Below are 71,430 nucleotides of genomic sequence, written 5' to 3' on the forward strand. Positions count from 1 at the left end.
TGAAGGACACCTTTTTCCTATTTTCTTACTCTCAGAGTTTTTGTACATATATATACATATTAAACATGCTGGTGATAACTCAGTCTCTCTTTCAGGCACTATCATCGGACACAGAATTCATTTCACTTGTAACTTTCCTCTTACTATTGCAGCTCCACCAATGTTACCCTGGATTCCCCTTATAACCGGAGGTGTCTTCTAGATCTCAAAAGAGATTGATATATCAAAACCAAACTCAATTACAAAATATAATAATATCCTCTTCTTGGAAGTGAAGCTGCCCCATATTCCAGATTGCGGCAGGATTTTTATGTCCTCAAAATATTTTTTAATAAGTTCTACTTAAAATATATCCGAGTCCAAGTTTGCCTCTTGGGCACGTTGTAATGCTCAGTGGAAGATCTGTTCCCTGTCAATTCCTCTTGGGCTCTGCCGAAGGGCTCTTCTCACTCTTCTTCTGCAGACTTGAGCATGAGAATGGCATTGTAGATCTTCAGGGCAGGACCCAGTTTGATACCGAGTATTTTAACTATGTCGGTCTGGTTCAGGAGCAGAAAGGCTTCACCATCTATCTGCTAGAGGTGCAAAACACAACATCAGATAAAAATTACCATGAAGATACAGGCAGGATTCTCACTTCTGCTTGTTCAGTTAAACAATATGCTTAGAACTGAGGAAGGAAAGCACAAGCACAGCCCTGAAGACTGAGACCTCATATTCCTCCCTAGTGTTGGCACCCACCCAGTCTGAAGTTCCCAGGTATGCTGCCCTTCCCAGGGGTCTCAGGCCTCACCCAAGAAGCCCGTCTTCTAGAAACAGAGAAGCCAAAGTGTGGGCAAAAATTACAAAGAGATCACGAGGAGGAGGCTCGTTCATTAGACTTTCTGTTCACTGTAAGGATACTTCTCTAAAAAGCCAACAACTGTCAAAAATCCTACTGCCTATTCATAATCTGTGGCCAGAAATTAGATCAGGAAATGCAAGTCTTCAGGAGGCAGCTATCCAAGAATTAATCTATTACACTGATCTGCAATGATTAGAAGTATAAAATCACCATTTCCTAGTGCATTCATTACATACTGTCATTGTACAGCTTCTTGGATTCCTGCTGAGCTGCTCAGGGTAAAGTTTGAAGCTGATTTTTTTGGTGAGCTTTGCTAGAAACCTTACAGATGAGAAAAAACCCTTAGATGTGCACACCTGGCTGCTCTAAGAGCCAGTCCTTTGCCCACAACCAACCAGTCTCCATTTAAAGGAGTAAAACAGGAGGCTGTTATGAAATAACTTTCAATGACACTAAATGCGCTTGTTCAGCACAAGGTAAAAGAGATGTGCTATATAAAACACGGCACAGTAAAGACCTGGAATCTGTCTGGATTTATACACGCACTCTCCTAATCTATCAGCAAGGAGACATTCAATTAGATTCAAAGCAAGCGATCCAAAAACACACTACCTTGTGGAAGTAAGGGATGCTCTAGGTACCAGTGAGTAAAAACATATTAAGAAAAGGTTAAAAATGTACTTGGGTTCATAAGGACATCCAAAGAGACAACAAAGATATAATTAACATAAACCCCAAATGCTGCAGGGAGGAAGCCAAAGATTAATGGACACAGACAAACAATGCATGTGTCTCTAAGTTATTCCATTAAAGTCCATTTACAGAGACCGACAGCCATCTCCTCCTCTCGCTTGATGTTCACCAGTCCAGCAGACACCACCAGACTCTCAGCTGATCCAGAATAACAATCCTTCTGTCCCTGCAGTCTTCCTAACTAGAATTCTTTTGAATGTCAACAACTGGCGGAAGAGGATACATTCAATAAACTTGGACAAACATACAATTAAAGCAAAGAGCTGGGACATGGGAGATTTGGTTTCCTCCTCTCTGGCCACACAAGAGACTGTTAGCAAGTTACTTTTACCTCCCAGTATGTACACTGGAAATGACAGCAGAGCTCCCAGTCCACAGACAGCCACACAACCTCACTGAATATTATTTATAAGCTGCCTGGAGTCTACACTGCTGCAATGCCCATGTTAAAAATAGCTTGAAATGGATGGACTGCTGCTTAAATTAAATAAAAAGAGTCAAGAGCAGGAGAAAGCTGCTGGAAAAACAGTCCTGTGTTTCAAAATGTTTTTGAGTTCAGTATTATTATTACTGTGTTTCACTTTCACTGCATCGCCTCGAAGATGCTTATTTTAACCAGACTTTCCCTGAACCGGTCCTAGAAACGAGCGCCGTTATCACTGCCTGTGGTTCACTATTCATTTCTTTGTTCCATCTTATTTGGATGGTTTTTAAAATTCTGGGCACAATTTGTTCTCTTCATTCATAACGTAAGCAGCAACTTATCCCTCTCCCCCCAGCCAAGAGAAGCCTGCAAGGGATTTATTTATCCTAAACTGAGAGCACTCAGAGGCCTGATTACAGCTAATGGACAACCCTGGTGGAGGCCAGCAGTCCTGTCACTCACACCTGAATTCTGGCCAAAGCCAAACTGCTAAAAGGGTTTTAATTTCAAACTGATAGTTCAGTTTGAGCAGAAACCTGAAAAACAGTCCAAGCCCCTCTCGTTTGGCATAGCGAATCATACTTGGAGGTTGCAGAAAATCAGGTACTAAAATAGAACACGGCCAGGCTGCTCTCTGAACTAGAAAACAGCCACCTTGCTCAGGGCCCACTTAAATTATTGCTAGAAGAAATGAAATAAATTGTGAATGGTTGGATTCATTATAAGACTTACATATCACTTACCAAGCCCTCATTTCTGAGCACAACTTCACTAGAAATCAGGCTGCATCTTTTACACTCAGCTACACCGAAGGACTGGTTCAGTAGGATAAATTTCATTATTCCCACTATATTCAATTAAACAGCATTCCACTAGAATGTCACACTGCGAACGGTGCTTCTCGCAAGCCTCAATTTATTTTGCTTTTTATTTGGTGTGTGTGTGTGTTTTAAAATAAGGGAAAACAAAATACAGAGACATAAATCCCATAAAATGCACTACGGCCTGATTCATCCTGAAAGGAAGCCAGCTCTGGGGAGCAGTCATCTATTAAAAACCTGCCCTTTACAGTCACTACAGCGTGCAGCGCGTCTCCTTGGTACAGAGGGTGTGCTCAGTGCCTCGCAGAATACAGAGAAGGCACAACCCCTTCCCTCAAGCTCTTCCCATCAAAGCAGGAGAGCTGTGGTGACAGAAGGGAGGCACGGCTGTGCATATTAATCAGGGGCTCGCACAGAACCTCCAAGTTGTACCTGCATCGTAACTGGAAGCCAAAGCAATCAGCAGAGCCTGGGCATCGTACCATCAGTGACAGGACGTGCTAAGGAACAGGACAGCCGTATCCTGCACTAGCTGCGGTTTCTGAGAAGCCACGGTGAAGGCACCACAAACAGGGAGCAGAGCCCAAAGCCCAGCCTGGCACGAGGCAGCAGTGACAGGACACGCCGCATGCAGGTGACGCTGACTTCCCAGCAACTGCTTTTCAAGGCAAGGACCTTCTCCTGCTCCCACCTCAGTCCTCAGGAGAAGCTCCTAAGACACCCTACAACTGCCAGCCTCACCAAGAAGAGCAGGCATATGTTCTCGTTAGAGGGAGCAGATGAGATCTTCGCTGCACCATTCCAACAGGACATCTTTATAACGATGCCAGAAACACTATGCCATAGTCCAAGACAGGATGTTAAGCATAAGCTAAGTGATTGGAACTGGAGGGGAAATTTAAAGCAGCAGAATGCAATTAACCATGCTGGAATCGAGCTTGATGCCGAAGCTGCCTCCTAAATGCCACGGGCTCCTTAATGACAAGGCTGAGCATGTCTGTGCAGTCAGCCCCGTAACTCCGGAGCAGCAGGGGTACGGAGCAGACCCAGCAGTGTCACAGCACTGCACTTGGGAGTGCACAAGGCAGGCTTGGCTTACCTCTTCCCTGAACACGGACGCTTGTTCTTTGCAACCAGGTAGACGCTGGATAAAGCTCGCCACCTGTAATTAGATGTAGAAGAAGAGAAACGTGAATAATTGAAATGGACATCAAGTAAAAAGGCCTCATTTCTGTATGTGAGTTCTGTATGCAAGAATTTGTCAAACTTGAATACTTAGGAATCTCCCACTGATGAAGGACATATATGAAAATATTACTGAGTTGTTGCTGCAGCACAAATACTTTCCATATTGCTGTTTGACCACCTCTCTTCCTTTAAGAGAGCAGTTTCTCCAATGCTCTAAGTGGCTCTTATAAAACACCATTATTACTTTTACAGATTAAGAAGTGCATATGGTTATGCACTAGTTTAAACCCATCCCCAACTTTACTTCCTCTATGGTATTATCAGAAAATACAATTACAAAGAGAAGGATATAGAGAATTTCCCACGATGAAAATCCTTTAAGAGAGAAGATAAACCAACCAAATGAGTACTCCTGGTTTACCAACACACAGGAGGCAGAAGAGCTATGAAAGAAAAGTGGGTTTTATTTAATCTGTGGTGGATGCAGGGGATCCATTGAACCAACAGCATTAAATAAGTTAATTTTACATTCCATATTAGAGAAAACCTTTCTAAGCAGGAAATGTGTTAACATTTGGAATAACCTCCTCTGAGACATGCAAGCAAGCCTTGGATTACATTATATAACACTAACTAGTGCAAGAAGCTATCCTGAATGCAGTGGAGGATGACTTAATAAGCATTGTCTTCTCCATCTGTAGCTTCACTGGTTCACAGAAGATTTGTATATTGAGGCATAATCAGATCAAACATCGCATGCTAATTGGATGCTCCCTTGCAGGAACAGCTCTGTTTCACGAGGCATATTCATTTGAGTTATTACAGATGTGACATTTCTTCCATAAACACAAACAGACAAACAGTTAGGAGGGTTTGCTGTCAAAGATGAGCTTCCCTTTAACTCACGATTGTCAGACTCTCTCCTAAATCACGTCGTTGCATCTCCAACTGATCCCACCACTCATGCTCATTCCCTTCCCCCAGTTCCATCCGCAGGGAGCTATCAGCCTGCCCCCGGGCTCCCCTCCACCCTGGCAGAGCTGATTTTTGGTGAGCAGCTCTGACTCCACTGCTTCTGTTACACAATCTGCCAGCAGAGCCTTCCTCTCCTCTCACGTTTCACCATTACATGGTGCTAGGAGGGAAAGCTCCATTTTAAAGAGAACCTCTAAAATCCACAGCTCTAGCACACAGTGACTCCCAAATCTTCTTCTGTAGAAGTGCAAACAAGTAACAAAATACAGCTCTATTTCCTTTTGAACTCCTCGCCAACTTATAATGAAAAGAAACAAATCAAAATGCCTCTGCAGGGCAGCATCTTCCACAATTTAAATGACAGTAGGACCCCTGAGGGCAAAACCCTTAGGGTCTGCTGCATGGAGAGGCTGGCAGAGATTTCAGGGGACTGCTCTGAGCTCACTTTGCTCTTCCGTCTCTTCTGTCCTTCCCTGGAGAATTGCTGCTGGCCACTGTCATGGTCAGTGTGATGGGGCTTTGATCTGTCCCAAAGTCACTTGTATGTACACAGCAAGCACCCTGCTCCAGAGAGGCCTTTTAAACAAATAACGGTCCTGGGGGTCACCAGAAATGGAAAAAAGGAGGAAGGAGGAGGATGCAAGAGAAGAATACTGGAGGGATCGTTGTCAGGGTGTTAGCCTGACCCTGGGTCCTGCAGAGCCGGGTGGCCTGCCTGGCCCGTGCCACTGCCAGAGAGGACAGTCCCCAAACTAAGGCACTGGGGAGAAAAGGGAGCAGCAGAAGCCCAGGACAGCAGCACCTCAGGCTGCAACAAACTTGTTTGAACCCCAACACAGCTGCACAATCACTGCAGGGCGCACAATTACCCAGAGAAAGGCGAGGATGGGGAGGGCAGGAGATGTGTTGGATAGGTCCGGAGCACAGCAGGATCAGGCAGATCAGGGCCTTTCCTTTGAGGAGCTGAACTCCTGCCTGCCTTTCCTGCTGGTAATAACCTCACATCATAACCTCAGAGCTATCTGGTGGAAGTGTCTCACACTATGACTGCGTATCAGTGATGGTGGTGGGGAATTGTGCTGTGTAACTCTGAGAGCACTTAAATCTCCACGCAATGGGTGATAATGAGATCCCAGACATGATATATCACAGTTGGCACAGTACTGGAATATCGTTTAGGATATTTTGGGATAGGAGCTGGGCTTTACTCAGATGCAGTAACCCACAAGCAATTAGCACAGGGACAGTCCCCTCACAAGGTACCAGCATCTGATGAGGGATTAACTAATGAACAATTCAGCTCCGGCACATATTAATGTTCTCCTGTGATTCCATACCCTACACTAACTGTGCTTTGAAAACATGATAGGAAGCTTTCAATACATAACAAAGCTGCATTAAAGTAACTAATCTGGTTGAACTGTTCAGTGTTACCAAGGGTTTCTTAGCTTGAGGGTCCCTAAATACTGCTGCTGCTCTGTCATTTCAGCTGTTCTCAACCAACAGAGAATTAAAGCAAGATTTTTTTTTCCCTTAATGTGGGTTTTATAAAATAAAAACAGTTCTTGGGTCTGAAACCAAAGGAGAATTTTGCACTCCCATTGCTCTTGTTTCACATCAGCAGAATAGGCTCCTCTGTGCAGCAGAGTTCAAAGCACAACTCATAGGCGACTGTTTGCCCTGCAGGAAGATGTTAGAAGCCCAAACACCGACAGATCAAATCTACTTTGGACTCACTAAAACACAGAGAAGTCCTACTGCTTTCATCTTCCAGACCTTGCGGCTACATTGCCCTGCACATGCCGATCCTGCAAGTGCTCACACAAGGACTAAATTAATTCCTACGGGAATCTGGGAGGAACAGGATTTGCAAAACCCCGATCCACTTTACCCAAATTCGAAACAAAACCTGTAAGGACTTTAGCCGGTCTGTTGTGGTGCTGCAGCTGATCTTTTTAATGTGCCATTCACACTCCTACTGGTAGTCAGCGCGTCGTTGGTAGTTTCAGGCAGTTCACTGTGTTCTGGATTGTGAATCACTGCACCACTATGCCCTGCATCGATGCCCTGTGGTCCCTACTTATATTCATCTGCTATCAAACTAATATCCCAGTTAAATTTACCCAGCAGTTGCTTTAAAGGTCAACTGTAAAGGACAAATTTTATTTGGCTTGTATCCTGTCTCTGTTCCTCCATGAAACAACCTCCATGTTTTGTCCAAAAGAAAGAGATTCTGACTGTTTTCATGTCAGAGGATTAGCTGCTCCTGCCTGTATTGATTTACTAAAAGACCTTTTGGAAAAAAAATAAAAAATCAGTGGAAGCTTTCTTAGAAGGATACAAATAGAAAATCTTTCAGAGAGATTTTTTTTTCCTCCTTGCTATGAATTCAATTCTAACTCATCTTCATTAAAACTTAAAAGAAAAAAAGAAGAAAAAAATGGACAGTTTTTAAAGCAGCCACACTAATTGCTCTATTGCCTTCACATTTGCTGTGGTTCCCATCCCTTGTGATTCTGCAATCCCACCAGACTCCAACCAGTCCTCCAGCATGAAGAACAAAGTAAAGATTGGATTTATCTGACGTAAGAGGCACTTAGGGAAAATGCACTTTTTAAAAGTCTCTGAAGATCCTCTATGCATCATGAAGAATGGCACCTTTTCCTGCTTTGCAGATTACTCCTTCCTTGCAAGCACAACATTACAGCACATTTCTCTTCAATTAAATGGCCTGTGATTAAGTGCCAGGATCCAAATTGTCACCGCTTCCCGAGTGGAGATACAAATATTATTTATGCCCAAGGCATCAAGGCAAAAACCAACTACTCAGCACACAAAAGATACCAGCGTTTTCACATGCCTCCTAATTACAGGAGACATCTCAAGAGCTGGGACTGCAGAGACATATCCCCAGCTGCACAGCTACCTCTGTCAGAAATCAGGTCAGGCCGTGGGCAGTTTTGTTGCAGGGGAAACAGGCAGGGAGACGTGGGAGGAGTGGGTATGCACAGTGCAGTTTGGAATTATCTGCAATGTAAAAGTGAATAAGCAGGAAAGTCACAGGAGAGGGGGAGGGAGACCAGAGAGAAACAGAATCTGCTGTCAGAATCGTGTTTCAGGCCCGAGCACTGAAAGATCAAGGGGTAAATAAACAAAGAGAGTCTCATTCACTGAAATAACCCATGGGCACCAGAGAGTTAATAGGGATCTTTCCCCTCCATTTATAAAGGACTCAGGTACAACTTCTAGCTGAGTCAGCTCTGGCATATGCGAGGCAAATGGCAAAGCATTACCTAGGGACGCACAGAAAATAAAGATGTTTTCTAATCAGCACTCCATAAAAAGGGGGCTCTGGCATTCCCGCAGCCGAGAGCAGAGCAGGTAGCAGGTAACTCACCTCTTCCACAGTCCATTTGGCCACGTGCTTGGCTGTGAGGCCCGAGACCTCTGGCAAGAGCTTGCAGTGCTGCTCCCAGCAGAGATGGAGGCGGTGGGTCGGGTTAGAGGTCAGGGAAGGCATGAAGATGGACTGGTGGAGGGCCTGCTGGAGATCGAAATCAGGGTCTGGAAAAGGAAACGAGACAAGTCAGAGCGAGTCTTCAAGTAGGAGCAATTACAACAAAAGAGGAAGGGTCACGGTCTGGAGGAAAAAGCAAGGCAGGACAAGCAGGCAGCCAGGCACTGCTGTTGCAGGGCACACAGCTCTCAGGGCGTTCTCCCCCACCCTCCCAAGAAAAAGAAACCAAAAAAAGATAAGATAAGATAAGATTGCCAGGCTGGAGGCTTTATCGTTAGCTCGTTAGCTTCCTCCCAGGAAAATGATGTCACGCTGCTAACACAGAAGATGTTTGCAGCATTTTATTGACAAGGTGGAGGAGTTCTGGTAACAGCATCTTCAGCTGGAAACTAATGGCATCGTTCCAGCTCACAGCTGTAGCCAGCCTGCAAGGAGCACGCCAGCTGATGGCCTGGGCTCGCCGCCTCCCCAGGAGGCTCCCAGGCCAGGAGTGCTGCATGTTACCTCCAGACATCAGTTCCCTCCTCATGTGTCAAGTGATGGAGGCTTTAAAAAAAAAAAATCAAGGAGGAAGGGAAAAAAAAAAAAAAGGGAGACAGAAGAAATCACCCCTCCCTAATGAGATCATTTGAGTAGTGCAGAGTCATGGTCCTACAGGGATTTGCCCGGTTATACAACAGGAAGTGAAGCAGAGGATGGAAACAACACGGAAAGCATTCCTCTGCTTTACAAGGGGTACCGTGCCCCGTCCCCTCGCCCCCCGGCAGGCACGGTGCAGGCTGCCAGGCGCCATCCCGTGGCAGCAGTACCCACGTCCCGTTTTGCTGCTGTTTTCATAAACCTTCCCCAGCCACAGCACCGACAGGGCTGCTGCCTGCCTCAGGTTTATTCAGTGTTATCGTGAGCAGCGTTTGCAGGACAGTGTGTGAGCACCTGTGGGGTGTGCCAGGCGCTGCTTGTAAAGCACAATGAAAGCAGTGCTACAGGGAACGTTTTGACAGGTTGCCTGCTCCTCACCAGCTGAGGTGAAAGAAGTGTTAGAGGCAAAGGTTATTCCTCTGTCCCCTGCTGGGTCACCTTCCTTCATCGCCACCTCACTAAGGGATGCAGGACAGCATCAGATACGGGTCTCTACTTCTAATAACGAGACCAGAGTGGGGGAATTAAAACTTAAATAAATAAAGCCCACGAAAGAACTGCTCCTTAGTGCAGAAGCTGATGCTGCTGGTGATGACACAGCATGAGGCATTGCTCCTGGGAGGCTGTCACCTGCTCCTCACCTTGTCTCTCCCCGTGTCCCCAGGGGCTGGCAGCAGCTGGCCTCGCTCCCCTCCCCGTGCCAGGAGGTCCCATTCGTGCCAGGATCTTATGTGCTGCCACATCCCTGCTGCGTGGGCACGGCCTCGATCACAGGCTGTTCCCTATTCATTTTATTCCCTCCTCATCCTTACAGCTCGGCTTTTCTTCATTTCACCCCCTTCTCCGCCCTGAATGTCACCAGTAAGCCTTTAAACCTTTAGTCACATTGATAACATGGCAGCTCACGGCGAACAAAAAGCCTGCCTGCTGCAAAGCGTGCACAGGAACAGTGACAGGCACCTGGAGGGAGAGGGAGCCTCACAGCAACACGAACTGGAAGGCCTTTTCCTTCCCTGAGCCCAGATCCTCGGGGAAAGCGTCCAAACCACGATCTACAGAAATTATTGTCCATTCAGAAGGAAGCAGTGTCCTAATAGTTTAAATATAGATGGGATGAAAGCTCTGGGCAATCACGAAATTACAGGTCAGTGGATTATTGCAGAATTTCCCTCTACTGATTTCCATCACTCTGCTTAAGGTAAATGCGACGGGAAAGCAGACAGCTTTCCCTGCCAACTGCAACTGCAGCTCAGAGCTGGCAGACTTCTCTAGCTCTGACTGCAGAAGTCAGCACAAGGTAAAAATGAATAATAAAAAAAAAAAAAGCTAGGCACCTGCCCCAGTTTGTGCCTGCTTAGCTATTTTTGATTGGAGACTTATTACCATGTTAAATCCTCCTAAAAGCCTGGTCAGCTCGGTTCTCTGAAATGGCTTTTTATAGTAAATCTGAAAGTTAAGCATATGGTTTGCCAAAGTGATACCAGAAAGCTTCTCTTAAAACTTAACCTGTCAAGTACCAGAATAAAAAATACATTGTTTTTTCACTTGATTTTCTTTTTCCTCCTTAGGAGAACCTTCAAAAAGTTACCCTAAATGATTCTAATCGTGTTTCTGAATACCCAGGGGGAATCTACTGCAAGAAGTTAACTGAACTTAGCAACTATCTGCCAGGTTTTGTCTGTCTCCCATGACACCTCTGCTCACTCTACCAGCAGAATGGTTGCAGCCGAGGGAACAACTTCCCCTTGCCATTTCAGGAGAGTATGCAGTGGTACTACAGATGATGAAGGCTCGTCTTTCTCAGTTAATAAATACAAAGCTGCACTCTAAAAAGTATAAAACCCTCTACCTCTAAGCAATTTTACTCTTCTTCTTCATTTTAAAGGTTAAATAAATGGTAGTCTTAAAAAAAGACTACCATTATCATAATCTCCAGGGTATGTTCTCTCTTGACCGTGGAATCAACAACAAAAAAAGCTGTAGAGTTTTAAATTGTCCTTGGGGGTCTTGTATATTGCACATGCAAACACACACACACAAATAAATAAATAAATCAACCAACCTTTCCCATTGTTTTCCTGTTTCACCAGCTGGAACTTTATATAGGCACGTGAGCACCCAAGCCTGAAATTATCAAGTACAAAACATTTCAAATGATAACACAAACTGATAACACAACCTCCTCTACAGAAAGAGATTAACAGTGTATTTAGCAACCACAATTATCTCCCTCTTACCATTAGCGATAAAACTACTTGTCCCTGGCCTCTCTACGCTAAGGACTGTGATATTCAGTTCATAGCTACAACTCAGATTTGAGTTCACAGTGGGAAATAAAGCCCCCGAAATAGTGGGAGGAAAGGAGGAGACTTAACAACACGTCATTCTAAAACTCTGTGCTGCAAACCTCTGATCAAACTGAGCCGTTCTAAGCTCCTGATTTACATCTGTATTTCCTATGTAGCAGCAGCACCAAGAGGCAAAATTGCTAATCCATGAAAATACCTCACAAAAATCTTATTTACTTTTTCGGTTTGGCTTTGATGTCTGCAGACGATTCCTCTTCTATCCAGTCTTTCTCTTGATTGTTTTCAGACTGTTCCGACAGACTGTGAACACTGCTTTGACATGACTTTTCACTTTCTTGTGCAGATTTTCTGGAGAGACAGATAAATGATAGCAGCTAAGCTGACATCCTCTGTTCCCTTTTCCCAGAGGAGAGGCAAAGCCGGCAGCTTCTTGCAAACGAGAGTAACAACTACCACCTAGTGGTGGAAGCCTTCCTCTCCCCCACCATCGCTACTGGCACAGTACAAAGTGCTTTTTTACTCTAGCATGGATTGAAAGAGATTATCTGAAATAATCAGCCCCTGTGGACCAAGACTCTGATCCCAGCAGCTACAGGAAACCCACTGAAGCATGTACTGCGGTGAAATCAAGAGATTTAAGATTTTGGAACTCTGATTCCTCCGGATAACATTTAAGACAGTTTCCACAGCTAAGTTTGCTGCATAAATAGAGCTACACAGTTAACCATGATAGGACAAACAGCAGAAGTTAAAAGATATGCACACTGAATTTGAACCTCCTACTATCAGGAAATTAACTAGTTAGAAAAACATAAGTATACTGCAATTTTAGATTGCCATTTATTCTAGGAGAATCCCAAAACTCCTGATAAAATTTTCAAGTAACAGTGCCATTGAAATGCAATCAATTCCGTTGTCAAGAGTAGCAAAAGGAGATCCCAGCACATTACTGGGATAAGAAGAGGCAAACTTTGGCCTGGCTATGCACACTTTAGGGGAGAGGTATTCCTTTTGTCTGACCAAACATATCTCAATAACGTTATAAATCTAAGCAAAGCAAAGAAACCTTAAAATGCATACAGGCCTTAAAATACAGAAAAGACCTAAGATATCACCAGAGACTGCCTTAGTGAGATGGAATTCCTACAGATTGTAAGTGACAATAGTGAAAGAATTCCTGCCCAGGTTTGTCCCAATGACAGACTGACTGCCTCCTGCAGCCAGTGAACTAATACACTTTTTACCTCAATGATACTCAATTCCAAGATCTTCATGTAAGAAAATAAAATATCTGAAGGAACTCCACTTGTTTGCCAAGTGATACATACGGAGCCATTACACCTAGCAGTGTAATGCAACAGGCTCTGGGGTAGATCGCAGTTACAGTTTAATAGTGCAAAATAATCTTGCTTGACAGTTTTAGGACAGGAAATAAAGAAAAAGAATATATTTTAAATTGAAACAGCAAAGAAAAATTTATGGAGTCAGAATGCAATTTCCTTTGTTGGAATGTGACCAGAGCAGCAGGATTAAGGAATCAAGAAACCTATTAAGGCATATGAGGGTATAAAATGCACTGCTCTGTGTTAAGAGTGTCTGGGGCATGGGTCAATATTACAGACAGATGAACTCAATGCTCTACTGCTTCTCTGCCAATTCCTGTGTTTGTCAGCCTTGTAAAATGGTTTTGTTCCCTAGTACCTGCCTAGGAAATGTGTTCAGCTCACCTGGAGTGTGGAGAGTCCTCCTGAGAAGACTCTCCTGTTCCCAGCAGGACTGGGGCAGGGGTCTCTATCCTCTTGGCTTTCTGAAGGCTATTGGCAGGGGAAGGTCTTTCCCCACTCAGGCGGTCCTGTAACGAGTTTTCTCTGCTGAGGTTCACATCAGAATATGGGCAGCCAACTAACCTGAGTTAAAGAAGAAAAAAAAAAAAAAAGAGATCATGATGCATGTTTCTAAAAAAAAGCAAGGCCAAAACATGTCTGGAAGGGAGACATCATTACCCATTCTAAGGTGTGGGAAAGCACAGGACCAAATAGCAGGTTTAGAAATCAAAGTAGCGTTTTTAGAGTCATCTTAGAGAATAACAACAGCTTTTCCTGTGCAGCCTGCTTGTCTGAGCAGTATTTCATGAAACAAAACAGTCCTGCAACTACCACTTTCAACAATGCAAAGTCCTTTACCACATTATCATTTACCACATTATATACTCCTGGACCTTCAGACCTCCCATTTGAGATTGTTTTCTTGCTCTGTAAAATAGTTTAATCAAGAAAAACCTTTCTTTTCCAAGAACACATAAGAAATCAAAGGCAAACCACAAAACAAGAGTGCTTTCTCCTTTCTCCTTATGGTATAATAATCTACCAACACTCTCCCTCTTAGTTGTCTTCTTGCATCCTGTTCTTGGGTATGTTATTTTATAAAAGAAATTCCCTCAGTAATACTGGAAGATAGAAACTGGAGAGAATTCATCTATGCTAGATTGTATTGCAGTTGTAATGATTATACTGGTATGAACTGAATTTATGGTGGAACAGTGCATTTAGACACAAGAGGGAGCTGCAATTTCACTAATAACTATCTTCAGAACAAACACCCTGTGATAATTTCAGTGCAGTGCAGGTGCTTGTTGCTGCATTACTCTTACAGACAGCATCAGACAGCTCACAAACAGAACCCTTATAAGATCTCATATACATACGTATAATGTGTTCCATATCGTGGGCCCCTGACATGACCAATACCGTGACAGCCTGGAGTAGGACACGCTTGTCCCACTGTTCCCACAGGATCAACAGCACCTGGCAATAAGAATTAAAAAAAGGTTAACAGATTTGTAAAAAGTTTCATACACCTCAAGAGCAGATCACATTTAGGGAAAATTATTTAATACAACAACGAGGTCATCTACATTACCTAGAGGGACTTGCAAAGCATGTCCAGTTTTTGCACACCAGCCTACTGGATGAACATCAGGGCTGTCTGCATCGACCCAAAAATCATAATTATGGTCCCAGCCATCAAAATGTATCTAAAAGAAGCACAGAGTCTCAGTGAGAGATACAGTTAAGGATGTGACTCAGCTTTTATTTTAACTTCCCCCTTTTGTTTCACCTTGCTCAAGTTGGAGCTGATTCATTCAATCTTTCAGTCAAGCACAATCATTCTTTGTGCTCATTTTGTTTTCCTGACCCCTATGTCTATCTTTTAGGGAACAACCAGATTCTGGTGACATAGTCAAATAACAGGGCCTGCAAGAAAGCACAGACCGTTGGGTACTCCAGCACACTCCAGGCTAAATATATGCAAACAGAATTGCTTATTTAATTGTTTTGTTTTCTATGAATCTCTGAACACCATAAAAGCCAATGAGTTTGGCAAGTTTTGCAGTAAACAAGCTAGAATTTTCCACTGGACGAAGGGACTAGTAATGGTTGTTCAGATCCAGCTCAGGCAAACAGAAACGAAGGATTGCTGCTGTTTAAAGGTTAATGGGTTGCTCATATGGCAAAGCTGCAAAAAAAAGGTATGAACTGCGTGTCATGCCACTATACACTGGCAAAACTTGACTTTAGCTGGCAGTCACAGTGATGAGCCTGAGAATCAAATGGCCAAGGGGGAGCAAACTTCACTCCTGACCACATAATCATCCTTCAGGAAGGAGACCTGTGGCCAAGAAGCCCCCATCAGTGCAGGATCCACTTTAGCCAACTGATAACTAATTTCTCAGAAGCCAGTGCACAACGGACATTTCTGGTAATATATTAACATGAAAATAATTAGCTAAAATGCATCTGTGTAATGAATTTTTATTGGTTGGCGAATGAAGCTGCTTCCCACATGTATCAGGGCTTAACTTGCTTTTGATTTTCTTTTAAGTGTGTTAGAAAAAAATTGTCAGGTAGCTTCCCACCAGCAGAACATTAATGCTGCCTTCACTCGTACAGATCACACAAAAACCACTAAGAGATGGAAAATCATTCTGTCAAATCTTATTTCAAAATAGTTACATTAAAACAGTAACTAACAATACCAGGCAATTCCATCAGATTTCAATAGGCCAAAACAACAGAAATCATTTCCAGTTGGGCTGGCCTGTAGGCTCGATCATCTGTAAGGTGTGTGTTTGCTGCTTCTCATATCAAACGGGTATTTTTTTTGTACTGCCAATCACTGCATTCCTCAGCAGAAAGGCTCTGCACTTCAAAGCAAGGTCATACCTTAATACGATGGTCATCTTTGTCAATTATCGTTGCTACTCTTATCAAGATGGGATTTCTTTTGTCTACAGCCTCTAACTTCATATTAACTTGGAATCCGTGAGCAGGACGCTGTAAAACAAGATCGTAAGCAGAATGCTAAAAAGTCAGGGCATTCACAACTAGCTGCCTTCTCTGAATAAAATGCACTGAATTTTTCATATACCAGTCAAATGTTTTTGCAGCTTTGGCCCCTGACCTCATATGGCAGACTATTTCAGAGGTTAAAGTAAGAGTTTTCTAAAGGAGTAGGCTATCCATTTGTCAGAAGTCCAAAATTACTCAAGGGGAAGCCTGAGCTTTCCCATGGCAGAGGAACATCTCAGTCAGTGCAAGAGGCTCTTCCTTGACAGAAGAGAAAAGACCAAATATGACCACAAGCTCCACTAATACATAGACTGAACAGTCTTGACAGCAAAACTGCTCAACACGGCAGAGATTACCTCACATTTGACAAGGATGCTGGCCAGCTTGCTTCTGTCTCACATCAGAATGCCTGAAATGCTGCTGTGGGACACCTCCCTTCACTACATGACAGAGCATCATTCTGAGCATCAGATGCAGCCACCTCTGCTTCTGGACACTAACAGAGTTACCTTCATTTGGTGCTTGGGCTGGGAAACAAGTGGCTTCACTTCAGTGCACTGCCAAATTCTTCCTCTGACAAACACATTTTGCCTTAACTGTAACCTGGCAATTCCAGACACTCCTCTTCCTTCCCAGAGTAAAGAGGTACAAAAATCCCCACTTCCAAGACAACCGGAGGTATTTCAGTTCTTTGCTTTGAGCCTGGGCTTAAGCCTCTCTCATGCAACAATGGTGCAGGACCAGGAGCCCATGGGTCAGAAGAGTAATTGCCATCTGCTTCTCATGATAACCGCACCTGCTTGTTATCAGTTGTTGAAAACTGTGGCACTGGGGAACAGCGCTGGGACATGAGAGCAGTTCCAGCCACAGGAGTCTCATGCCCACAGTTGCTCATTTACCATTTGGTCGAAGTACTTTGTAAAAATTCCAGGATGCCCTTTGACCTGACGTGTGCCCTCTGCAGCAGCTGTGGATGTAAACCTCTATGTAACAGACAGCGTTTACCAATTTGTTTTCCATTTACTTTTGAAGGACTGTGAATTCCTCCTCTGAACTCCTCATCTGGGGGTTACGGAGCACTGGGTACTCATTGAAAACACACCCCTCTTCACTTCTGCACACAAAGGTCAGGGGAGATGACAGTTCTAAATCATGTCTTTGAACAAGATCAGGTTAACAAAAAGATTAATATCATCACTCTTTCCTCGCAATCTTCCTTACCCTTTTCACTGTCAGCAGCTGGGTACAGGGAGGGAGGTCACTTCTGAGATGAGGGGATTACAGACTCCAAACCTCGAGTTTCCCTTCAGTCTTTTCACCTGGATACAAGCTTTTATCCGCAGGCTTCCAGCCACGTGGTACATCACAAGCCAAGCAATCTAAACTGCATTTAGTTTTAAGAGTGTCTTATTGAGCCAGCCAACATTGCCTGACTTTCTCGGGGAAAGAGTGAGTGCTAGAGAACAAAACGCTGCCCAGAAGAGGAGTCTATTTGAGTCTTGTTGAAGGGTTGCTGCCTTTCTGGAATAGCTTCTGAATGTTTTTGACATCCCAAGACAATGGGTTGAAATAGTGCTGCTGACAATGAAGCTGTCTCCTCCTATGTTTCTGGGTGGAGGAAAAGGCAGAAATCCAGATACAAGATCTACTATTTGCGCTGATGATCAGTGTCTCCAGACTACATACATTAGCTCTTGAAAACTGTTAAAAAATAATTCAGTGAGAAATGCCAGTTCTGGCTCTCAACCCGTATTTTTATGTACTGATTTCCTGTAATTGCTAGCTGGAAAAATAATAATAATAATACAAAAATCAATAACTGTGCCATGTATTTGCACTTCAGACCAACCATGCCAGAAAAATAACAAGGTTTGATCCTGGAAGAGTTCTATTAACCGTTGTTATATCAAATGCAATTTTTTTCTGCCTCATTTTCATAGAAGAGTCTTGGATGCTAATTTAGACTCCAAAGTTTCATGAGAGCCAGAATTGGCCCTTCAACCATTCTCTCAAAGCCAGATATCTGGACGAACGAAGCAATGGCTGCAGAAATTGATGAAAAACAGGAAGAGAGTCAGACAAGGCACTTACATTCCCCCTTGGGAAGATGCTTCATTTTGGAAAAATCCAAAAGAGGGAGTATCCACATTAAAAAGGCTCTCTGTACTGAGCAAAGCCCTATTATCTTCAGGTGACATTTCTCAACACATTTTATATTCTGAAAATCTGAGGAAGCAATGCTATAATGATAGATTACTGAGGACTGGAGAGTGGCAGTTTTAAGTAGGCTGCACTCCACTGTTTTTTTTGTCATGAAGAGTTTTATCACCTTTCCAAAATATTTGTTTCTACAGCACCAGTTCTGTTGTTCCTCTATCGTGCAGAAGACCAGTTGCTGCATTCCTTCTCTCCTGTATTCTGAAATTCCCCATTTTCCAGCACTGTTGGGATTTTGCAAATGCAGCTCAGAAAAAGGCTGAGCCTACGCTGGGGGTAACAAACGCGTCCTACTGACAAGCCTCACTCATTATCCAGCACACTGCCTCCGAGGTGCTTCGCATGCTGCGCTTCATGATCGAAGATGCTGCCTGCCCAGCTCTGGAAAACCTTAATCCAAGGGATGCTTTGGAGTTCCACTGTGCTGCAGATAGCTCCAGCTGTGGCCTCACAGCTCTCTAAAGAGGCAAACCCAGCCTCCTCCTATTACGTGACACCCGCCTTGACAACCTACAACAATTTCAAATGGACACCTGCTGAAATCTAGCAATTATCAGCCCTGCTTGGCTGGATTTTTACCTCCCTTATCTGAGGCCTCCTTGATTGCTTTTCCTCCTCAGGCCCAAAGACCTTACCCACAAAATGTAAGGGAGGGCAGCAGGTATTAACCTGCAAGTCTAACTTTATCAAAAGGATTCAAGGCAAATATCATGATGCCACAGGAAAGTTTTTAAACACACCGCAAAGTTTAGCAATGTGAACCAGCACCATGGAAGACACTGCTAAGAAATAAAAAAAGCAACTTCAGAATTTATTTACGAAGTTATTTTAAAGGCTTTTGTTGCATTTCTGCTCACAGTGAGCTTCCAGATAAATGCACTGAACTCCACTGTAAAAAAATGAAGCTCAGGCTCCCATGGTTGAGAGAATCTGAGAATCTTCAGATGGTCTTACTCCATTCTAGGAGTCTGGCAGAGATGCTCCATCACCTGGCAGTACGCTTATTCCTGCAGAGGGCACAGCTGGCTCCCCCGGAGAAGAACCATGATTGGTATCAGAACACGCTAGTTCTCAACAGGAACTTTTCACTCTACCTTCATTTTATCCTCACCAACCAGGGGAAAAGGGGATTTACACAACTTCAAGGGGAAAATATTTCAGAGGAGTTTTTAAAATTTAATGTAGGGGAGACCAACCAATGAGAGGAATTCCAGACATCACCTTCCCTTCAAACACATACACACATACCACTGCTTCTCCTCCCTTCCTCACCAAACATCCCCAGTTGCAGACCAGTGATACCCAGTTCTGATCCCAGCAAAGGGAGTGTCTGGAGTCTCCTCAGCCAGCACTAGTCCTGCCCATGTCTCCTGGGAGAACCCATCTTGCCCACCCAGTCAGACCTTGACCAAAATGCCAGCTCCTTCTCCTCCCAGTGCCCTCTCTGAAGCAAGGTACTGTCCTTCACACATACCTCTGAAAACTACAGTTATCTGAAGGCTCTTCCCTTAACACTGCTAATGAAGAAACTGAAGAGAAATTGAAGACATTTAGTGAAAAATCCTTTCACTAAAGAGAGCTTTCCATGACTTTTTTTTTTTTAGCCACGTAGACTGTTGTGTGTTTTGTCCCTGATTTCAAACTCAAAGTAAAAAACATGCCTTCACTTTCTTAGCACAGACATGGTGAACCACCACCAAATACAACATCAAGAAAGAAAGGGTAGATAACAGAAGTTTCCCCTACTCTTCTGACCTAAGAAAATCAAAGAGATTCACCAACCAGTTTGAATGCTCTTGCTGGAGCTGCCTGGGAATTAGTTTCTTCCAAGTATTTCTCCCATGAGAAGGCTTTAGGATCCTTGTATCCTGAAAAACACGGAGAATTAATATTTAAGTAAGAAAAACCCAGATATTGTTATAAATAACAGAAAAGCAGCTATGTAGCACACGGTTATTATGTTAACTTAGCACTTTTAAAGGATGGCACTGGGAAGTGTTGTTCATACACATCACTTACAGCACACACAACAGCACTGCAAGTTTCCTGAGCTTCTACACAGGCCTTTAACCCTGACCTGAAAAACCTGAAGAGTTTGTTTCTGTACAGCTTAATCAATTCTTACTCTCTAGAGAAAGCTGCCAATTAAGAGCTAGTCAGAGGATTCTGTGATGTGCAATGGCATCACTAAATTAATTTCCTATTTTATTAACCATCCTATGTGTGAGTGCCTGCCAGATTGCAGGAACTTCTCATCTCCTCCTACCTACTCACCCATAGCTGAATAAAATTAGCAGTCTTGAAGCAAGAGGCTCTGTCACCATTACCTACCTACCCAGACACCTACATGGCTGTGCTACTCTAACGACAACAGGATGCATCTCTCTGGCAGCAACTCCTAAGCTACGTTTAAGAAACTGCTCTACCTTCTTTTCCTCCCTATTTCAGTATTTTTTTTAGCCTCAATATTGTTCCCTTTTGGCAGGAGGACCCGATCACTAATTGCATAGGACAGTCTGCAAATTGCTGCACATAAATCTTTCAGCAGAGAAATGAGAATTGACTGCAGATTCTCTTAGGGGCACAGGCAATCACAATGTGAGTAGGGGAGCTGCACGCCACAGCCTTGTTGTACTTTCCAGAAGCAGGAACAGAGGTGGTGCTGCTGAAGAATAAGGGTCTATAACCCCTTTAGCATCTACAGTAAAAGGCACTACGGCTAATTCTTCCACTGCAGAGGCAGCTTGTAGTGCTACCCACTCTACTAAACTTGATATGCAGTAATTACAGAATTTCTCACTCCAGGGCTGTCAATCTAGCAAACAGCAGACATTATTTTTTTATTATTTTTAAGGTGAATAAGCACTTGCATTGCCTGAAAACAACACTCGTTTTCCTGTAGGTTCTGTCCTTTTTCATTTGCACAACATTCTCCTCATTTACTGAATTCCAGTGCAGCAGAAGGCGATGTGGCTTCAGTTATTCCTTCATTTTCAGAAATTCCATCCCATTATCTATAAAATCCTGATACCGATTCCTCTTTCTTCCAACTCACCTTAGAGGAAATTCTGAAAATACTTCAAATTTCTTTCCCTTCTGAAATCAAATTCAATTGCAAATTACCAAACCTTGTTCCTTTGCTTGAAAGAGCTGTAAAACAAAATAAACTGCAGTGCAAAAAGTATGAACAATAACATTGTTCAGTCGGTAAAGAATACTGAATGGAATCTGTAAATTCCTGTAAATCTTGCAAATACGTAATTATGTGGAAGATAAAGCCTGCAGGTTTTTTGACTGAGGCAGGAAATAAGTCTCACTTTCAACATACCAGGTGGTGTTGTCAGCGGGGTTCCAGTTTCTTGGCAATAGCCAACAGGACGAATATATGGGCTGCTAGCTTCACACCTGAATCAAAGAGAAGTTGGCATCAGTCAGTTTTAAAGCAAAAAGAAAAAAAAGAATTTCAGATGCTGTCTGATACGCTTTTGCTAGGGTAGCAGATGCTTTCAGTGGGTGTGATCACGGTGTAAAAGACAAGCATTACCTCGTCAGAATTTATAAAGCCAAGTTTTCAAGGCATTCAAGCTGCCCCAAAAGATGTCTGTTGCTTTAAAAAACAACAACCAAAAAGCTCCCCCCATGGGCCATACAAACCACACATCACCCTGGACCATCCAAGCTGAAATATAAAGGAAGCAAACAAACGAAAACCAAACTTTTGTCCCTAACTGAAACCCAAACTTTGGAAGAAGGGGCAATGACTTTCAATATCTCACCAAGAACTACATGTTACCCATTAACTCCAGCTGAAACCTACTGGTAGTTTGCCTGGTTCCCAATTTTATTGTATATATACACCTCTTGAGCTCCCAGAGGAGGGGATGTGTCCATTTGAGACAGCCCCTTTTGTCACATCTGCTCTAAGGAAGGGACCAAAGCAGCCTTTCAGACTGAGGAAAAAAACTGTATTTTCAGCCAAATGCTGCTCTGAAGCTTTGTTTGCTTGTGTTTCCTATTAACATTTTCAAATTCCAAACAAAACATGGCATGGAAACAAAGCTTCATGGGCTACAGCGGCAAAGGAACTAGATCTGAAGACCTGCTAATCAAAACACCAGTGTTACAAAGCTCTGGATGATATATTTATGGCAAAGAAAGAAAAGACTCTCTTGGCACCAGAGAGGTACCTATGCTGAAAAAAAAAAATCATACAAAAGGAGGTGAGGGAGAAAACACAGAACACTGATTGAATCAGTGCTATGTAGATAAGCATGTGCCTCGTGTTGCTTTCACAGGCAAATTCAAAGAAAGTTTCTCCATTCATGTGGGCTGGGAAACCTGGGCCAAAGAGGAAAAATGGTTTTTAAACTAATACTTCACCTGGCCCCAGCATGAGGGGTGGGGATCAAGATGCAGATGCAGAACAATTGTAGTTCAGGTCAGGACTTCAAAGCCTAAATGTTGGCAATCCCTTCTATTTTTGAAGTGCCTTATCTAAACTCTGCTGAAGCAAATGGGAAGATTTTTACTGACTTCAGTACTACCTACTTCCAAACGTAAGTCTGCAGGGAAACATGCCAACAGCCATTACTAGCTCTAGAAGAGAGGATGTTACTAATTAGAGGTGTTTGTCACCAGTGGAGCTTACTGTTTTTTATTTCAGTTCTGCCAGAGGATAACATGAACAGTTCCTAACCTGGCCCCCAGTCACCAGCTGCGTTTCCTCAAAGGCTGCTCTAGCAGTTCAGGTTAATCCCACTGACTTTGCACGGAGCCAGCTGAAGAGTACACAAACAGCAGGGGAAACTACTGGGCAGTGTCACTTAGTAAAAAACCCCAAACAATTACTCGGATATTTGAAAGCTAATTTAAGATCCCAACTTTAATGACTACACTTAAAATATGAGATGTTAGTGACAGAGTGCAATAAACCACGGTCTACTTGCAGATATATATTAGGAATAGATTCTCTTTACCAGTAGTCATAATTCTCATCCCAGTTATCAAAATGAATTAGCAGGCGATTTTCCACCATGTCAGTGATGGTTGCAACACACATCAGTGACGGATTCTTCTTGTCCACTGCCTCTAGCTTCATTCCCAGACGAAAACCAGATGGTGTGACAGGCTGAGGAACAGGACATCAGGAAAGGGAAATCAGCCACATTCTAGCCCACACCATTTAAATCACTGTTATAAACTCATTAGTTGCAGGTTGTAACCCTGAAACCCACAGACCAAAACACAAGCCACCAGCAAGAGGGCTACAGACGAGATTTTCATGTTTTCTGGCAATAAACGTTACTATTTCTGAAAAAGAGCTGGTGCAGCCTGAGTAACTGAATCTCCAGGTATACAACAATACAGATCTCAAACCAAACCATTCTGTGATTCTATGCACAGTTTTGTGCTGCTAAGTACTGGCTGAGGATAAGCATGAGCACTGATGGTTCTCTCTTATTAGTGGAAAAGTTGGAGAGTATCCAGACAAAAATCTACTTGGTTGGGCCCTGATCCCTCTGCAGACAGTGCTCTGTCCACTGGCAGCACCAAATCCACCAGGCTGTGGACTTTGTGTCATTTCAGTGACACAGAATGGGAAGCAGCGTTATAAACAAACTGAAGCTAACAAAGGAAAACAACAGTGGGTGAAGGATGAAAAATACTCAAGATCCATGGCCTCATAATAAATCCCATGGCGCACATGAGCATGCTGCTGGAAACCAGAAATTATTTTGGAAATGATTAAATTAGAGGAAAGTGACACAAATATCTTGACTGCAGGGACACAGCAAAACAGACTGTTGTAATATATTTAACAAATGGTAGAGTAAATCTTTTCCTCCAGTATTAAGGAAGAAGGGAAATACAAATTCTCTGCCTGGAAAGCCAGTGACTGGGGGAGGGAAAAAAAATGTACTAGCTTCCATCTTACAAATAAATCACAGCAGGAAATAGCTTGCATCTGATTGTACCGTGGCTGTACCTCTGACATGAGCATATTAAAAACATGTAAATATTCTGGTCAAAACTTGCTTAGCATCAGACCTGATTTGAAAACATCTTGTATTCAATATCACCACTTACAGTGCTGAGGGTCTTAAAAAGGCTTTTTGGAGCTGCTTGAGCTTTGCAATTCTTCAAATAGGAAGCCCAATTAAATTCTCCCTCCTTGAAACCTAGAATGAGAGATAAAAAGATTGTTTTACACAAACCCATTACATTCAGATTGGTTTTTCAGAAATGGAAATTACCTGGGAAGAATATGAACTTTGCATGATAACTGCCCTTCTACAATCTTCAGGGGTTATGCATTTCGGCTAAAACATCTCTCTCTTTTTCAGTATAATGTCCAGTCATTAATCTCAACCTTCAAACATTTCTAGGAAATTGAATGCCAGGAAGAATAAAGTTCTGAACTCCAAAGAAACTCCTTTGCTCACCCAATAAAGAGTTTCTAATTTGACTAACAACGTCAATCTTTGGGAACATCAAAAGGAAGTTGTTATGTTCTTTTTGTGATTCACTATGTTAATTACACCTCTTCCCTTTAAGCCACTCAGATCGAGTTCGATAATGAAATCATACTAAAAATGAAACATGCACAGCCAGGACAACTAGCTCTTAGTAGAATTTATGGCGTCTTGCACACCATTTTATTTTTGTCCATACCTTTAGGAGGGAGCAGCTTATGGCTTGTTTTTTCACACCAGCCGACAGGATGGATGTCTGAGGAATCAGCATTAACCCAGAAGTCATAGCACTCCGGATAACCGTCAAAATGTAATCGCATTCTATACCCTTGTACCTATAAGCAGGGATTGTACAACATCGTCATACAGAGCCTTAAGAAAAATACTAACACAATGTTTTTCCTGTATTTTGATTTATAGATAAAAGTGTAAGACCTGGTCTATTTCTCAAAAGCCTACTTTTATTTTTCCTGATTTACATCTCCCAGTTTCCATGGTCTTCTTTCCTCACTTCAAAGAGCTGACAACAGAACCAGTCAGTGTAACTTCAGTGGACTTGTTTTTATTCCATACCCCACATATTCCTGTGCTGCAACATCCAGAGTGCAAATGCAGCAGGAGAACACTTATATCTACGTCAGCTCGACACAGATTTCACAGAATTGAAGAAACATAGCGTTTCCACTTGCTGATATATACTAAGTCTCGGGGCCTAATAGCATTGTTCTTTTCACATTCATTCATTGCATGGAATTAAAAGGTTTATTATTATTATGAAATACAGTTGCAAAAGTCTGAGCACAAAATCCTACAAAAGTGGGATTTCATGGATTCTTAACCACATAACCATATTCCTCCAGTGTCACTTTGAAATCCTCCTAATCATTAATTAATTAAAATACAACTATTCCTATGGTCCTACTTTTTATTGAAAAAGTATCCTAAATATAAACGGGATTTTTGGAATCAAAGATAGGAATAGCAACTACCTCAGCCACTGTAAGAACACAGAATCGAGATGGGTGCTCAGGGTCCAGCCCTTCCAATTTCATTCCAACTTTAAATCCATTTCGGCCTTGTGGGAATGATTGATACTGTGTGGGAGAAGAAAAAAAGACAGAAATTTGTTTTTAATTTCTAAAGAGAAAATCTATTGCAGAGCATTCATCAGATATGCTTTGAATTTTCAACTCAGAGCAGAAAATTCTATCACTAAATGATTGCTGCTTTAATAGACAGGCTCAGGTACAGAGATCAATAACAGCATGATCACCATATTTCAGGTTTACTTGTTATTCTAATTAATCTCTGAAAAACACTGAACCATGAGTCTGTTGCAATTAACTGCGAACAAATCTTTCAGCAGATGCAGAAATGAGCTCTATTCAAACACAAAAGAATCCCCTTCACAGCCCAGTGTAGGAGGGCTGGCAGAAACAAACAGCCAGGAAAGCTAAAATCATTCTGCCTGTGTCAGCACGAGGTCAGCAGTCCAGACTTCCCCAAAAGGTAACTTCTCATCTTCAAATAGTGGAAGGGAGAAAGAATGTTTAATCTGGAGCCCATTTACACAGCCATTCCAGAAAGCATTTGTGTTATTAATTTATTTGCAATCTGAATCCAAATTAAGCATCTGAAGTATAGCAAAGGCTTAAGCAGAAATTTTAACTGCAATTGCAAATAGCTTATTGCATCTGCTGTAGTTAACTGCCTCTCCTTCTCATCTCACCCTGGACGGTGCAAACAGCTCTCTCCTTTGAAGAATTCACTGTGAGTTGAACTTTTAATTTGGGCTGCCGAACCAGAATGTAGAAGCAGCTTCCCCGCATCTAAATTCATCTTCTCCTAACTTCAGTGCACCAGACTGTGGATGACCACAGCTTCCCTTCTAACGATTACTTCTCACTGAGGTAATCTCTGACACTCTCAGAGCTAGCTGACTTACAGTTTTCTACATAGGAAGGCTGGAAGGGGCGTAGTACAGACACAGATGAAACACAGGACATATGAAAGACATTAAACTGTTCCTCTATGATGTTGCTTAGAGATTGCCTAACAGCCAATTTATTCTGAGCTACCCAAAGCAGACCGACACAGTCATTGTTTGTTTGTGAGTGGGATTCAATCCGTGGTTTTTACAGCGCTGGTTTTGGATGAGACTCACAGGGTAGATGTTTGTTTCCACAGTGCTTCAGGGCTGGAAACAAACATGAGGTTTTCACTGCCTGCTTGCAGTAAATAGCTAATAAATGTAACTGCTGGTTTGAGGATAGTCTCACATTCTACTTGCATTGAGTTAGTAATTCTGGGAGGCTTCCTGAGAAAAACAATGAAAGAGCTGAAAAAGCTGCCAACCTCTCTGAACAGTTTTAGGGGAGCAGCTGGCATCCGTTCCTCTTCTAAGTAGGAAACCCAGTTCCATACCTTCTTCTTTGCAGGAACAACTAATCAAAAACAAAAACAAAAATGAGTGTTTCTCCCAGACATCTCCCATTTTTCCCTCTCTCCTCTTTCTCCTCCCATTTCTGCAAATCATTTTTACAGCACCCGGAGCAGCTCCAGGCAGCGGCGCTGCTTTCCGATCAGGTGCAGAGTTACTTTTACAGCAAGTAAGGAGGCAGCTCCGAGCTCAGCTCCGCCAATGCTGTTTTGCTGCAGTACCCCAGAGGAGGCAGTGTTACCCAACTTTTGAGGAAAGGTATGAATTCCAACAGTAGGACAACCGTGCTCATTCCTTATTAGCAAAAATTTATCGCATCGCAGGTCAAATGAATTGTGGCACCCAAATTGCTGGAAGCTACCCATGGAAAGCTGCCACGGTAAAGTTTCGACAAGATATAATAACTTAAAATAGTGGAAAATGATTCCTTCTGATAATTCACAGAGAAATAAGGGGTTAGATATGAACTAAATGACAGCACAGAGGCATATAACTGCAGCTGAAATAAACCTAAAACAAAACAATGAAAAAACAAGTGAATTTTCATTCAATTCACAAGATTTTTTGTATGTACAGATATATGAACATACATATTTATAACCTGCTAATACCACAGTGCATCTACTACAGAGGCAGCTACCAGTACATACATGATGAAGATAACTTGGCAGGTGCTTGGATTCGTTTTAGCAGAACCATGGTCATACACACAATAAATTACATTTTAAATGCATATTAAAAATCCCCCCTGGTTATGCTAACTCCTTTAAGGTATGCAACCAATTTAACCCAAAAGTTTGCCATCAATCTCATGTTGCTTACAATTTATGTTCTATTTGTCATTTGTGGCTATGAAGCTCTCCAAAGTCAATGGAAACAAAGATTCTTATCGGCTTCAGCGAGCTTTGGATCAGGCTGTCTCCTTCCAGATCCTCTACGCTGTGCCCAACATGCAGGCAAATCTAGCATATTCTTGCTAATACATTTCAGAAGACTGACTGTGGTAAGAGGGTTATGTACCTAATAAGCTATTCTGAATGTGAAATGAGCTCTACTGTCCTTTCTTCTTCTGTTTACTATTATTCACTTTATAATAGCTAGTAAAATAATCTATAAACATTAAAGAAAAGAGACTATGAGCTTAGCTCACCTTGTTTTATTGGTTTAGTGTTTCTGCGGCTTTTCATATTATTTGATTTATTCTTCTCCTAGACACAGATACGTTAAAAAAAAGTTTAGCAATATTGTTGTTTCCTCCCTCTGATCATCTCACAATGCAGGTACAATAAGGATGTAACATGTAACTAACAGGACTATTAGCTAGCATTATTTCCCTTTGAATAACCCTGCAAGAGCATTAGTAGGGTACGTTACATAAATAACTTTGATCCTGCAGTATCCCAAAATACTTTACAAATTAATTAATATGCTACTGAAGTTCATTTAAACATGGCCATTGAAGAGCAGTACGAGCCCTAAACCTCCATTACAATACACAGGATTTGCCTTCTGCAGTGCTGGATTTACTGCTCACATAAGCAACCTCACTGTAATGCTCCATTTTCCTTTCAGGGGTTCTTATGTCCATCTATGCCAGGGAATGGATACAGGAAAAAAAAATCACTTATGAAGCCCTGAAAGAAGCAGATGCTTCAAGGAACTATTGCCATAGATGAACACCCCAGAAAATATCTCCCTGTGTCACATTCCAAGCCAGATTGCCATTCAAAGTTCTATGTCAAGCTCATTAATTCACCCACGGTTGTCATTTCTTGAAGTAGAACAAAAAGGGCAAAATGTGAAATGCAAAGCTGCCTGCCAAAGCACGCCCTAGAAGAGAGAGTGGGGCAGTTTCAAATGAGGAAGAGGAGAAAGGGAAGAGACGGAGGGCAAGGACTTCTGCAAACATATATACTGAAATCTCTCTCATATGCATCACAGAGAAAAACTGAGCAATAAAATGAATTAATCATCAAAAATTTCATGACATCAGAAATTTCAGCTTGCATTACCACCAAGCACCTACCCCAGTGGCTCTCCATTAGAAAAACAAGTGCAATTCATGAACATAAATGTAACGGTTCAGGTGTGAGACTGTGCACATGGCAGCAGAGTGAAGACTTGCACAAAGGAGTAGGATGCTTAATGAATAGTAAGAAAAGATGAGATCAGGACTGAGGTACTTCTATGCGTACACCATTAATACATGTTTCTAGTGGTGTAGAGAATGTACATACAAGCACATTATAAAAAACAATCAAACTCTGCTGTTTGACACTAATCTTCAGCCTCACGTAGTATTTCTTGACTGTAGTTAGGTGTAATATTTGGGAGGGCATGTATTCTTACTGTGAAATAAGCTCAGTGCACAGGGCTATAGCTACGTCTATATTACATTACTGCCTGAAATCTTGACTGTGACTTCACACGGGCTATTCACCAATACGACTCCTCAGATTTCAGAACAGATATTCTCGTTCCTGAGGTAAAATCAGAATCAGACCCAGACCATTCTCATGGGTGCAGAACAACCTCCCTTGGCTCAGTTTTCCTTGCACAGTGAAGCCACAGACTTCTACATGCTCTTTACAGTTCTTGTTAAAGAAAATACATATGGCCTTATTTACCTCATCCTCATCTGCATTTTCCTCATCATCCTCAGACTCCAGAAGCAGTCTTCTCTTCCTTCGGAGACGTTTGGCAGGTCTGTCAACCTCATTCACCTGACAGCCAATGCTGACATTAGGATTTCTGCTATTTCCCCTGTTTCTGCAATCATCTGGAATGTCTTTGGTATCACTATATATTCAAAATTGAAAACAAAAACAAATTAAAAGACCAGTAATATTTCTGCAGGATTCCCAATGTCTCTGTACCTGTTTGGCAGAATGAGGTTGCTGAGAACCTAAAGAAATGAAACATGTTTGCATGATTTGCCGTATATTTATCTCTTAAAATACTTGAAAGTACCCGAATAGCTATCGCTACCAAAGCAGCTCCAGAGGGTTTTTAATACTGCCTTTTTACAGCTCTGTGGAAAACAGGACATCATCCTTATCTACAGGAGAGGGAACTGAGGCACCAAGCACAAAATGAGAACTTATGCAGGTTGAGAAATTAGGATTGATATCCAGAAAAAAGCTCTCCTCAGTTTGGCTTGAGAGCCTCAAGGGTAACAGGAAGGTCACCAGCAGAGCTTTGCAGGCAGCCCTGCTTCTGCCATGCCATGTTAACACTTGCTCTGAGGACTTCATTACCTTCACAGCAATGCTTCTCTCTAGCACAAAGTTATCCCTAAGCAGTTTTAAACACAGAAGAAGAAGAATCTGGGGTTTATTTACCTGTCCCTGTGCTGCTGAGAGCCTGTCTGAGTACAAAACTTTCCATTCGCAAAGCAATCCATTTGACCACGGGTTTGGAAAACAGAACAGGGCAAGTTGTCTTTGGACACTGCAGAAGCAAAGAAAAAGAAAACTATTAAAGTAAAATGTTAGAACTTTGTACTTCTTAAACACCTTTCATGCAAGGAGTTCTGTCAAAGTCCTTTACAAACTTTCAGTGAGCCTCAGTACCCCATTGTGAGGGAAGTAATTATTATCGGTACACTGGCATACAGAAAGAGTGTACCACCTCATTAAAGAAAAACCACTTTTATCTGTAGTATTTTAATTTCAGAGACGCTCTGCCCTCTGTGAAAGTATTAAAGAAGATATAATCTCAAGGCTATAGCCAGGACACAATTACAGATCTTTTTATATTTCTTTATTCCTAGTAACCCTCTAACTTGAAAAGCAAATGTCAGATGAGCCCACTTTGTTTGGATACTTTAAATACAGTTGGTTAAGTTTTAAAACTTCAGTCTTTATCTACACTTCGTACATAGGAAAAAATCTTTCATAGGCAGTCTTTAAAAATAGCATTATTGATGGGAAAATAGAAACAATGATTTCTGAATCTAGCAAGGAGTATATATCCATCTTGCTTCTGAATGAAAGCATGAAAATACAAGGGGTATCTCCAGTATACTGTTTACTTTCTACTAATGTTTGGCTTTTTCCTAACGCAATTTAATTTATGTTGAATATTTTAACAAAACACGGTTGCAGTAATCCCCATTACCAGGCATCTGTGCTATCCCAATGCATACTTCGCTCAAGTTCTCTGACGTGCAAATTGTGCACAGGGCACTTATGCAAACGTCATTCATATTCTGCACTTTGGGGCACCGTTTGTGTGCACTGGTTTGATCAATTCATTCCTGTACGCGCCATTTAAGAGAGAAAAAAAAAGCAAACAAGGCACCAGGCAATCGAAAACACTGAGATACGAGTCACTTTGCTTCTTGTTTAAAAGCATTTTCATAGTCTCCTTACCAGTACTTGCACTCATTCTGTTGAGATGACTGAAATTTTTCATTTATATCTGATTGCTCCCTGCAGACTGATAGGGGATGTTGGATGGTCCTGGCTGGAATTTGGCAGACAGACTGCCTACACAGAGCAAACACAAGCCTGCTCGTGTTGCTACTTAAAGCTTCTCCCGGTGCCACTGGGGACCAATGATTCCAGGCAAGGAGAAGGCAAAAGAGGGAAAACGTGTAAGAGCAACAGAGCTTGAAGAGCTTTGCTCAAATAGAAGTCACGCTGATAGATGGAATACACTTGGATTAAAAGGATGTGAAAAATTCTTAGTGCTGAGGTGACCATGTAAGCACTGGTTCTTTGCCTGATGAATTGATGTTTCCGCAGCTCTCACAGGCAAGAACTACCCGTAATCAGCAGGAATGTAAGCGAATGCCTGTAAGCAAAGTGGATCTGCAGAGTTTACAATGAATTCTGAGATGAAAAGAGCCAACAGGGAAGACAGGTACGAAGGCTTCCTACCAGAAAACAAGGTATGAAGCCTACCTACCAGAAAACAGAAATAGTTCCATCAAGATCCCGGGGAAGAGCCAACTGGCAGATGCTTGTCCAGGCAAGCAACAAGAGGAGAGATTGTTCTCTTCCCAAAAAAGAAATTCCCTCCATGGGTGTGTACGATTTCAGGGACGCAGCCCTGCCTTGACCAGCGATCCAGCACTGGATCACTTGGGCACTTTCACAAAGAGCTCTACTGAAACCCTTGATTAAAGGAAACAAATGATGTACCAAGTAAGTGAGGCTGCCCAGCTGAACCAAGTGGGCTGGAATGAAAAGGCTCAGAGACTAAGAGAAGTAAATCTGCTTTCAAATACTGGTTTCTGGAGAAACAGGGTAAGAAGAGGTCTGCAAAGAATCATCTGAGATATTTTTTGTCCATTATATTGATGTGTATGTCTAGTAACATGCTTACGTTACCCTGTTAAAACAATTACCCCTAATTTGGATTGCAGCAGCCTTGGCAATGACGAAGTCCTTGTGGCTAACAACGCACCTATCGGCATGAGCCAGGTTACAGGCAACTCTCAAGGGTGTTCTCGCCAAACCGGGGATTCATTCTGGGCCACCAACGCCAGGCTGGCACAGCGCTGTGCCACCCGCTCATGCTCTGCATGCACACGGAAGAGTCTCACTGGAAAATCCCCTCACGCACAACAGCACTCAACTAAGGCACATCTGTGTTAGCACATCAGCCAGAGCACCTCAGCTATACCCATCTTTAGCACAGCCCTGGGCACTTCTGGCCTGAGGCACCCAGCAATGTCCCGGGCAATTCCCAAGCGTGGTTCAGGACTCAGCATGGAGCTGGAAGTCCTCCCAGGGGGTGCAACCCCTCCATTTTGGAGCCCGAGTGTTTAGTAAGGTCTGTAACACCAGACCATTCTGATCCCAAAGCCCTAAAATAGGCACAGTTCAGTTTAATACAGATGCAGAGCAATCACTGTCATGACAAGTGCATCACCCCTGTTAAGGATGTCACTGCTGATCCACTACCCTGGAAAGAAGGGGCTCCGACATCCCAGTATCACCAGTTAAGGAGACCCCGGTGTTTAAGTTGAAACTCCATGTGAGCGAGATGTTTGAGTACAGAGGCAAACCCAGCCCAGATGGTTTATATAACCACACTTACCTTCCACAAAGGAGCGCACAACGCATGAGCCGGGCTCTGTTATGACTCTGCAGTAATTACATTCACTCTAAATACCTCTACAACATTCAAAACTGGCAGTGACTCACTTCACACGCTGCGTCAGGGAGCACGGCGCTGCTGAAACACACCCTTCAGTCCTGTTTCTAGAAGCTTTTCCAGAAACCACATACTCTGTCCCACAGCAAAAGGCTCACCTTCCAAATCAGCGCTAGAGGCAGCGGAAGCGTTGACAGCAGCAGGAGCAAAGCTGGTTGGGCTGGCATTTATTGCTGAGGCTGAAAGAGCTTTTATGGCTTCTGCTTCTACTTCAGTAATGATTTCTAGCATTCCAAACTCATTTAAACGGAACTGCAGGTAACAGAAGAAAGCAGGCAAATAAGCAGCAGTAAATGGGCTAGAAAAGGGGGCAGGAAGGAATAGGATTCCCTGAGAAGCAACTAGGTATGGGACAAAAAGAAATGGCTGTATGTACATAGAAAAGCAATAAAAATAGCTAACGATAAAAATACGAAACACAAAACTCTTCCTCAAAATGCCAGCAGCGGGCCCCCAGAACCCCAATGGTGCATTTCACCATCAGAGGAGGAAAGCAGAGTTATTCTACCTGCTTTGATCTGTTCCCCTTATAAATCCCAGACCTCTGACAAACGCACCAGAATAAATTCCTGCAGAAAACCAATTCAACCCCAAACCTTTGTTCTGATGGGTCAAGTTCATCCAGCAAAGCACAATTACGTTTACTGCAGTTATCAGATACTGCAAGCTCCCTAAAATCCCGGTGGAAGCAGGAATCACCCAGCTGTTGAAGGAGAGGTCACACTGCAGAGGAGAATGATGCAGTGTGTGCTCCCAGCTGCTGCTGGCCGAGCTTCACAGACCTCGGAGCACAGCTGGGACTGCACAAACGCAGTACTCATCTGAACAAACCACCCCTGAACAGCCCAGAAACACACCTAACGCCCTGCACACGCGCCGTCTGCCCTACTGCCCGCCAAGAGGAAACTGAGATGCAGAAGAAGAAAACCCCTGCAGACACGCAGGGAAGTGATCAACCCATAGGGTAGCCTGGAAAAAAAAATGGTATGTGTCTGACTTCAGAGACTATCATTTAAGCTTAAAAAATGTCTTGGGCTAGGAACACACTTCATGGATCCAGATAAAATTAGCAGCGTGCCAAATAGCGTCAATGCGCATCTTTTATTAGTCCCCATCTGCAAAGGCAATCAAACACGCACACAAAAAGACTAATCTGAAGATTAGTCACTCCTTGATCTTCTCTACTGTCTGCACTACAGAGCTGCTGAACTCCAGAACGAGAGGCAAATACCGGGTGGGTTGCATTCGCAAGCTCTGCTCCAAAGCTTTTATTCACAGCAGTTTATTAGCTTGAGATCTTTTCTCAGCCACCCGTTCTTCACTCAAACCTGGCAAACCCAGATTAAAAGCGAGTGCTTCACCTCTGAAGCAGGGCCCTCGTCGCATTGAGAAGTCTTGTTCTTCCTCTACTGCTGCACGCTTCCTGGTCTCCAAATCCTGCCTCCAGCCCCCTATCAAAGCCTCATCCCAAAAGTTCCTCCCTCTCCTTCCTCTTTTTGATCGGAAGCCTGTATTTGTTAAGGATTCAAAGATGCTGGACTTGCTTCTAAGAGCTCACTTCTTCCTCTGCAGCCCCTAAGACGCAGAGCACCTTTTATATTTCAGCAAGATGAGAAACAGCCCATTGCAAAGAAAGAATTTACGTGGGCCTCTGCGTTTCCTGGAGCCTGGCTGTTGTAAGAGAAGCAACCTCTCGCTTTCCCCCAACGCCTAGGAGCAAGCAATAGCCTAAGGGTGCAGGATCTCAGCAGTTCCTTGCCATCGCTGCCGAGGACAGCTCAGCACCATGAGCACAAGGTCAGGGGAAGGAGCACCTCCAGAGCTCCACGTGCCATTAAGCAGCAGAGTGAACGAAGGCAAGCTCACAGCTGGAGGTGGGGAAGGGTGCCAACGTCGCTGGGTGTTAGCAGATGAGTCTCTGGGGTGGACACTGCTGCATACAAATCACGGGCTCTGCTTCAGCCCAAGCCAGTGAAGACAAGGCTTCCTTTTATTATTTGGTGTCATATGAACTGGGAAGCCCAGCCCAGGACCCCAGAAGCAAAAGTTTGCTAGAAAAATGACCAGCATCGTTATTACGAGCTCCCGAGCTGTGCTGAGGACTGGCTGACCTATGGAACCCATCTCTGGTTTCATTCCCCGATTCCTCAAGGCAATATCCTTCATCCTGAAGGTCTGGAAATGTGTAACTGTTTCTATCAGGACTGCTGCTTCTTTTACATATAGAAAGCAGTTCAACATAGCACATTTGCTAACGTGAAATTCACACAAACTCTCCAAAAATAATCTGTCCTTGCTGAGAACTTTTGAAAAGGGAATTCAGGGAAAATGTATTTAATTGTGCATGCAAGAACTGGAATACAGCAGGAAGAGAAGACGGGAGGGGAAAAAAAAAAGATTATACTGCAAAAGAAAAAAAAAAAAAAAAGAAAAAGCTGTTTGGCTTTTTTTTCAGGAAAAAGAGTGTTTGGCATCTTGAGAATGAAGCAGGTTCCTGTGGAGCCAGTTAGCATGCTCCACACTGCTACCACGCTCAGCAGCCACGGTATCAGTGCTCTTATAGTTTGTTGTCTAACATAAAATAATACAGTATCATTTGTTTTCTTCCAGTAAGTGTGGTGGTGCTTTGCTGGTTCCCTGCTATTGCAAGGAACCAAAAGAGGTGAAGCTGTTTCTGCAAATGAATGTTACTGCTGGTTAAGAGAAAACCCGTGGCAATACGCTGCTCAGCTCTTTTAAGCAGCAGAAGTATAATGACTGAATAAACATAGCAGAAAAGTTAGGCCACTGCAAAATGATCATGAGCCTCCTAGAGTCAGTGGACCCAACTCCATGCCTGTTTGGTGCGAGAGCCAAGCACGGATCTCAAAATACTCCAAGAACACAGGTTCACCCATGTTCTCTGGACATTTGCAGGCAGAAGCATTTTCCTCGCAGACTACGCGAGGTCGGGCAGCCCATGGAGAAGACTTTTCTGCACAGCTGGGAGAGGAGAGGAAGGGGGAGACTGTCAGCATTTTTAGGAGGTGGAGGCCCTGATTCTGAATGCCTGATGTGATACCAACAATAGGATTTTTTGTGAGCTCTCAAGTCCCTTCAGCTCCAATTTATTTCACTCGAGATTGATTTTTTTCCCAGATTCAGAACTCGCCGCCTTGAGGCCAATTTTATGTATTCATTCCCAACCATCAGAAGTGCAATCAAACTGAAATAACAGCTGCAGGTAATTTGGGAAACAGTCAACTGGCACTCCCCTCCTCCCCCCTCTACCACAGCACACCTCGTTTGTGACCATCAGATCTTGGGTCTGATTTACATGAGAACCGTACTGGAGACATTACCATGAGTATGTCAGCTACAGGCAGCTGTCAAAGCTGCAAAAAATAACCACTGGTGTGAAAAGAACCTAAAGGCCCAACCCCACAGGTATTCACTCATGACAGTGTCTCTCATGCTGGGCTGAGCTTAACGGGATTTCTTGCCCGAGTATGTTGTATGGACGTGACTGAGAATTAGGAAGATCAGGCCCATAATTTCTAACGGCAGAAAACAATTCTTTAAAACACTTCCTACCTTTAGAAATCAATCGAGCAAGAAATTAGAAGGGGGAAGGAAGTATCAGCAGGCTTTCAGAAACATCCCTGAACCTTCAGCACCTGCTTGGTAATGCCAACCCATCTGCTTAAAGCAAAGTGTTTCCTCTGCACAACTCTTATTTGCAAACTAGAGAATATATTGTAAACTTGTGTGCGGTGCCAAAGGCATGGTGGCTGCTCATTTATCGTGTTCCTTGGTTTCTTACTTGTATGTTGCTACCAGGCAAGGTACCAATGCCGTCTTTCCAGTCTAAGGCACTCAGTACATCGTAGTCTGCTGGCGGGATGGTGACGATTCTCTCCGAGACATTCTGTTCCATCTCTCTGCTTAGCCTTTGGGATCTTTATTTAATTTTAAGAAAGAAAACTAGGGCTTGAAAACAAAACAAAAAAAAAGAGGCAGATAATAAATCCTGGGTTCTCTGGATTCACTGGGAGTTTTGGTCTGGATATTAGCAGTACCAGGATTTAAATTGACAGAATCACAAATACACAGGAGCATGCACAAACTCATATCCCACATCCACTGTGACCAATCTGTACAACTCGGGGAGTAGCAGCATCTGTCACGGGGTTCCTCTGTACTGCTGCAATGCTTAGGCTCTAGGCTAGAAATCCTAAAGAGCTCTCAAAATGCTTTTGGTGCTTGTGCTGCCCTCGTCTCCCAGGAAATGACCTAACAGGCTCCGTTAGAAGAGCTGATTAAAAGCCATACAACTATCCAGGCCCCCAGTTCCCAAATATTCAACGATTGTTGTGGTTGACTCTAAAACACTGACCATAAATTAACTGTTACTGCCCTTTGAATGTAACCTGAATATTTTCAAGCTGTGAACATCACTGCTTGCCTACAAAGAACAGATCCACAACCTTGAACTGGAAGCGCTGCTGCATTTTAGGGGTGTGAGCTCCTGGATATCAGCAGTGTGAGCTCCTGGATATCAGCAGTGTGAGCAAAACCCGCTGTTCAGTTCCCCAGAGCAGAGCCCAAGCGCCAGGTCTAACCGCATTCTTGCTGAAATCGGCCAGAACTGCCTGAGTGGGAAATCTCTGCTCTGACTTTTGAATTCCCGAGGTCGACAAGGCTGCTCTGAGCTCTTAACCCAGCACTAAAAGCAGGCATCACCCAAGAACAATTTGCTCCATCTGCCTTTGGCAGACTGTTTCTCCCTGTGAGTACTGAAAGGAGCTTTACAGTGACATGGCTGGGGCAGGTTTTAACCACCGGGTGCTTAACTTTGGGCAGCCCCGCTCCACTCCTGACCTGAAGTCCTCCGTGTGCTACACCATCTATCTGCAGGCTGGGAGTGCAGGTTTATTCCAGCCAAAGGCAAAGCCACAGACCTGGTGCAGGGTAACTGACGATGCCTGCACATTCCTGCGGCTACAATTCAAGCACAGCAGCTCTCTGTGATGATCTTATTGAGGTTAAAAGCAGGAGAGATGTGCGTGGACTGCACTACCAGGTATCTCAGGGGTATCACAGCTGAATCCGTGCAGGATTTACTTTTTTTTTTTTTTTTTTTCCACCCCCGGGTGTAAAAACCCAGCTACTTACAGTCCTGCCGAGGTGTGAAGCTCAGCAGCACGTAGCCCAGCGGGATGGGGCCAGGAGGCTGCAAGTGGGAAGCGGCAAAGCCGTGGGTGCCTGCTCAGCTCCCAGCGGTTCTCAACCGACCTGCGGAACCTGGCGGTGCCCCGCGGCGCCCCCGGCTACGTACACAAAACCCAACCGCCCCCAGCCCCGTGGAGATTCACCCCCCTAGTTAAATTTTCTGCTCCAGTCCCCTGGTATCGAGCGACCACAGCCGAGGGTTCGCTGTACGTTAATATTTGATGTAGCCTTGTGCGTCTGTAAACACTCGTTTGTAGCCCACGCTTTGATGCCAGTTCCAACAAGGACAAAACCAACACTTTTTAGATGTTACTCTTCGCATTCAGGCTCTGAAAATAAAGAAGCTGCAACACCAAGACTATTTAGGGAGCTCCCTCGGGGATGAGGGGTTTGGAAAGTAATCGGACAGAACCTGAGCAGAGGTAATTAAGCTGCAGGATTTATTTAAAATGGGACGAGGAAAACTGTCAGGAAGTATAACATACCAAACTATCTTGTACTACCCGGAGAAGACCCGATATGATAATAGGCCTTTTCCATCTCTTGTGTTTTATAAATCTATTAAAAGCCCTAGAAAAATGTAATGAAGAAATTACTGTTCTTATAATGCTCCCTACCAGTACGATCTACAGTAAAACCAAGATAGCCCAATAAAAGGAAGCAAACTGTGCAATTACAGACAGCACAATCCAACTTGAAACATTTTGAAGAGCCATGAAGAGCACAAATGCTTCCCATTTGTCCCTATTCGCGTGATTGCTTTCATCCTCAATGCTAGGCGACTCAGAAACAATGCAAAGGAAGATGCAGAAAAGCTACGATGAGTCAGCCAGTCCCAAGGTGGAGATTCAGATTTATTAAATGATAAACGACCAGCGTGCTGGCAGAGATAATAGTTCATAATTAATATGCCACCACCCAGACCTCTGTGCTTTATCTTTAGATAGGGAACCCATAGGAAGAAGTCAGAAATACTCAATTCTGCCACTGAGCCACACTGCAGCCTTGGGAAGCCGCTCCATCATTCCTGCAGAGAACCAGTTTTGGCTTTTAACATCCATCTTGCCTTAGCATGGAAAAAAAAAAAGAAAACGAAAAAAGAAAAAAGGCACAAGTTCATACAAACAAATAAAAGCGTGAGGGCTAAATGGGTGGACTGGGGTTCATTATCCTTCCCTGTGCACCATCAGACCTAACGGGAAGAGAAACGTTTCAGCAGAAATTCCAATTCACACGCTGCCAGCTTGACTGCCAACGACACGAGGATTTCAGGGTCTTTATATACGGGTAAAATGTGAGAAACACAGCGGGGTAATACATCCAGAGGCTGTAAATCAAGTAACAACAATATTAAGTTCACAGCCCTTCTGGCTGAGCCTTGGTATACCAGCAGGCAAAACTCCATTCGAGAAGCAGCTGGCATCAAGGAAACCATTTGATACTGTGCTGTTTTGGAATAATCCACTTACAAATCACCCTTCTTTCCCGAAACAGAACGGGAAACCCAGGAAAGCTGGGCATTTCAGTCAGTGCAATGGATGTGCATTCAAGCAAGCTGGGATTCGGAGCTCTGTGTATCCCCAGTTTCCTGTAAGATTTGGTAGAGTTATCTCACACCCAATATATTACAGCTGCCATTCATTCTTATGACGTTAGTGAAATTTAAACAGGGGGGAGAAAAAATTTAATGACTTCTCGCAGGGCACAACTAATCCAGTCTCAGGAGCTGCTTTGAGAACTTACCAGTTCAGACAAAAATTGTTTGCCTGTCCTCTGCTATGCCGATGACTGATGATCTTTTACTTACCCATCAAAAAATATTACTCACCTCAGGCAAGTAATATTTTGCAAGGCTGAACTAATACTATTACCAAAAGCCCAGCCTCACCTCCAGGAACCTCATCAGCCCAGCCAGGGATTGAAATGAACTTTCCGAGCCTGCAATGGAACCACACGACCACATTTCAAAAGGAAGTGTTTGTAGCCACCAGCAAGCATTTAATGGCACGAGTAAGACATAGCTGCTTTTGCTATCTGCTGTGTCAATGAAGGGAAAAAAATGGGCTTGCAGCACAGGTATGAATTGGGGAGACACAAGCAGGTCGTGTTTTAGCTCTGCCACAGGACCACTAAGACAAACTAGTTTGGTTTTAGGGAGTTTGCGGTGTTCATTTGTACCATACAGGCACTGCAAGGTCACTGCAAACACACAATGTATGGATCGTGCCTACCTGTTATTGTGCTGGGAGCCTAACAGACAGGCAGCGGGGCCATGCGGCTTTAATCAATGTATAAGATCAGTCAGCAATATTGTGAGCTCCCTCTACACCTAGCAGCTGAGCCTGGTGTTAAGCCCAGATCAGCATCACAGCTCGTAAGCTGCTATCTCTTGTTTCTTGACACAGCCGTGCCAAATTGAAACAACAAACAGAAGAAAGCAATGCACGCACACACTCAGCCCAGCTGACACAAGAAAGCAGCTGCACAGGCTGCTGGCGGCACGAACACCAGTTCTGCAAGGAACCTCTCCTGAGCACAAACCCACCCCACTGTGAGAGTGCTGGGAAGTGAGCAGGCGGCACGGCACGGCATGGCACGGCGCTTCGCTGCCCCAGCTCACACGTTCCCAAAGCCATCCTTGGATCGTGTGCAGTTGCACTCCCTTTGCTACCTTTCTCTTTACATTCGTGTGGCATCTCGAAGTCAGCAACACGTCTTCCTCCTGCCCTTCTTCTTGCAGAAGGTGAAGGAGGCATTCGGCGCCAGGCTGCAGAGCCTCCTGCCAAGAGAAGGGAGGGCGCACGGAAGGTACAAAACCTCCTTCCACGTCCGCAGTTAATGCTTGCTGTCAGCGGCACGAGCACGCCTTAATTTCATTTTGATAGCTTTCATTAAATTCATTACTGTCAAGCTTCTTCTCCCCAGCAACTCGTGCTTGTGAAGAATTGGGGGGTCTGGGGAGGGAACCGGGCACCAAGGAAGCACGAAAACACCTTCATCACCGTGCTCCACGGGGAGGCCGAGAGAAGGCTGTGCCACCACTGCTCCCGGCCTCTCTACCAAAGAGAGCCACTTGTAACCCCCCAGTACAACCACTTGTAACCCCCCAGTACACACACCCAGTAAGGAACTGCAGTGCCGCACAGAAAACAGACCCCACAACTACTGCCACGTTCACGACCCCTGGAACTGTGCCCTAAAATGTTCCCAATAAGATACTCCACGTTTTGCCATTTCTAAATCTGCACCCATTTCTCCAACATCAGCTGTAAGATCCAAATACTGTCCATTGCTCTTGATCAGAATTATTTTCCCTCGGCATGTAACGACCTGTAAGGAAGTTGTAAGATTTGCGACTCCAGAGGAAGTCAATTTTGTGGCAACATAAAAATTGTAGTGCTGAGGAAAAAAAAAGTGGTTCTTCTAATGGAAAACTAAAAGTTCAGCCACCGCTGAAATGTTTAACTAAGACACAAAGAATTAATTTCGCAATAAAACATGTTCTTAATTGGGATGTAGTTAATGAAACAAGAGGAGCATGCCATTACCCGTAGCATCTTGTTGTCCTCCAACATGTTGGTACCTACGGTTGCGTGTTGGCTGTAGGCTTCCAAATAGGAATTTTAAAGGGATGTCAAAGCTCTGCACTAATTGTTTGATTTGCTTCTGTTCTGAAGCTATATTACATTGTGCTTTATCGAATATTCATCTTATGCTTTTTTTGGGAAAAATTAAGGTTGATTATCTCAACCCCAAACGGCTGGCATTAGGGCAGCTAGTATTAACCGCCAATACTACCCGTACCTACAGCAAAACAGTTTTTAATGTGTCATACTGACATCAACAACAATTGTTCCCTGTTGAGTAATGCATGCTTAGGTCAAGTGTTTCAAAAGGAAAAAAAAATAGCGTACAGAACTGACAAAGCAAGCTTCAGAGTACAAAATACGCGTGGGCTTGCTGTTCAGACCCATTTGATGCAGAAGTCAATAGGCACAACGAGCCAGAGTGCCCATATTCCCCGTACATAATTGTGCAACAAAAACTGCAAAGCAGATTTTTTTTTCTCCAGTATTTGTTTTCGAAATAGCTTGGTATAGTATGCAGTCAAAGCGTTATTTTTAGATTTAACATTACTAGAGAATGAAGGAAGTAAAGTACAATCTGGCAGCGATGGCCATACAAAAATATCCAAACTTCTTTCAGGGAGCTGTATATACAGGGGAAAAAAAGAATCAGAAAAACAGTTCAGCATCACATGCCTTCTTTGTGTTGAACACAATGCAGAACCGCAAAAATATTGTTGTCCCTGCTGGAGCAAAGGTTAAGTCAAAAAGGAACCTTCTTGGAAGACCATCTGAATCTGAAAAACGAAGTGTTTAGTCAAGGAACTAATTAAACAAAAACCTAACAAAGTATTTTTTCGGATACAAAGAAAACAAACAAACAAAAACTTGCAAACGTGTATCTTCCATCCTTCCTTTTCCATCAGAAGTTTCAGAAGGAATGAATGCGTGGCTATCACAGCCACAAAAGGCGAGCAGAGGGAAGAAAGCTTGCAAATTTCATCAGCAATATTTGCTGTATTTTATGTGCATTGTTGGCTAAATAACACCTCAAATGCAAGTGAATGACAACCAGAAGAACAGGCAAGGGCCTCTGCCTTTTTTTTTGAAGGCAAAACAAGGGAAAGCAAATCCACCACCTTCACTGAACTGGCCTATTTCCTATGCATCTCATTTGTTGATCTGAAAACTTCTTGGCTGTTCCAGTCCTGTGCTACCTCATTTGCAAAGCTGCGTTGTGCCGACCTTAAATACATCCTCCGCAGGAGGGGACGTACTTCCAGAGCCAAGAGGGAAAGGAGAGCTGAGGCTCCTGCCCACCACCGTCCCACTGGCCCCAGGGATGCAGCACAGGGAGCAGAGGAGCTCCTTCAGCACGGCAAGGGAGGAGGAGGCTGAAACACCCACAGCTCACCCCCTAAATTCACAGCAGGGAAAAAGAAAGGGACGCACAAAGACCCGGAGCAGCAGGACCACAAGAGGGGCTGTCAGGTACCATGAGAACCCACCCTGATGCTGGCTGGAAGGCAGACGCAGCCCTGTGAGCCTCCCAAAATCCCGGCTGCAAACAGCACCCACCAGCAGCGCCCGGCCTGTGCCACGGGGATCCCGGCTGCGCAGCGCCCGGCTGCCTCCTGCCACAAACACATGAGCTCTGCTGTCACTTACGTGCAGGTTTCTTGCTTAAATCAAGCATTTTGTTTAGTTTCAAAGCTACAGCTATCAAAACAGGCCCTGTGTGCTTCATGAACAAGCTCTAATCTGACCTGTTCGCTCAGATTTGCCATGCCTTTATCCCGTCATTTAGCTTGATTCCATCAGAAAATTAAAACAAACAAACAAACAAAAAAACCCCTCACACAAGATAAGCCAAAAGCTGCTAAACTTAAAATTAAATGTCCTTTCTAAGAAGGGAAAGTATTTTGCCTATAAATTGAGCCATCCTCCGGGAAGCACTCTGCCACATTTATAAGTTAAAGTGCAGAAGAGAAGGAATTAAACTTTAAGGACAAATCCAAGCACCATGACAGAAGCTCAGCTGCCACCTCTGCAGTGACGGACACGCGGCTCTAACCCCAGCTGGGCCATGGCAGATCTCTAACCGGGATGTTCTGCTCAAAACCACGCCAAAATTGGAGCGTACCAGTCTGCCCATTGAGGCGTTTCCAGCACCTTTCTGTATCACAAGAGCACATCTGCACGCACCCTTTACCTGCTGAGCACAGTCTACTACTAATTAGGGAGGACGGGGTCTGCTGGGATCCCTGGTCGCTGCGGCTGCTAATTGATTCCAAGCGCCGAGCTGCCAGCGTTCATTCCCAAGCAGTTGGGCATTTTTCCTCCCGGTCTCTGATCTAATTCCTCTACCCACTGTGCCACCCTCTTCCCTCTCCCCTGCCTCAGGTGGCACGTGGCACTGAGACACGCTGCTGGAGGCTTGAGAAAGATGGGAATGGATTAAATACCATAAACTAGGGGAGAGGGAGCAGGGTATATGCAGGGCAGAACTGACACCGCAATTCAGGAATGTCCTCGTTATCCTACAGGAGATTATAAAGGTGCACAGCAGCTGCTGCTGCATTTCAGTCTGGTTTTGGCCCAGTCTATGTTCTCCTGCAGTTCAACCCACTTGCATCGGCTCCCAGCATCAGGCCTGCTGCACCTCTCACCTCTCAAAACATACCATGGCTCATATGGAAGAGGACAAGGGGTTACTCTGAGGCTGTACCCTCAAATTTATACCCCTACAATACAACATCATCATCATCCCTTGAAGCGTTCAGACCAAAAGCTTTGCAGGATGATAGAAGGGAGGTAAGGGAGAGCTAGACCTCCTACAGATGAAACAAAATTTCAAGTCAACCATTACAAACCAAAATTGCAGATGCTTTTTAAAATAAATTCCAGGTGCTACTTTACATACAGTCTAAAGACGAATGGTCCCACCACTTCCTTAAAGTTCCAGCAAATAAAGAAGGGGTGGAAAAATGCACAGGCAATCAGTGCCCAGCACACGGCATGCTTGAGGCGAACAAAACACGCCCTCAGGCCAGAAGAAGTCAGCTGCTCAGGAACTGTCTGCACAGTACACGTGTTCGTAACCACTCCTCATGCCGCAGCTTACCTATCACAGCAATAAAAACAACGAAGGCAAGACAAATTCACTCCAGCCAGGAGAAGTGGAACTGATGCTATGCAACCTGCCTGTCGGTTGTGCTGAGCTGAACTGGGCAGGAAACATCCAGGCTCTGGTTCCATCTCCATGCTCATGGTAAGTTACAATTTATTTGACACACGTTCAGCCTTTGTGGCATTACTCGCAGAGTTAAGGTGCCATCAATTTCAGGCCAAAACTAAAGCACAGAGGACAAAAATGTCCCCCGTTATAATTGCACCAGTAATTACTTTATAAGCCTCCGATCCAGCAAATCACGCTGGGGGCTCGTACTAATTATTATCCCGTATCTTACAACACCAGGTAGAAACTTTCAATGAGGAAAAGACTGTCCCGACCCCAAAAACGTGCAGTCCAGCTAGATGGGACAGGGAAGAGCAGGGAAGCGCGGCTCTGGAGGCACCGCTCTCCTCTCCGCTGTGTTTCTGCCTTACCAGACAATAAGACCAAACATCAGCTCTTTATCCCTTAATCCCGACTACAAACGTGCGTAAGGTTGTGTTATTTTTTATTATTTTTTTTTAAACTCATCTAGGCAGTATTTGAATGAATTACTGGAAGTGTTTTCATATTAAAAATCTAATCCAATTCCTCGCAGCGCTGAGTGTCAATAAAACTGTCCTAATCCCATTCTTCTGCACATCAAGCATCATTAAGACCGTCCCATGCTAATCTTTATGCGGAACACTGATCAATATTTTTGAAGTCTTAAATTTATCCCCGTGTTTATCTGGCACCGGCCTTCCCTCTGTTCGTAAAAACTTGGTATTATTCGCTCTGGCCTTTTCTTCTGGAGAATTTGCTTTCGGAAAGCTTGACGGCATTACTTCCTCGTGTTAAATCTCAATCTCCAAACTGAAATCTTGGCTCAGGCAGCAAAAACCTCTCCGTTATTCCCTTGTCTTGGACCGTTTCAGGGTTCGCTCACGCCAACCCCAGCCCCGCTCCCCTCAGCCCCTCCGCAGGACACGAAAACCCCAGGAGATGAATTATTTCAGAAAACTTCTCCCCACGGCCACCACACCGCTGGCACCGGGCACTGGCGACAGCGGCCCCGCGACGCCCCCTCAGCGTTTTGGGGTCTCGCTGAGGTACCGGGGGGCACCAACCGCCCCCCCCCAACCCCGCGGTGCTCAAACCCCCCTCAGGGGGCGGCTCCAGGTCCGGACACGACCCCCGGACCCTCACCGGGACCCCCTCAGCCCTCGGGAGGCGTCGAGCAGCCGAGGGGCCGAGCGCTGCCGTTCTCCCCCCCCCCCGCGCCTCAGGAGCCCGTCCCGGCCGCCCCCCGCCGCCGGAGGCGCCATTTCCCTCAGCCCCTCATCCTCAGCCCGCCCCCCACAGCCCTCCCCGAGCCCCCTCAGCCCCGCCGCAAGATGGCGGCGCCGCCTCCCCCAGCCTTCCACCGCCACTCACCGGCGGCCCGGCACGGCCCGGCACGGCCCGGCACGGCCTCCCCCGGCCCTCCCCGCGCTTCTCTTTGCGCCTCAACTCCGGCAACAAGCGGCTCCCGCGGCCCGCTGCGCGCATGCGCCCAAACACCCGGCCCCGGCCACAGCCCCGGCCCCGGGCACGGCTCCGCTCAGGGCAGGGAGGGGCCGGGGCGGCGGCGGGGGCGGGACGGGGCTGAGGGGACTGGGGATACTGGGGGAAATGGGGATACTGGGGGGACTGGGGGCACTGGGGACGCTCGGGGCACTGGGAGGACAGGGTGCGCTGTGAGATATGAGGAGGACTCGGGGGACTGGGAGCACTGAGGAGCTTTGGAGCGCTGATACTGGGGGCAGTAGGGATACTGGGAGCACTGGGGACACTGGGAGATACGAGGAGGACTGGGGGGACTGGCGGGCACTGGGAGCAATGGAGACACTAGGAGCACGGGGAGGACTAGGGGACAGTGGGAGAGACAGGACACGGCACTGGGTGGACTGGGGGACGCTGGGAGGTACTGGGGGCACTGGGGACACTAGGGCACTGGGAGGGACACTGGGAGATACCAGAAGCACTGGGGACTCTAGAGGCACTGGGACACTGGGAGCACTGTGGGACACTGGGAGCAATCAGGACACTAGGGGCACTGGGAGCACTGGGACATACTAGGAGCACAGGGGAAATTGGGGACACTGGGAGCACTGGGGACACAGCATTGGAGGACAGTAGGGGCTGTTGGGACACTGGAGGCACTAGGGGACGCTAGGGGCACCGGGGACACTAGAGGATACTAGGGGTACAGGGGGTTATAGAGGTGCTGAGAGCACTCTGTGCACTGGGGACACTGGGAGCACTGGGGACCTGGGAGCACTGGGGGTTATCGGGGTGCTGGGGATACTGGGACAGGGGGACACGTTGGTACTGGGCACACTGGGGACTCTGGGGCCTGTCACAGAACTGAACAGCTCCAGCTCACCGAGGGTTTTGCAGCACACGGCTGCCCAAAATGGCAGTGGGGAAGCGGAGACCTCCACATCCAGCCAGCGGTGGCCGAGGCACTCCCCTCTGTCACCAGTTCCCCCATCAGTTATTAATAGAAACTACTTCACCCTCCCGTCTCATTTTTCTTTTCATCTGGGAACGTTGGTTTTGTTTGGATTTGAATTTTGAAACAATAAAAGAAGCGGTGGTATTTTTTTAATGGCACTTTTTTTTTTTTCTTTTTTCCTCTAGTAAGACGGGAAAAAGTATGAGCAGGCCCCAAGCTGTGACAACTTAAACGCAATGGGATCTCAGGAAAATAATAAATGAGACTTGCAATGGCTCGTTTGAAACACACATCATAATATTCCTCATCCCTAGAGTGAGGCACATAAAACAGCCGTCTTTAAAATTAACTCAGAGAACAAATATTTCTCCCCTCATCTGCATCAGCAAGTTACATCTAAAACACGGGGCCCTGCAGGCTCCGGGCACTCACTTGGTGCTGCTGAGAGCCCCCTTTCAGGGCTCCTCACCCTTCTCACACCGGTTCAAGACTTTCCATGCTCGGAGCTCTCCTACACTTTGCATTTCCCCTGTAGGATCTGTCTCCCCCCACTAATCCAGATTTTGGGGCTTTTTCTCAGAGTATCAGTGCAGGTATCGCCATCCTACAGCTGGCACCTCCCATTTTTTGCATTGCTTTTCATTCTTTGAAGTGAAATGTTGGGATGTTCTGCTGAACTTGGGATGTTCTGCTGGTTCTTCCTCTCCAACCATGCATGCACCATCAATATTATTATTATTTTTGTTGCCGTTTCTGTTGTTGTGCTCCTTGTGATTGCACCAGGCTGCCGTGCAGCGCTGGGCTAGCAGCAGGGGAAGCTGCAGCCTGGAAACTGCAAAGTGCATTTGGCCAAAGCTTTTGATGCAAGAATTACTCTTCCATTCAAAATTAGCAGGGAAGACTCACTCCGTGATGTTCAGAACCAAACATCAAATTCACCCCTGCGACAGAACCGAATGTTAAATTCGCTGCGGGCACCCAAAACGAGCAGCAACACGGCTCCCCTCACCTCAGCAGTGCTCTGCAGCATTGTCTAAGCCATAGGCATAAGACAAAAAGAAAAAAGCCTTTTATTTTCAGCTCTGTTGTTTTGCCTTTTTAAAATGCTGCAGGCACATTACAGGTTTAGTGGGCTCACGTTCTCCCAGGGCAAATTTTGGGTGATGCCCAAAGCCAGCACCTTGAAACCCGCTCCCTGAGCACCTCCGCTGGCTCCTTGAGCTGTCTGGCACGTGCCACAATTTGATGGGATTTCTTACCATGACAGACAGCATTTAGGTACTTGATAGATCATTACAGGAGGCACAGCAGCTGCTGCTTTTTCTTCTCCCACTGCTTTTCAGAACAGCTCTGAGCAGGGCTGTTGGGAAGGCCTCAGTCTTGGAAAGAAGCAGTGAGCCTGGGGTCCTGCAGAGCCCACCAGCAATGACCATCATCATCTCAGCCCCTGGGCTGCAACAGGGCCACGACTCTGTCCTTGGACAACACAATCCCACACAACCAGGCCAGGGCATAGGGGATGAGGATGCTTCTGGAGGCACCACCCCGCAGGCAGGAGGTGGAAGAAATAAGGCTTTATTTTTTCTGTTTTTATACAAACTTTTGCAGCTTTTGTAAGCAGAGGAAGCAACCCCTTTTATGTGCTAAATCGTGCTTTAAAGATTGGTTTGCTCAAACCTGCTTTGTGGTGGAAGAAAGCCCCAGCTGAGGCTGGGAGCAGGGTAAGGGGGTTAGAACTGGCTTTGTTCGATGGCTCAGCACAGCTATGGCCTGCCCAGGGCATCACCGGGCCCCTCCAGAGCACCAGACAGCCCCAAATAAGCCACTTGCTGGTCCTACTGCCAGTGCTGGGACTCTTCTATGGGAATGCACTGGGGTATTTGATACCCAAGGAAGAGCCACAGCCGAGAACCAGGGCAGCAGCCTCATTGCGCAGCTTTCTGATGGTTGAAGCTGATGAAATCTCCTCCTTGCTGCACTTCTGCCTCTGTTCCTTCCCCCATGTCCCTTCTGGGCTGCCACCAGCCCCGCAGCACAAGCAGCAGCCACGCCACATGCCCAGGGCAGCACGGAGCACTCCCAGGCTTGTTTGGCACTTTGTGGGAGCAGCTCGGGTTGTGGCAAGCTGCAGGCAGCCCGAGGAGGACCCACGAGGCTGAGAGCAGCTTGCCCTGGTGATGGGGATGCTGCTGCTGCTGCCAGGGTTGCTCGGTTCCTTCCCTCCCAACTGGATGCATCTAGGGGTGAACCAAAGCACAGAACCAGGCAGATCCTCAGAGTAGCAAGTGCTTAAGCACACGCTTGGTGCCAAGCAGAAGGAGAGCCCCAGGCAGTCGCTGGGATTACCTGTGTCTAAAAGGAAGCCTTAGAGCGAGGTTTGTTAAGGCAGCAGGAGCCTGAGTGGCAGTTCAGTAACTCCGGGCTCTGTCCAAGACCTGTCTGTCTCCAGCTGTGCTTCCAGCAGGTGCCCCAGGTGCATCTTCAGATACTCAGGTGAGTTTGCCACAGAGCTCAGGCTGCCCACCTCTCAAACACCTTTTTTGATTAAATACCGCATCTTCTACCCCTTGCTAATTTGCTGGCAACCATCAATCATCTGCTTTGAAAATGGCAGGATCAAAAGCAGGGAACTCACAACAATGTATTATGTCCAAAAACTGCACGAATTCCTTACTGCTTGTACAGAAACTTCCCTGCAGGGCAGGTGCCAGCTCCTTCTGCATGGCCCAAGGTGCTTGTTTGTGCAGCCTCAGAGGAGTTTTTGTCTTTCTTGGTGCAGAGAACATCTCTTACCGGGCACAACAAGAGTTTACATCTTGGCTAAAGGTTTTCCACGTTCCTCCATCTTCAAACACCCGTCCTTGGGTATTTGGGGGAAAACACTTCTCCCAAAGGGCCAACAAGCAGCCCCCTAAAAACAAGCACACTTCACTGGGAGCAGCCTTGGCTGCCAGACAGCAAAATCCAGAGGCACTTCTTAAAATGTTTGCCTAGACAATCATTTACAGATTTGGTTAAAGATAATTTTTAAGCTAATTATCCCCTATTAGCAATCATCTTGCCTCGTTTGGTTTGTTTTAAACAGCAGAAGGAATTGCAAATATTGTGAGTGCCTAAGATGTTAAAGCACTAAATACGTAACTGAAAGTCTCAGATTCCTGAAGAAATTAAATATCATTTCCACAGAGCTTTCTCACGCTGCTGTAATACGACATTTGATAAAGCCTGAGCCACTCACCAAGCCCTGACCCCTCTTAAACTCTACAGAAATATTTTGTGTTGAAAGCTACTCTTGTGATCTATCACCCTTTCATCTTTTTAATATGGCAGTACAAGTTTCAAATGATCAAATTAGACAAAATTACTTGCTCCTATGAAGTTAACAACTAGCTGCAAAACAACTGCCGTCAGAAGTAAGGTTAGCAGTTTGAAATTAGCTACCAAGAAGTTTTCGATAAAGCTGTAGCTAACCTTGCTTGCAGACTAAGGAAGAACTAAAATTGTGCTTTGCCTGCTGTTTTTTTTTTTTTGGGGGGGGGGCACTGCTGGCTCTAGAAGGCAGAGCAGGGTGCTGGGGATATCAGTTCTTCATTCAAAGCCGACACAGGAGCTTGTAGAAAGTTCAGTTTTAGTAATTTGCTAATGGTACAGCCATAAAACTGGGATATTATTCAGGACCACTTACAGTACTCATGCTAAAAGCTGCTCTCCTTTTTCCCCCAAGTCTTGAGGGATGCTGGGGCCACACCAGGAGAGCAGCACACCCATCACATCCTCACTGCTTTCAAGTCCAGAGCTCCTTAAAAGGATTTCCTGCACATTTTTCTTTTGTAGAGGTTTCCCCCACAGCAGAGGTGCTTTGTTAGGAAGAAAAACTCCTGGAAAATATGTTGACAAGAAACGAGCTGAGGCTCTACCCTCAACTCCAAATGGCCCTGTGTGTAACCAGAGATGGATTCACAGCTGCGCAGTGCCCGGAACAAAGGCTTGTTGGTGCTATCTGTGCTCGTCCCACCTGGCTCACACTAACACCTCCTCATTTATAAAGTCACGGTTTGTGACTGAAATCCCAAACTCGCAATCAGGGATCGCGAAATCAAAGAACCACCAGAAGTAAACAGCTGGAGCAGCTTTGTGTCCTCCCGCTGAGTGCGCCAGACTGGAAAAACAACTCTAAAAGCATCCTGCTTCTTCCCCCTTCATTTCTCAGAGGTGCCGTAAGAAAGGCCAACTGCACAAAAGAGGAAACAATTGAACTGATGTTTGACAAAATAAAGCAAGAAGCAGAAAAGCACGTCCTCCATGCCAGCCAGGCTTACCTCCAGCGTCAGCTGTATGAAGAGTGAAATGTTTTGGGACAAACAATGATTTGAGTTGACTCGAGTCTAGCAAGTTAAGTGGTTGAAAAATTTTCTTCCTTGTATTATGGAAGCTGAAGCACACTTCATTTTGTTTATACAGACAATGGAAAACAGGCTTGTCACCTTCATTATTGTTTCTGGTTCATTTTCATGTATTCTTCTTATTGCAACGTTACAGCTCTAAACAACGCAGCAAGTGTTGCTGGAGAAACAAGTTATTTTAACTGGATTGTATTCAAGTGCCATGACTACACATGATATTAAGTGGCTTTTTAAGAGAAGAACCCATTCTTTAAGTAACTGTTCTGCAAATTCAAGCTTACACCAATCAATATAAAGCAGCAACAATCACAACACAACTTCATGTAACCACCCTCAAATGTCATCAAGCAAAAATAGTCTTTATTCAAATTTCATGGAAACAGGGATCACTGTACTTTGCAAGACGGGGAAAAATAAAATAAAAAAATTTAATATAAAACAAGGATATTGTCACAATACCAGAATATGGAACTCTACTTTTCCCTACAGATTACTGCAAGTACCTTTTTTTTTTTCCCCCTTTTGACTGTGCTATTCACAACTTTAAGTCCAAAAATATGAAACAAAAGTAGTATGAAACTTAGGACTAGCACTTCCACTAAATGGCATACATCAAAGGGCATCAGTTGAAGGGCAAAGATTGTTGAAGCCATCGTACCTACCTATCAGTCATCATTGCAATCTCATAAACCCACCAAGGAGCACTGCTCATTCTCTGTAAGGCTCTTCCTGGAAAACAGGGCAATTTTGGTGCTCTAGGAAGAATTATATTTAAAGAGAACCTTTCTACAGGAGAGTACGTGAGCTGAACAGCCTTGCACCAGGGAGCATTACAGGGAGGGAGCAGTGCAGTTACCAGTGACAGACACACCGTCAGGGTAGTTAAAAATATACAGCATTGACATGTTTTCTACTTCAATCACTTGTGCTACAACTACCAAACATGTACAAAAGACTTCTCAGACCGTTCCAAGCATGGGTGCAGCAAGGTTAGGATCTGGAGCGAGACCTTGACCGTGATCGGGAGTGTGACCTAGAGGCAGACCTAGACCTAGACTTGGACCGGGACCTAGGTTTTGAAACAGATTTTGACCTGGAACGAGAATCTGATTTGACATTTGGTTTGGACTTGGAAATTGACCTAGACCTGGAGCGAGACACCTGATGAGCTGCTGCATCCTCACCCTCCCCTTTTGCCTCCTTTTTGTCAGACTCTGATTTTACATGCTCTTTTTCTTTGGAGACTGACCTGGACCGCTCATGGCTGTCCTTCCTTTTCTTCTTGCTACTTGGTTTGCTGTCCCGCTTGCTGCGCCTCTTGCTTTTCTCACTCTTGCTGTGGCTGCGGCTCCTGCTTCTACTTCTGCTGTCATCCCTGCTTCTCTTCCTACTTTTCCTTTTGTCCTTACTGTGGCTCCTGCTCCTACTCTCGTCTCTACTCTTGCTCCTGCTTCTAGCCTTGCTAATGCTCTTCTCCCTGTCTTTGCTTCTACTCTTCTCCTTGCTCCGACTCCTCAAGCTCCCCCTTGTCTCTCCTCTGTCCTTGCTTCCACTCCTGCTCCTGCTCTTACTCTTCTCCTTGCTGCGGCTCCTGCTCTTTGCTTTCTCATCACTGTTATGGACAGTGCCCTCAGATTTATCTTTGCTTTTGTTCCGTGATTTCTCTGCACTCCTGCTGCGGCTCCTACTTTTATCCTCTTTACTTGGAGTCCTGCTTTTCTCTTTTTGGCCTCTGCTACGGCTCTTGCTTCGACTACGGCTCTTGCTTCTGGAACGGGACACAGACCTGGAAGTACAAAGGCGACACTTTAGTGCAGCTTGGATTTGACTAGCACTCAAATACCGTGCATTAGGGAAAAGAAAAACAGCTTTCCCACTGCAAATTTAGGATGATGCTTCTCATTAAAGTGGGTAAACCGATTTGCTCCACCACAAAGACATACCTGGATCTTGATCTACTCTTGGAGCGACTGCTACTGGCACTGCGGCTCCTGCTCTTATGAGAATGTCTGCTTCGAGAGCGAGACCTGGAACAGAATCAGTCAGCTCAGTGTTAACACATGACCATGGAGAGTTTGTGGTCTCACGGACCCACGTGGGTAAAAGCCCGTAGTATTAGTGCACCTTTTGAGCAGCAGAAAGAGGAGTGTATAACACAACAAAGTTACAAATGTAGAGTACCCTTCTCCCTGGGGCTCATCCCCTGCTGCCATGTCTGCAAGCATGCAACACTGCAAATCTCAAAGAACTATTGAAGTGAGAAACCCTTTCCCAGTCAAGTCAGAGGTTTGACTACAGCGACACATTAGGATAAAGCTCTCTGCTCTTCCAGTATGGAATGCTGTTGGGCAGCACCCTCAGATGGTTTCCACTTTCCATCCTTTAAAAGCACAACCTGTTTGCCTGCAGCCTTCCATGAAACTTTAAAACTTACTTGTAAACTAAGAGTCACTATTTTCTCACCCAGCTTTAAGTGGGACAGATAAAATTGGTCTGCCAATGGCATGAAATCCTCCTACCCCTTTAGCTTTTGAGTACGTAGGCTATTTTCAATGACATTTGGCAAAGATCTTTTGAACTTCTGAGAAACCCTGGATTCCCTAGGCAGAGACACAACACGCCAACATTTCCTTTGCTAAAGGCAGAAATAGGTACACTTCTCTTTGCAGCTCACTGCTATGAGGCAGCTACAGAGCTGCTAGCTGCTGACCTGCACACACTGCTCATGAGTGCAGAGGACATGAGAAGAGTGGGAATCACAACTGACTGCAAGAAGAAAACCCACACAAAAACAGGCTTTAATTCTGTAAGCAAATTGTTCCAAGAACAGTAGAAGCTGGCCTGAATTTTACTACAACAAAGTTTTATCCCAAAATGGAATACGGCACTGTGCTGAAGCACTTCTCTCAGTCATCCAAAGAAAGCAGTACATCTCTAGAAACAGGGAAGAGGTGGGGGTTTCCAAACCGAGGAAGAACTGTTAGTCCTGGTGCTTGGAGCAGAACTCCATGTTCAGAGCTGAAGTGTTAAAAGTACCTTCTGTTTCCCTCAGCAGGCACAGCTCCACCTGCCACGCCGTGCTCCTCTGCAAGACAGCAAGGACTAGACGCCGCAGTTGGGAGCAGCAGCAGCACACGGTGTTTAGCTGTACCTGTGTTTAGCTAGCGGTACCCACATTCACCAAAGAAAACACCTCTGAGGTTTCATTTCCCTTTGTTACTTCCTGGTAACTAATAAATTCTCAAAACCAGGTTTACTGAGAACTCTGAGCATTTCCAAGGTATTTTGGAACCTGCTGCACATTCATGCAGTTGCAGTAAGATTCAGCCCGAAGTACATTATAAGGAGACATACCTTGAATGGCTTCGGCTTCTGGAGTAAGAGCGGCGCCGTCTTGATCCAGGTCTGTCTTCCACTAATCTAATCTTTCTGCCATTTACTTCTGTCCCGTCCAGCTTTTCAAGGGCTCTTTTCATGTCAGAATAGGATTTGAACTCAATCACACCTTCATTTTTCCTTCCTTTGTGTGCATCTGCATATGTCACTTCCCCTGCCTGACGCATATAATCCTGGAGGAAGAGGACAGAATAACCATTGCCTCAAATCCAGAGTCAGGCTCAGGCTCTCTTCATCTCTGCACTGATGCCTGCATAGCCTTGCATAGCCTCTTCTGGTCACACTGACATCAGCAGGGTTTTAACCAAACAGCATTTGCAGAACTAAAGCCAAAATTTCTGAGCAAGCCAAGTAGTGCACCATGATTTCACACAGTTTGTGTGATTAGAACTAAGGCAGCGTTGGTATTCTGAGACAAATAATCTAACGTCTCCCAGTATCTAATATCAATATGGCCAGGACTATGATAAATTTCAAATTACAGAAGTGATTCAAGAAATAAAACGCTCTCTAAATCATGTTTTTGAATGTAACTTGGGAGAAGTGATGTATTTAAAGGTTAAATATGAAAAAACGCCTCACACAGGCAAGAAGGCTATCAGCAAGCAGACTTCCCTTTTCAATTACCTAGGGCGTTCATCTCATTCTGCTGGAAGAAAACCCCACACAAATAAGAGCTGAATTAACTTCCCTACTTCATGCTACCTGACTTCAGCTACTACACACATCCGCCCTGCTCACAGCAAGCTGCCACGGGGCCACCTCAGCCCCCGGGGACTCGGGCTGCAATGGGAACAGCTCCCACAACTTGGTTCCCTTTGGGTTTGACCCAGCTACTCCCCTCTGAGGTACACTGAAACGAAAGCTGGTCAGAAAAGCAATGCATCCAGGAGAGGATTAATCATGCCATGCTCTACTTACAATTTTTAATACCCGAAGCAAAGACAAACTATCAATGGTGTGAAGCGTTAACAAAAGACATCGGAGTGATCTCAGTACGTACCTGAACTAGTGTTACAGTCACCTACAGACCACTTTGTACTACGTCAAAGTTTGTTTAGAACAAATTTTACACATCCTTAAAAGAGAACCATAAAGAAAGCGTTCCTGTAAGAACAAGTGTTTTTAACCATTGCTGCTAGGTTTGATAAGGAAGCCCTGCCCTTCTGCACCTGCTGCTGGAGTTCTGCTCCCTGTCCTGCTCCCCCACTGCACGATGCAGATAATCCTAAATCAACACTTCAGCGGCAGGGCGCTCAGAGGTCCTGCTGTCTACACGGTGTTACCCAACACTTCCACTGCTGAGAATCACTTTCCATTCCTTCAGACTTGGAGAAAATATTAACTTTCGGCAGAGATTTTGGACGACTGCTCATTCTGGAAGCATCCTTTCCCTAAAGCTGCCTTCAGACAGCTTTTCACGGGGTGGAAATTCTCAGCATAGGTTGTGTAAGAACGATGCTATCTTTCCCAAACAGCTCCTGCACCTTAGAAGCTGATGGGTAAAAGCCCAATTAACAAGGACAAACTCCTTTGTCTCTAGTGAATCCTACCACTGGCCTGACTGAAGTCTGTTTTGACAGGGCTTAAAGAGAAGATAAAAATCACCTGTACGTGATGTTGATTTATTAGGGAAAAATGTTTCTCTCCCATCAGCCAACGACACCAAGCCTGCAAGTGCAAATCCCAGTGCTGCACGCAACATTAACGACTCCATATATGCAAATAGCACACCTTAAGTCAATACTGATGTCCTTACTTCAAGTCTACTTGTATGCACATGAGCACACAGACTTGCTAACAAGTTGGAGTTGAGAAAAGACAGGTGTAAATGAGTTTTCTTCAATGAAACAGAAGCTAACCTTTTTACCCTTTGTGCTCTTTAATAGAGTAAGGGTAAAGAAAGGGGCCCCATACCTTAAGATCTTGCCAACTGCAGCGGCTTGACAAATTTTCCACAATCAATCTGTATTCTGTACGGGTAGGAGGACCGTACTTATCTCTTCCGCTTCTTCTATAACCATATCCACCTTTAGGAGGTGACAAGCAGACAGCAGTACTTCAACTAGGGAAATGGAGCACTCACTCTACACCCCCAGACAAAAACATTCTGCCCCATATGGTTGCAAATCCATTAAAAACTCACCCACCCGCTAGTCTAAATTCAACCCCCCTTGTATAAAACGTTACGAAGATAAAAAGCATTAAAAGGAACTATTGCAAGCACATAGTTAAAACAAAGCAGAGTTACAATTATGATAAGATTAACATGCAATTAAGTTTAAGTTATCTTTTTTAAAAAAAGTTTGAAAGAAGAAACCAAATTAAGCCAGTTGACTAATGTTACTTACATTGCTTACAGCTTTTCTGAATATTTGACATGAATAAAGATTTTCAGGCACCTATTTCAGATTAATCTCATCTGTCTCTAACCCTTGGGATCCTCACCACCCAGGTCTAATGGAAAAAGGTTGCGGTCGTCACATGGCTTCCTTTTTTGGTCAGCCAAGGGCCACAAGTTCAAAGAGCCACTCATGGAAAGGTAACCCAAGGTCAGCAAATGGAACAGGCAGTCATCTTAGCCTCAAAGGACTCTTTTAATTAAAACATTGAGGTCTTTGTTAAATCTATGTTAAACATCACATTGCAAATAAACCATTAAAATAGTTAAACGAAATGATAATAATAATAAAAATAGCACAAGAAAAAGTGTTTATTCATTTATCAATTAAAATACTTTAATACAACAAACAAGTTAAATGTTCAGATCAACAGTTACATTTACAGTTACAAAACACTATGCACAACTTCATAGATAAAAATATTTTTTAAGTTACTTTTAAAAAAACAAGCAAGAATATTTTATTTAAAACAAGTCACGGATACAAATGCATTTTAGTGCTTACTGCGTCCAGAACCGTAACTGCTGTCACGCCGTGGGCCTCTGGCATGCTCAACGATCACTCTCTCCCCACAAAGATCTTTACCATTTAGCTCATAAACTGCATCATCTGCGTCTCGCAGATCATCAAACTCAACAAAGCCATACCTAGAGAGAGGGGAGGTGGGAAAGAGAATCGCTCAGAAGTGACCGGGAGGTGTCTGTACTGCAAACAGCTCAGCCCAGGGCAGCAGAACCCCACGGGGTACGTCTCTCGTGCCATCCTGCAGCTCCCCCAGGGGACCTCTCTCGTGCCATCCTGCAGATAACACCAGCTGCAGCCTGCGGGTCACAGCCACCAGCACTACACCCACAATGGACGGTGCTTTGCTGCTATAGGCAATATGTCTGCTCAACAGCAGTAAGGCTGAAATTGTGTATAACAAGTACTGAATTCATAAAATCCACAGATTAAACAGGTACCGCAGTTTATAAAATCCACGGATTAAGATTTACCCTGGTTTTTGAAGAGCCTCTTGGCCCATTCCTGGTTCTGTTGGGCAGCTATCATCACTCCTGCTCTTTAAATGGAAAAACTCAACCACCTCTGTAAATACACTTTGTCTGCACAACCTCTATGGAAGATCCAGCAAAAAAAAAAAAAAAAAAAAAGTGAAGACAAGCCAGAAGAAGGAATTTTCTTTTAATTGGACTTATTTTGCTCTTGACAATACTGCTGAGTTGGGTAGGAAAAGCAACATGCTCATACAACAGATCCTATACCTGTTGAAATACCTGCAGCTTCCCATACACTGCTGAAAAAGCGCTTTATGCCCAGTGAGTTTCTAACATCCTAGTTTTTCAGACAGCATGAGAAGTCCAAACCTTGCTACGGGACTTAAAACCCAGCAACAGTAACCAGGAACGAGTTCCTGGGATGAACCAGGAGTCCAGCTGTGGCCAAGATGCCTCGTAAGGGCAGCACCGGGTGCAGGTCCAGAGGAAAGCAGAGAAGGTCTGTGCCTGAGAACATCCAAATTAGCCTTGCTCATGCTTTGAGGTCAGACAGACCAAGTGCAAGAGGAAATATGCAAATTTAAAAAAAAAAAATAACAGAAGTGCTTACTTCCAACATTCACATCAACTTTCAGGAATTTGTTTCCTACTGTCAGAAATGCAAAGATGCCTGCAGACCACTGCTTGCCTGGGAAGTTAAAGCCAACATTTTCAGCTTCATCTTCAGAGGTGCCACAGACATCAGTGCGAACGTCAGGCTGCTGCAAGCGCCTAATCCCTGCTGGCTACAGACCTCAGAAGACTGAGCAGAGGTTTCTTAAATAATTTCTTACAGCTGGTGCTCAGGGACAAGCTGGTGACTTGCTTACAGTTGCAGAGCAAATTCACTGGAGCACTGGAGTAGAACTCAATCCTGCCAGTTTCTACACGGGCAGAGTTAAACACCTATTTTAAAAAACAACCTTGTATGAAACGCCCATTGCCCAAATGGGTCTGAGAAAGAGGACAGAAAGCATCACAGCGCCATTTTTCAGAGTTCAGCACCTATCTGCAATTGCAAATCATTTCTCCTTCACTTACCTAAGACCCAAGTCCAGGCTTCAGAGCCTCCCGTGCGATACCTGGTGTTATTGCAGCCCTGGGCAGTACCGGAGCCTCTTTCCAGCTGGCTGAGACCTCTCTGGCTGCTGTGGGCAAACACAGACCCTGAACTCGGGTCTTAGCAAGCCAAGGGGGGAAATATTTGTGAGTGCTGGTGGTTTAAGTCATCCAGAACAACAAATCCACAACACAAAAATGCTGGCCTCCTCTTTTAGGTCACTAAATTTTTAAGCATCATCACTACCTCCAACAAACGATGAGCTGCCAGCAGCTACAGCTTTTCTAGGTAAGGCTACCCGCATTAACCAGAGAGCTAGGGAAGAATCCAGAGATCGCAGAGAGGTAGCTGCCATCTCACATAAGCTCTATAGCTGCACAAACAAAATGTGTGATTGATTTATAACTGAAACAATCACAGTCATTATAAATCCATTCCAATAGGACCTTCCTTCTCTCTTTGCTTCGATTCCAAAAATAGAGCAAAGAAGCTCTTACGTTTACATGAGAAGTCACCTAAAAGCAATTACTTACAAGGTGAAGTGCCTGGTAGGCACCCGCCGTGCACCTTCGAGACACTAAATTTCCAGACAAAGAAACACAGCTGGCGTAGCGGAGGGATGTCTGAGTTTGATCGGAGCATGGCACTGAACTTGCTCCTCTCAAAAACACCCCCAAGAAGCTCCCTGGGAGGCTCACAGTCCCCCACACCACACACTGGACAAAACACAGCCCCATCAGCAGCACCTCACAGCCCAACATCCACAGGCTGAGCCCAGGCACTTGGCCTCCCTCCCCTGGGGGCTGCATTTTTGTTGTTGTTCCCCCCAACACTCCCAGGAAGGTCCCACCGAGAGGATTTTGTCTCGGTGGAAGCATTACATTTCTCCTCACTTGTTCCAAAAGGAAATGCTTAACATTTACCCTGCGCTGTTTGTTCTTTTCACCTGGGAGCACATAAAAAGCAAGTAGCCCTAGAATAAGATGTTACTGTAATAGAAAAGGAAAAAAGCAGGATTTACAAGATACAACTTCCAGTTACTGAAAAAAAAAAAAAACAAAAAACAAATAAACAAAAACCACAGGACAAGCTTACACAAACCTTGAAAGAGATTGCTGGCTATTAAAGAATACGAAAAATCATATCCCACACCGCTCATAAATGAAAGTAATACCGATCCACCTGTTAAATATGTATAATATTGCACCATATGATCCAAAACTGCGAATCAAAAACCTTCAGAAGCACGGTTTTATACCACAGAAAGACACGACTGCTGACACAGCCTTAACTACAGCAATCTGAACCCGCTGTTATATGACAGCAGTGCAAGTAAATCTTCTTTTAAATGTCTACTATTACTACTTCATATGCGGCATAAAACTACTTACTAAAAATGTCAATGCAATTTACTCCGGATAATGTGAAGCTACACCATTTTCTGCTCATGGATCAAAAAGAGGAAAAAGCTACAAAAGGCTGTCCTTACAGCAAGCAATTCCAGCAGACTTGGTGTCCTAGCAGTTGTTTTTTTCTTAATAATCCAAAAAGAAGGAAAATGCAGTTTTCTGAAATTGCTTAATACCTGAAATTAGAGGGGAAAAAAAAAACAAAACATTTTTGTCCCCTTTCAGCTGCTCCCCACCTAGTGCTGTCAAAGCCCCTCGCATCCTTCCCAGCTGGCTCCGCAGCCTCTCCACGCCAGCCCACCAAGTGCCTGCCCCAAGCCCACCTCTGGCTTTCACCAGGTGCCAAATTTCCCCCACTGCTCATGCATGGGTAGAGCCCAGAGCCCTAATCTCATGCCAGGAGGACCTGGGAGCTGCTCCACCTGCCCTTGCCTGCTGGAAGTCTGCAGGATTCCCAGGAGTGCCTCCAGTCCAGCCAAGCTCAACCTGTGACTTCTGTGGCTGCTCCTCAGCTGTTCTGCAGATCCCAAGGAGAAGGAAGAGACCTGGCTCAGCTCTTGTCCTGCCCTTGACAGATCAAGCTGGCAGCTTCCTTAGCTTTATACAACAATTGCTTCGTGTGGACAGACACTACAGAAATGAACTTGGCTCGTGGCGCCTCATGATCCCTTTGGATGAGTGAAATCGGGGAAGCATGCATCAACACAAGCAGCCACGGAAGGAGAGGCACGTGCAAAAATCGAGTCTTAGCCTCAGTGTCATTTGGAACAAAGAATGCAGTGCTTCTAGCCCTAAAACATGCTCCTGGAAGTTAATTTGTTGACAGCTTACGGTCTGTCCCCACTCTGTGAGTCCTCCTGCTCAACCGAGGCTACAACCAGGAGTGTGAGAGTCTGGGCGTCATCAAGGAAGAGTCTCTTCAGACAGCTTGAAACACAACACTCTTGAATGAGTTGCTGAAGTTAAAAACTCTGAAAATATCTAAATTTCATTACTCAACATTTAAACTATTTAAGCATAACTGAAGATTTGGTAGTGATTCTTGGAAGTTCCTGCACAATGGCAAACATCGCCAACAATCTCTGGGCTTCTAACAAAACCGAACACTGAACACTGTAAAGCAAAAGAAAATGAAAATCTCACCTTAATATCAGTAAAGGAAAAAAAAACAACACTGGAATTGGAAGGTCACCCTTCTGTCACCTAGGCGCACTGGGTATTGCTGTGTAGTGACACCAACTTGATTTTTTGAAACTGGCTGCTCTCACTGAAGCTAACGGGTATTAAATATTCTGGTGGGAAAGGCCCAGGGAAATCAGATCACCTCTCTTCAGGCAACACACACAGGTTTTGAGCCTGGCGAGATGAAAGAACTGAAGTTTGAAGCTTTTAGCTTTGATCTCTGTCCCTCAACGTGTTGGAGAAGCTGTGTCCCTCCAACTTGCAGGGATTTTACCAGATGAAGCCATGCGTGCTCGACAGCTGCTCGGGGTGATGCAGGGCAGGTGAGCACACAGGTAGAACTATTTTTTAAAGCTAGGGTAAGATTACAAATTGGTTTTGCCCTCAGTGGAAGCTTTCAGCTCTTAAGTTATTACTGCTAGCTTTCAGCATGTTTTTAGAAGATAAAAAAGCAGGCTGAGAAGTCCAATGTTCTGGTCACTTAACGCACGTACCGCTGCCATGCACGGCTCCAGTTGTCAGTGCAGTTCTGAGTAAGGAGAAATATGAAAACTATCAGCATACAACTATAAATTGCAAATTGAAATGGAGAATCCTACAAGAACTGGATTTTTAATTTTCCTGTCCTTCCCCTGAGTAAACACTGCTCCCAGGCTTTGAATTGCAAGCTTAAATTACAATTAGCAGCAACCGAGACCCAGCTAAGCTTTTAGGACTCCACCGAATCACATTCCAGTTTCATCTCCTTGCTCAAGCATTTCAGCTTAACTGCTAAAATACTGCAAGGCTAATCTCCTGCAGGCTGAGCACTGAAGATAGCCCACAAGTTTTCAGAAGAAACTGGAAGACTCTTTAAGTTAAACACTGTGAAGTCATTCCTAATCATTTGCTAAGCACTGCTAAAAATAAGCTGAGGAGAAAGGATCAGAGGGCAAACAAAGCCAACGGTAGAGTAACCTGGCAAAAGCACAGCGCGAGACTGACCCAAGCAGAAGGACGTAAAATCTGATAGTTTGAGTAAATGTTGTCAAACTGGAATTTGAATACAAGCCGCTAGCAGTTCCTGCATCCCTCCACCTGCAACTTTTGAACTCTGTCTCCCCCAAGTGAACTTACACGTCGCTCCAGAGCCAAAGTCACTTTGGCATCACATTCAGGATATTTTAGGGCTGTGCCCTCCTTCCCCCTCTCCACCGCAAAGCACCCATTACAACTCACACTCAGGATGCCACAAGCCTGACCTTTCAAGCTTTGGCTGCTGAAGTTCACGCACAAATCAGCTCTGGCCCCCACACTGCATCCCCCCAGCCTATTTCCAAATATTCAGCTGGGATTTCAGGGCTGGGCCTTGATAGGTATTTCTCAATAAAACAAGAAGACAACCCATTACTGCATCAGACACGTAATCTAGCAGTTCTATGGCTGTTATTAAAGTCTTTTTTCCTCTGACATGTGCCTGAAAAAGAAAGATTTCCTTTAAAGGTTTTATACAGCAAGAGGAAAACCAACTCCCCCTGCACCTTCAAGGATGCACAGCAGAACTGAAATATTTGAGCACTTTGTTTTCCAGATTTTACGGCCAATCTACAATACCACCTGAAACTGGGTTGGTCAAAACACTGACACGTGCACGCTTGTTTGTTTGAACACTGGCTTTTATTCATCTTGTAAACCTGTTATTATGTCCACCTACCAGTAAAACCAGTACAAAAAGCTTAATGAGCCTTTTTTTGTGCTCCAGGACTAACTTTTACAAGAGATTCCTCTTCTCCACTTTTAAAGCAAAAATAATCGCCTCTCTTGGCTAATAAGAATAAAATCCATATTCCACTCAGTCTTCCTAAACAAGACTTCAAGTTGGGTTTCTTGTAAAGATGCCAGCGCTCATTAGGCCGGCGGCTTTAGATATTGGGAAAACAGGAGAACGGGGAGGGGGAAATGGAAATAATTCGTTTTTCTCTTGAAAATCCATACTTGAATGTCTCAGGCAAGTCCTGGTGGAGCAGGATCCAAGAGCTCTAGATGCAGCCAGGTGTCCTGACTAGAACAGCACACGTTACGAACCGAGCACGATGCCGGGGGAAGGCCGCCCACACCAGTTGCTGCTCCCCGTTTCCCCCCCCCCCCCATCCCCATGAGCCGGGCACCCATGGGTGCTCAGGAGGAAGCGGCTGTTTGGATGCAGACCCCGGCAGCTGCACACGGGGGGCTCTGGGCTGTGCCCCCCAGCAGGGCCGCAGGTGCTGCCAAGGGGATTTCACAGCTGGGCTCGTGCCCTAAGGGGAACCCCTCCTTCAGGGCTCAGGGGAGGGCTGTGGGGACCCACCCCCTAAAAACAGGGCCCCCAAACAGTGCACAGGCACCCTGACACCCCCATTGCCCCCATCACACCCCCAATTACCCCACAGGCCGCCCATTGCACACAGGCCCAGGCACCCTTCTCCCCCCCCCCCCCCCCAGAGGGGACTGAGGCACCCTGACCCCCCAATTAACATTGAAACCCCGATACCTCCCCCAAAAACCCCCTCCTCAGAGTGGGCCCTGGCACCCTGACACCCCCATTACCACAGCAACCCTGTCACCCCTTCCCCCAAACCCCACACACCCCATGGACACCCTGACCCCCCTATTACCATAGGAACCCACTCACCCCTTCCCCTAACCCCCCCAAAAAAACACCCCAAAACCCCCAACCCCCCCTAGAGACCTCCTGACCCCCGATTACCATAAAAACCTAACCACCCATCCCCCCCAAAACCCCCAAAACCTCCCCTGAAGCACCCTGACCCCCTCAAATTACCATGGAAACCCAGCCTTCCCCCCAAAAAAAAAGAAAACAACCCTCAAATCCCCCCAAAGACTTCCTGACCCCCCCATTACCACAGAATCCGCCACCTTTTCCCCAAAAATCCCCCCAAAAAATCCCCCACACACCCCCCAGAGCCACCCTGACCCCCTATTACCATGGAAACCCACCCCCCCTTCCCCCAACCGCCCCCCAACCCTCCCCTAAAACCCCTCAACCCCCCTTAACACCCCCTTGTTACCATAACAACCCCCCCACCCCTCCCCGTGTCCCTCCCCGACCCCAAAACCCCCCTCAACGGGCGCTCCCCCCCCCCCATAACCCCCCACCCTCCACCCCAGGGCAGCGGGGCCCGGCCCCCGCCCTCCCTCCCCTCATGGCCGCGCAGGGGCCGGGCGGGGCCGGCTCCACGCACCCGTTCTTGAGGTCCACCTCCAGGATCTTGCCGTAGCCCTTGAAGAAGCGCTCCACGTCCCGCTCCCGCGCCTGGTAGCTCAGGCGGCCGATGTACACCCGCGGCATCGCGCCCGGGGGGGGGCGGGATGAAGGAGGAGGAGGAGGAGGAGGAGGAGGAGGAGGGGAGGGGGGGAATAGGGGATGAGGGGGGGTGAGGGGCGGGGCGCGGCGTCATGGCGCCGGGAGGGGACGCGGGGGGGACGTCCGTGAGGCCCCGCCCGCGCGTAGGGCTGGGGGCTTAAAGGGGTAATGGCGGGAGGGGGGGGTTAAAGGCGGTTGTAGGGGAGGTATTTTGAAGGTGGGGGTGGGATGGGGGCATCCTGTGAGGGTCCCCGCGCCGCTTTGAGGTCCTGTGTGGATCCGTGTGTTGTGTCGTGTGAAGTCACCACATAAGGTCCCTGATGAGAACCCCCTATGAGGTCCGCAATGAGGTCCTATGAGGGCTACTAAGAGGATCCCCTATGAGGTCCTATGAAGACCCTCTATGAGGACCCCCTATGAGGTCCCCTATGAAGACCCCTACAAGGGACCCCTATGAGGACTGCCTATGAAGACCCCTGTGAGAACCCTCTATGAGGTCCGCTATGATGTTCTATGAGGGCCCCTACAAAGATCCCCTACGAGACCCCTTGTGAGGTCTTATGAAGATCCTCTATGAGGACCGCCTATGAGGTCCCCTATAAGGTCCCCCTATGAGGTCCCCTATGAAGATTCCCTATGAGGATCCCCTATAAGGGTCCCCTATGAGGTCCTGTGAAGATCCCCTATGAAGACCCTCTATGAGGTCCCCTATGAGAACCCCCTATGAAGACCCCCTATAAGGACTCCTATGAAGACCCCTGTGAGGTCCTATGAGACCCCCCCCAATCACAACCATCGATTAATTAAATGCTGAGAACCTCACTGACTCCTTCCCCTTCACCCCCCCCCCCGACTGAAAAACACCAAAAGGCACACTTGCCCCCCAAAATGTGAGATGGGCACTGTAACAGTTCTGTGGGATGCTGCTTGGTGTGAGGATCCTGCTCCAAGTGCAGGTGTGCCCCCGGCACCCCCTGCATGGGCAGCAGGCCTCGGGTCTCAGCAAGCAGCTGACCCTCCATGCAATGAATTTGGGGAGTTCCCAGCGGGACCCAAATACCTCATTTCACATCTGGGGCCTTTCCCCTCTTTGTTCTCCCGGGTTCTCACCACCACAGCCTGCAGCGAAGCTCCCCCAGCTGGACAAGGGCTCCCACATGGATTCTCTGGTGTCTGCTTGGGGCCAAACCCCACTTGTACACAAGCAGCTCCCCGTTCTGAATTGGGGCTCACAGGGCTTTATGGCATGTCTGCGGGGTCAGCTCTTCTGTCAGTGTGGCTGGGACTGGCTCCTCACCTCAATAATGGGGAATACATGTAAAAGTATATTCTGTCACAGGATGTAGATTTGGGTTGACTATGGCTGCTTTCAGGGGTTTTTGGTGCTAACAGGGCAGAGCCATCCCTGTCTCCATACATTGCCCCAAAATGTGATCCTACAGCAGGGTTTAGCAGGGTGTGAATGGCCCCCATGCAGCCAGCCCAGCTTTCCAGGCTGGGAGATGCCTGCGGGCCAGCCTGGTGAGACGAGCAGCACCGAGCCCCCTGTGTGGGGCTGGGGGGAGCAGGCACATTGTGGGATGGATGGGGAACGGAGCAATCCCAGTGACTGATGGGGTGATGGAGGAGCTGCAGCGGGAGGGTGTCCTGGCTTGTGGCAGGAATAGTGCAGCCATCAGGGCCAGGGAGGTGATCGTCCCCCTGTATCTGCTCCAGTGAGGCCACACCTCGAGTGCTGGGTTCAGCTTTGGGCCCCTCACTACAAGGACATCGAGGCCCTGGAGCGTATCCAGAGCAGTGCTATGAGGCTGGTGAAGGGCCTGAAGCACAAGTCCTGTGAGGGGCAGTTGAGGGCACTGGGGGTGTTTGGTCTGGAGCAGAGGAGGCTCAGGGAGACCTCATTGCTCCCTGCAACTGCCTGGAAGGAAGGGGTGGGGAGCTGGGGTTGGCCTCTGCTCACAGGGAACTGAGACAGGAGCAGAGGGAACGGCCTCGAGTTGTGCCAGGGGGGGTTCAGGCTGGAAATGAGGAGACATTTCTCCTCAGCAAGAGCGCTCAGGCGTTGGGACGGGTTGCCCAGGGAGGTGGTGGAGTCCCCGTCCCTGGGGGTGTTCAGGGAGAGGTTGGACGTGGTGCCTGGGGACAGGGGCAGTGGGTGATGGTGGTGCTGGTAGGGGGTGGTTGGACCAGATAATCTTTGAGGTCCTTTCCAACCTTAATGATTCTGGGATTCCATGATTCTAAAGAAGAAACCAGCTGCAAAGGCGAGTTTTTCCCTCCCACAGGGTTTGCATTTGTGCAAGCAGCTGGCTCCAGCACAGTCCTCAGTCCCCGCCAGAGCCTGGTGAAAGCACTGGGACAGGCAGGGGCTGCTGGGGCAATGCGGGAAGCAGGCGGGACACGCGATGCTTTGAGCACAGAAAAGTTTATTGGCGGCATCTTGCAAAAATAGACATATATTAGACATTGATTTTCAAGAGGTTTCTCTGTGCATCACACGATCAGTAGTGGCACTGGTTCAGTAACAGCAGCAAAACTGAATTCAAGTCCAGGTATTGCAGAAGTCACATTGGAGGCTCTGGCTGGTGAGCTGCGGGGTGAACCCAGGGATGGGGACCCGAATCCTGTCCCTACATTGTCCCCTTGTCCTCCAGCCGGCACGGGCGCTCCTCTAGTCCTGCCAGCACTGCATGTGCTGTGTAGGGAAAAAAAATAAAAAAAAAAAATATATATTTTTAAAAAGTGGTTTTGCTGTGTAAGTCCATCTGCAAAGAGAGAGGCTCCTTTCCCTTGAGATAGGCCCGGAAGAGGCTTTCTGCTGCAACAAAACTAACAACGAGCTAAAGCGAGACCAAAATCTCCTTCCAGAAGCAACCCCAGCCTGCGCTCACGGTGCCACCTGGGTAAACTTCCAGAGGCTTTTAAACCTTGAAGTGGGCACCCGAAAATAAAAAAGGAACAAAAGAAAAAAATCAATGGACGTGGAGCTTTCCCTCTGCAGACACCAACAGGAAGGCCTGCGAGCAGTCAGAGGAGGAGGACCTGCTTGGAGGAGGTGAAGGGCTGCGTGGAGGCCACCAGGGCCTCCTTGAAGTCCTCCAGTGGGACTGTGGTGCAGGCGGGTGCGCCGAGCTGTCCCCTCTGCACCAGCTGGCACAAGGTGTCCATCATGCTGCTCAGGCTCTCCTTGTCTGCGAGGGAAGAAGGGGATTGCTCTTACCTGGCCACATCCCATGGGATGCTGTCCCCAGCCCTGCTGGCCACCTCTGGTAGCCCGTAGTGGTCCCTGCCCCTCTCAGCTCACCATGTGCGTGGTCCTTCTTCCACTGGGTCATCCAGAAGCCGCGCAGCCTCACGTCCCTGAAGATGAAGGCGCTCTGCGGAAAGCAGGAGGTGAGATCTGCCTCCCCCCGACCTGTTCCCAAGCCCACGTGAGCATGGCAGGAGGCAGCGAGGAGCTTTGCTCAGAGCTCTTCTTTGGGACAAACCCAATTTGGCAGGTTCATGTTAATGCAAGTGTCGTGGTTTAACCCGACCGGCAGCTAAACACCACGCAGCCGTTCGCTCACCCTCCCCCCTCCCTCTCTGGGACGGGGGAGAGAAATGGAAAGTGAAGCCCGTGAGTTGAGATAAAGACAGTTTAATAAGACAGGAAAAAAAAAATAACAAAAATAATAATAACAATAATAATAATGATGATACAATGGGGATAATACGAAAGTAATAATAGTATGTACAAACAAGTGATGCACAATGCAATTGCTCACCACCCGCTGACCGATGCCCAGCCTAACCCCGAGCAGTCCGGCCCCCTCCCCCCGGCTAGCCACCCCTATATATTGTTTAGCATGACGTCAGATGGTATGGAATACCCCTTTGGCTAGTTTGGGTCACCTGTCCTGGGTCTGTCCCCTCCCAGCTCTTACTGCACCCCCCAGCCTGCCCGTTGGCAGGACAGAGCAAAGGCTGAGATGTCCTTGGCTTAGTATAAGCACTGCTCTGCAACAATTAAAGCATCGGGGTGTTATCAGCACTCTTCTCGTTCTAAGCCAAAACACAGCATTCCACCAGCTACTAGGAAGAAAATTAATTCTGTGCTAACTGAAACCAGGACAGCAAGACCTTGCACCACAGTGCTGAGCAGCTCCGAGGGGCTGCGTCTTGTTGGGATAACACCGGGTTTCACGTCAGGGCAGAGCTCAGATGTGGCTCCGATGTGTGAGATAGGTTTGCATCAGGGCATGTTCAATGCTCAGCATCTGTGGGGTTGTTTCCATGCTGGCATTCAAGAGCAGCCCAAACCCTCCATAAGCACAACCATACCAGAATGCAAACCAGCTCGTCCCATTACAGCCCCAATCAGTTAAAAAATAAATAAATTTGGGGGCTCTGAACGTGACATCCAGACAGCAGAGTGCAGCAGAGGATAAGCTGAGCCCCCGTGGGCACCAAGAGCATCCCCAGTACTCACCACTGGCACCGTCACGGGCTGCTTTGCCATGCCCCCGTAGGTGACCATGGTCCCTTTGGGTCTGCGAGAGGAAGGGGACGTTGGGTTACCCACAGCCCCCAGCACGCAGCTGTGGCCTTGCAACCTCTCCTCCATCTCACCCAAACCCACCGCTGTATGATGAGGCTGGTTTCACACCACAGGCTCCACCAGAAAGCCCTGAGGATCTGCTTTCTAGAGCTGCCCTCCTGCTCACACGTTGGATTTGCAGCTACGTAAACCAGCCAGCCATTACACGTGGCCAGGACCAGACAGACCTCTGTCTCAGATGTCTCCTGCCTCATGCCACGGGCAGAGTTTGAGACAAGCAAGAGGATGGTGATGCCAGGTTAACTTTAAGTCCCATTTTCCAAAACAACTTCACTCATCTCCCCTCATCAAGGACTGGCATCTGCTCTTGATGTCCCTGGTGGCCACGTGCCCTGGATCTGGAGCAGGTCCCAAGCCCACGCCACCCCAGCCATGGGGCAGAGCCCAACTTACTGCAGATGCCGCAGCATCTCCGTCGTGCTCTTGCCTCCGACGCAGTTCAGGGCGAGCCGAGGCTTTGGGATGCTCTGCAAGAAAAAGGGGAAGCTCCAGCCTGAAGGGCTCAGTCCTGGTCTGGAGAGCTTGGGTGAAAGCCCTCCGTGGTGGGGAGCACATCTCAGTCTGTCGCTGGTATGGAAATACTTTGTGAAAAGCACTTTGGGGCTAGGAGTTTGGCGAGTTCAGGGCATGTTTGTATAAATGGATGGGTAAATACACGAGGTAAATAGTGAGTGGCTTAGAGAAGTGCAAGAATGCCATTTGTTAGCTTTGTATCTCTTCCTAACGATTTACAGTGTGGCCATCACATCGCCTGCCCAGAGATTAGGAAAAGCTTGTTTCATTTTTGTCCTTTCTACCATCCTCGCAGCTCTCCTCGAAGCACTGAACTGCGGGGCCACCCTGGACGGTCTCTCAGGGGGGCTCAACATCAAGGTACCTTAAATATTTCTTTCATTTCTGGCTTTCTCAGCATGTCCTCCGTGATGACGTGGTCTGCACCCAGGGCCTTCAGCCTCTCCACCAGCTTCGGGAGATCAGGTCTGGGGGGAGAAAAAAAGACCCCATGAGGCAGCAAGCAGCGTGTCCCCTTCCCCTTTCTCCCACTGGGATGGGTCT

The 71,430-nt window shown here is 45.9% G+C and overlaps 3 protein-coding genes across 3 annotated transcripts in view; all 3 read right to left on the reverse strand.

Annotated features, from left to right (window-relative positions):
* Positions 1-201: 201 nt before the first annotated feature.
* LOC311218072 (lethal(3)malignant brain tumor-like protein 4) lies at positions 202-37,030 on the reverse strand (the record flags this gene model as incomplete). Its single annotated transcript, XM_084300544.1, has 21 exons — positions 202-575; positions 3,942-4,004; positions 8,403-8,569; positions 11,224-11,285; positions 11,687-11,818; positions 13,198-13,377; positions 14,175-14,274; positions 14,390-14,504; positions 15,694-15,804; positions 19,819-19,904; positions 21,365-21,441; positions 23,013-23,164; positions 24,124-24,215; positions 24,709-24,844; positions 25,499-25,603; positions 26,865-26,953; positions 28,100-28,157; positions 29,577-29,748; positions 30,291-30,399; positions 33,213-33,366; positions 36,917-37,030. The coding sequence occupies 21 exons, from the start codon at positions 37,028-37,030 to the stop codon at positions 447-449; spliced, it is 2,403 nt and encodes an 800-aa protein (XP_084156670.1). The 3' UTR covers positions 202-446.
* Positions 37,031-52,421: 15,391 nt separating this feature from the next.
* On the reverse strand, positions 52,422-65,761 carry SRSF4 (serine and arginine rich splicing factor 4). The gene is made up of 6 exons (XM_084300857.1): positions 65,653-65,761; positions 58,251-58,393; positions 57,262-57,374; positions 55,303-55,517; positions 53,892-53,975; positions 52,422-53,734 (listed from the first exon to the last, which is right to left on the reverse strand). The coding sequence occupies exons 1-6, from the start codon at positions 65,757-65,759 to the stop codon at positions 52,939-52,941; spliced, it is 1,458 nt and encodes a 485-aa protein (XP_084156983.1). The 5' UTR covers positions 65,760-65,761; the 3' UTR covers positions 52,422-52,938.
* Positions 65,762-68,209: 2,448 nt separating this feature from the next.
* Positions 68,210-71,430, reverse strand: part of MECR (mitochondrial trans-2-enoyl-CoA reductase) — an 8,674-nt gene continuing 5,453 nt past the window's right edge. The window contains exons 6-11 of the mRNA XM_084300547.1: positions 71,252-71,354; positions 70,768-70,841; positions 70,246-70,306; positions 69,079-69,151; positions 68,817-68,965; positions 68,210-68,469 (exon numbers count right to left, since the gene is read on the reverse strand). Coding sequence (XP_084156673.1) covers positions 68,446-68,469; positions 68,817-68,965; positions 69,079-69,151; positions 70,246-70,306; positions 70,768-70,841; positions 71,252-71,354 — 484 coding nt within the window. The 3' untranslated portion in view covers positions 68,210-68,445. The remainder of the gene's footprint in view (positions 68,470-68,816; positions 68,966-69,078; positions 69,152-70,245; positions 70,307-70,767; positions 70,842-71,251; positions 71,355-71,430) is intronic.

Source organism: Netta rufina (assembly GCF_964035555.1).
Source record: "Netta rufina genome assembly, chromosome: 23".
Lineage (NCBI taxonomy): Eukaryota > Metazoa > Chordata > Aves > Anseriformes > Anatidae > Netta > Netta rufina.

Coding starts and splice junctions, on each gene's coding strand:
- SRSF4 (XM_084300857.1), bottom strand. CDS start 65,759: ATGCCGCGGGTGTACATCGGCCGCCTGAGCTACCAGGCGCGGGAGCGG. Junction 55,518..57,261: donor GCAGTTGGCAAGATCTTAAG/GTATGGGGCCCC, acceptor CTCTTCCTCCAG/GATTATATGCGTCAGGCAGG. Junction 53,976..55,302: donor AGAAGCCGAAGCCATTCAAG/GTATGTCTCCTT, acceptor ATTCTGTTCCAG/GTCTCGCTCTCGAAGCAGAC.